The 72,089-nt window shown below is 44.6% G+C and overlaps 1 protein-coding gene across 2 annotated transcripts; it reads right to left on the bottom strand.

Moving 5' to 3' along the window:
- Positions 1 to 12,377: 12,377 nt before the first annotated feature.
- PLCH1 (phospholipase C eta 1) lies at positions 12,378 to 49,160 on the bottom strand. 2 transcript variants are annotated; one of them, XM_088530492.1, is made up of 22 exons: positions 48,934 to 49,160; positions 47,979 to 48,222; positions 46,083 to 46,212; positions 43,671 to 43,841; positions 35,630 to 35,723; positions 33,165 to 33,368; positions 32,566 to 32,686; positions 31,030 to 31,201; positions 28,480 to 28,587; positions 27,669 to 27,830; positions 26,193 to 26,264; positions 24,049 to 24,143; positions 23,186 to 23,286; positions 22,124 to 22,303; positions 21,926 to 22,033; positions 21,343 to 21,467; positions 20,842 to 20,926; positions 19,972 to 20,118; positions 19,500 to 19,579; positions 17,829 to 17,888; positions 17,005 to 17,365; positions 12,378 to 14,401 (listed from the first exon to the last, which is right to left on the bottom strand). In XM_088530492.1, the coding sequence occupies exons 1-22, from the start codon at positions 49,157 to 49,159 to the stop codon at positions 12,378 to 12,380; spliced, it is 5,070 nt and encodes a 1,689-aa protein (XP_088386618.1). In that variant the 5' UTR covers position 49,160. The 2 variants fall into 2 exon arrangements, with proteins under 2 accessions (XP_088386618.1, XP_088386619.1); XM_088530493.1 differs by having other exon boundaries at positions 23,186 to 23,283.
- Between the last annotated feature and the right edge of the window lie 22,929 nt (positions 49,161 to 72,089).

Genomic DNA, 72,089 nt, shown 5'->3' with positions numbered 1-72,089 from the left:
ACAGAGAGGGCTCTTGTGGCACCGACCCCTCCTAGACTGGCTGCAGACCAGTCGTCACATGGAAACAATGTTCAGGACGCACTTGGCAGGGTGGCACTCGTGGCAGCAGCAGGTGAGAAAAGCTCTGTTCCTTGGGCTCGTGTCACAGCCAGGGTGGCACATGAGGCCCTGATTGATTTTACGGGGCTAATAATTGGCCAGGCATCATGCGCCAGGCTTGCACAGGAGACCTGCCCAGCCTGCTCATGTGCAGTGTATTTTCAGTCCGTCTATTTTTATTGACCTTCCACATGCTGCCGGAGCTCGTTCGGCGCTGCGGTGCCTCCACCAACCCGACAGCTGCAGTGGGGTCAGCCCAGAAACACAATCCAGGCTCCTTCAGTGGAGCGTGGGGATGGGAGGGAAACGAGGGAAGCCCCAGGGGGAGGCTACATTGCATGAAAATCCCAGGAAAGTGCAAAATCCCGCCAGAACTGAAGGGTGACGGAAGAGCACGCACGAAACGCACCTACAGCTCCCAGACAAATCAAAGCAAATGACCCCAGCAAATAAACTGCCCCATTTTTAAATGCTGCACCTTGCAATGCGTTTAGTCAAATCTAGCATGAGATAATATCAGCAAATTCCTGGTATCGTACTGATCCCTCATTTAAAAGGCTTAAGATATCATATGCCCTTCTCTTTGCATAAATCTATTCAAGTTACATAACGTATGTGGATTTGCTTTGACCTCATTCCAGACAGCAATATATTATTAAGCCAAGGCTACACAAGTGCAGCTTGGTGGAAAATAGGTCAGGATTTAATAATTTTCTAAAATGTTGAAACTGGGATCAATATTTCAATAACGGCACTGCTAGAAACACTGCCCCTCCTCGTTGCAGCAGGTAACGCGGTACAGAAAGCACTGCTTTATCTGGCCAGCCAAGGCAGGTTGCTGGGGGTCTCCTGTCAGCGTCACTCATGCCGCTCCTGGAGACATCCTGGTCAGGGACTGAGGGGTTTGATGAGGCTCCATCATCCCCTGACACATTCACGCAGTTTCCTTGGCTGGCCGTTTGCTAGGACGAGCCAAACACATGCAGAGGAGCCGCAAGCAAGGGCTGCGCTGGCTGCGGGAGAAGCCCCTTCCCTGCAGCTCAAACGGAGAGGAAGCAGGGCCCGAGTCTGTCAAATCACTACTGCTGCAATGACTTATCTATTCCATCCGCACCTGCATCATCACAGAATTCAATATTCTGTACAATAGAGGGAAAAGAGCACGTTTCTCCCACAGCTACTAAAAATTCATTTGTAAAAGAACATCAGAAAGATGAATAGTGTGTGGGATGAAGTCTTACCAGTCGTGGCACTGTAAGGGTGATGATAATTTCCAAATAATTTCCTCCCTCCCTATTTTGGGGCAACTCTCCCTATGCAGAGTTACACATATTCATTATTTTTTATTGCCTGGTAAGTGAAAACTCATTGCATCACACAAATGAATGGGGTTTCTGGGAATTGCTATGGTATATAAACTGATTACCTAAGAAAGATAAAGCAAGACTGTACACAGCACATGGGGCGAAATTCTGAACTCAAGACACAAGAACGCTCAGCAAAGCCAGTGCCTCGCACAGGTTTCACTGCATTTATCCATCTCAAGCTCCCACCTTCAAGCAGGGCTTGGCACATTGTACCCCTGTCACCACAACATCGGATGTAATCCTAGGACCATACGTGACCTAGACTCTTCCTACCCAACAGTTCATTGATTTAAAGGCAAATGGCAAATGAGATATTTTCCACCGCTTCTCCCATCTGTCCAGTTACTGTCACATACAGGTTTTCCAGCCTCTCTTCCAAAAAGTGGGTTGACAAAGAGCTCCTGAACCTCCTGCTTGGGTTTGTACAGACCTGCTGCACCCCAAGCAGTGTCTGTGGGGAGAGCTGGCCTTTGTTTCAAATGAAGATTCATGCATATTTATTCCCCTATATTTTAACTTATCTGAAATATAATAGTCTGCATATGCTGCTTTGGTGGTGGTGGTGGGGAAATCATGGAAGTTAGAAGTCCTGGAAAGGTGCCACCAAAAAAAGGACAGGAAGGGTTTGGCTATTTCCAACCGTACCTAGAGAGCTTCTGCTTTGCTTTATAAAGCTTCAGGTCTCCATAGCTACAAAGAACCGAAAAGTAACAACCAAGCTTTACCTTGAATGCTCCAATGCAGAATGAAAAAGATAACAAAGAAGATGGCTGGACACTGCCGGTGTCAAAAGGCCCTGGAGCAGGACCATGGGGCTGGAGCGCGACCGCGGGGCTGGCGCGATCCCGCTCCGAACAGGCGACCGCGGACACTCTCCAGCGCCTCCTCCATCCCCAGCAGACCCAGCACTGGGGTTGTGCCCACGGTGATCGAGGACGTGGCAGATGGGTCCATGGCACCGCCGAGCAGGTCCCTGCCGGCGCCGGCACTCCAAGCCCGGCTGCTCTGACGGGTGATTTCTGCTTTCCTGCCAGCCACGCGGTCCCTGCGCAGAACAGCTCTATTAAACACTGACAACAAAACCAGGTCGTCAGCGCGAGGCAGCCCATGGCAGCGCCGGCGCCTGCAACGGCCACATGGAAAGAGAGCACCACAAAAACCCCAAACACAGGAGGTTTCTTGGGCAGGATGTGTGTTAGCTGAGGGGGAACGTTGGCTGTAAAACAGCTCCATCTATTATTTGCTATTAGCTATTTATCTATTATTTTTCAAAAATCAAACCAACTCAATAATTGTACTTTTAGCTCGGCAGCCTGTTTTAAGGCAAAGGGATTACAAAGCATTTTAAAACGCAGCAATTTTGCCTCAATATCACACTATGGTTAAAGGAGAGAAACCAGGACATAGACAAAGAGAAATTCTAAACAAATTTTGAGATAAAGAACATGAGACTTCACTAAATCCTTCAAGCCTGACACTCCAAACAGATCGAATAAATAGATTTGGGGTTGAACTGCTCCCATGGAAATGAAACGATCCATTCCAGCTTATGCTGGCTAAGAGAATTAGCCAGGCCTGTACTGATGGATAAGTAAAAACCCCAAACTGCCAAAGGCAGCAGGATGACGACCCAGTAGCTGACACGGGTCTCTTGGGTACGTATGGGATTGTCACAGCGAAGTCTGCAAGCGAAGACACTGCTGCTTGACAGTCGACATTGCTTGAGTCTGCTGTGCAAGAATTACAAAGCTGGATCTATCCCTAATGTCTGAGAAAACAACTTAATGAGTGCATGTTTGGTAGCTATTTAATTATTCTGCCCAGTTCCATAAATACATGAGCACTGCTGAGAGCCATTTTTTAGCTTTTGCTTTAAAGTGATTGAAATGTCCTGGTGACCAGTGTGAACTTCCCACCTGTTTTTCCAGCCTCTTCCTACGTCACGTTTTCAACACGCTCTCTCCCGCCTCCCATTAAGTACGTGAAAATGGATGTTCTCCTCCGGTTTTTGCTAAAGAGGACATCTTGAATGTCATTTAAAATCTCTTGAAATTTTCTTCACACTCTTAGATGAGATAGGTAATAAAATATTGTTCAGGTTATTTATCTCTTGTAATTTCTCTAAAGTTTGTTAATTTTTCCAAACATCTGCTTAAGTAAATACATATTCCAACCACAGCAGTAGTGATTTCTCCAGCGGTTTTCTGATCAGACTAGTTTGTCTGTTTCTGAAAGAAATATGTTTAAATTTAGGCCTTTCTAAACTTATTTTTTCATGATTTTTCCCAGCAAATCTCTCCCTTCTGTCTCCTTCTCGTGTCATTTTGTGACAAACCAAGCTGCTGCTAACATCTCATCCGTACTGACTGTGACACATTGTGTTTGTGCTGGGCCAAATAACCAGATTTTTTGCAACTACACACAAAAACGCCTTCTCCCAGGCAGACAATCAATCACCTTAAACCAAGCTCTAAATTATTTATTAACAGATATTCTCTTCATCTTTCATTGCCAGTTGCCTCTCCAAGATCTTTCAGCATGCGAGAGACAAGGGGATGTGAATGCCCAGGCTGTGCAATCTAACAGATGGATCTGACAGCACCAGCATATTCTTTCACAAAGAGTGACAGGATTATAAATGGAGATCCTGTTAAACTTGGCTACCAGTAACATAAGTGCTTGTTTACTAATATTTCAGACTTACTGACAATGCTTTTCTTGCCAGCAGCTGAATATATTGGCAGCTGTTTTCTCCTAGAATAGAAGAAAAAAATAATATTTCAATTGTCCTGGATCAGTATTTGGAAGCAAATCCATACAGAAGCAATTCAGAGCAAAATGACATGATCAGACAATCTTTGCAGTGAAGGAAAAAAAAAAGGGGGCAAAAAAGCTTAGCTTGCCACTTCTTGGGAAGAAAATAATACCAACTGTTTTAGTACCCATCTTAAAAAAAAAAAACACAGGAGTTGAGATTTCTATTTAAAAATAGTAATAGTAGTAGTAATAAAATAGTAATTAATATTAATAATAATAAAATAATAAAAGTAGTAATAGCAAAAACACTAAATGCAGAAATAAAAGCATTTCAGATGGCCTAGGGTCTGACAGTTGAAAGTATTCCTCCTGACTTGTGCTTGCTCGGTTTTGCAGAGAAATCATGTCCAATTTAGTCTAAAAAGAGCTTTAAAGGTTTTGTGAATATTCTCCCGTGGTGTTTTACTGGAATGCCATAACTAAACACAAATCCCTTCGGATCCCTCCATGGTTCTGGGTCTAGAATGAACCTTGCTACTCCTTTTTTTGTTATTTTTCTGTGCAAGAATATCCCCACCTTTCCCCCTTCTAGATTTACCACTCAGGTCATCATCCACACACATGCGCCTACTGCGCAGATAATGTGGGTATAAGAATATTCACTTATCTGAATGTAATAGAGCTGCGGCTGCCAAACAGGTAATTTGCTTGTAATTCACTGAGAAATTCACTGTGGAAAAATATTGAAATACACAGTCACAAGAGAAGGAGGATGAAAAGCCCCTTCCCCGGGCCGGGCTGTGCAGAGAGGCTCCATCCTTGGAGACACTCACAAGGACCTGGGCACCTGCTCTGGGTGCCCTGCTGGAGCAGGGGGCTGGAATAGAGGGTCTCCAGAGGTGCATCCCAACCTCGGCCCTCTGTAATCCTCTAATCCCCCAACACAAGGGTACTGCAGCACGCAACTGCCCTCAGTTGCAGCTCCAGCTTTAAAAGGATAATTCACATTGAGAGAAAGCCATAAAGGCTTTAATGGACTTACACATTAAGTAATCCCGCTTAGTGTGGTGTAATGTGATAAAAACATCAAGTGTGCTTACCGTTACGGTTATTTTGGTCATCTGTGTACAGTATATTGTACTCTTGTTGTGATTAAGGCTTGTTGCCCTAAACCAATGCTGATCTTAAAAAGTACAGGCAAGAAGCAAACCCCCACCTGCCGCGTCCTCGGGCTACAAGGAAACAAGGACGAGCTCTCTCAGGTCTTTCCACACCATCTTCTCTCCAGAAAGGACACAATCCTAAAGCCTGGAGCCTCCATTTCAGAGCCCTACGCTTCCATTCGGGCGCTCTCCTCATTACCTGCACTGACATTGACAAGACAAGCAGGGGCTCTTTGTGTTTGTGGGCTGTGCTGCAGATTATATTATTATCATACCAAGCACTCTTGATTCTTTCCATAAAGCTTGATGAAGAGGCAGCTTGCCTTTGCAGACAGTCTACACAAATGCATTTTGCAGTGAAAGGTTTTCTTTTTAATCTTAGAGCCGATTGATGGAGCAGCCAAAGTCAATTAACGTCAATAAGAGGAACATGAAAACACCAGGAAGTATTAATTAGAAATGGTGCTACATCCCAAAGGTCTGGCTCCGGTCTCACATCCTCAACAAAAATACTCACCTGCCACGAATCATGGAATTTGGATTTACACAGCCTGCTGTTATCGAGGGGCAGCGCTGTAGATTATCACATCTGCTGCGTTATTTCCATGGTAAAATACACAAACCTGTAGCACTTGGCTGAAGGAAGGCAGCTGCATAGCCCAGCTCCTGGAAAAAGACATCCATGCCTTCCGAGGAGCTGCTTCTGCACACTTCCCAGAAATGAGAACTTCCCCTCCCTCCACCCCATCCCTTGCTTTCCCTTGGTCCCCACAGGCTGGCCTGGCTGTCTACGACTCGTCTCCTTTCCACTTGACTGTCTGTCTCCACATCCAGTCTTTTGAAGCACACACGGATGCCTTTTGGCTGCCCAGATCCGAGACGCCTGGGGAGCACGAGGCCAGCAGACACAATCCTCAAAGACGTCGTCTCACCCAAAGGCTCCATCTCATCTCTCACACAATTCAGACAGTATCTTTTAGACAGCTCCTGAGCAACTGATGGATTTATGCTATTTTTGCTTGGACGCCTGGAGATGAGATTAATTCTGCTATTAAATGCAAAATATTGTTATTACACAGAAAAGTGGCTACTATCTGCAAGTTGCTTAATTACAAACCATTAGACAGGTAATGAGCCTCCAGCAGCCTCATGGTCGTTTCCTTGCTCCCTGTTACTATTACATGCTGTTACATACTACAATCTATTACATGCTTCTCCCCTGCTTGTAGCAGCAATTACCTGTGAACTTCCTTCTCCCAAATCCCTCCATCAGGCATCACCCTCCTGCACAGCCTGCTTTGCTAAGAACCATCCCCAAACTCACTGCAGTTTAGCAGCGAGCCTGCACAGTTTTAGACTAACCCAAAACGTGTCCGAATTAGTGTCAAGTTTTTATGAGAGGTGTGAATACCTCCCTGAGGGTGATTTTCTCCAGGTTCTCCCACGGGCAGGATGCTGGCTGTGGTGCTGCCAGGATCAGCTGGGAGGATGCCCTCGTCCTTTCCCACCACGGTCCCATTCCTCCGTTAGCGGTATCTGCGACTGAAATTCAAGAACCACATCTGCGTTTTTCTCCCAGTTCTTTCATTTTCAATGAAATGAAAATCTATTTGATACAGCTGAGCAGTGACAGGAAGAATTTCAGTCTTGTTTATACAGTTGTAACTTGAACGAAATTCAAAAAATTATGGAGATATATAGCTTTGCATTCAGAAGCCAAACCTGTATTTATTCATCCTAGTAAGGATTTAGCATCTCTGTTATGTGCAAGAGAAACTGCTGTCAAAGCCACTTAAGAGATGCCGACGGTTTCACTGGAGGGAACCCTCCACGCGGAGGCCGTCGGCAGGGGAGGGCTGGCCTCCTGCTGACCCTTGGGCTGGAATCCCGGGCCAGGGAAACACGGATTCTCCTCTGGAACAGGAATCCGAGCGCACTCCCGCAAGGGAGCAGCGGGCCGGGGGAGCGGGCAGGGCCGGGGGAGCGGGACGGCGCTGCCGCTCGCGCTCCTGCCCGCAGTGCACGGGTCCAGCGCACACGGGACGCTGCTGGGGATTCGCTTTTCAAAATAAAACCTACAAGTACCAGTAAATTCGGGTCATCGCCCTTTTAAAAGCACATGCTGCGGTTATGGGAGGAAAAAAAAGAAATTCCTTACTTGATCTCTTTATTTTCTTACTCATGTGTCCCTAGAATATGTTTGCCCTTGTCACCCTTATCACTTCCTACCCTTACTTTTCACCTGCTTTATATCCTTAGCCATTTTGCAGGTTTCTCTTTATATAAGAGCATATACCAGTGTCACTTTTTTACTGAGCTCTTCTTTCCCATATCCGAAGGGCAAAGGCCTTCAGAGGGTGGCGGAGGTTTTTCCACTGGCTGATGAGCCTTTCTCAACCTGGAACATTAACCCTTTGGCCAGGTGCAGGGACACCGAACACGGCTTTCCAAGCAGCACACAGCTAAGGGCTGCTTGCAACTTGATTTAGTTTGCTGCAAAAAATGCTTTTGAAAGCAGTGCAACGCTCTGAGATCAAAACAGCAGCAACAAGAGTGTTTTCTAGGTTTAGCAAATGCAGCTGATTAATGCAAAGCCTCCCTTGATGCAAACGCTAGGTGCAACTCAAGCTGTGGCAGAAAAGGTGCAACGCTACAGGTCAACATAGCTACTCTTTATTTAAATGAATTCAAAACAGAGCACCCAGCCCTAACCCTTAGGGAGACTATGTGCACATTATACATATTTAATACCATCTCAAGGAAAAAAAAAAAAAGCGAGTATTAATTACCATCTTCCTCACTCCCTGTTACCTTTATTTGAAGAGCAGACATTCCAGCAAAGTATATGAAGCCTGGGAGCACGGTCTAAACCAACCTCTCTCTCAGCGTTAGTTTTAAATGCAGTGACTCCTGGTGAGTGGTCGGGGCACTGACTCCCAGGCTGCCCTGCACCTGGAGGAGCCGCATCAGATCTGCCCTGATCAAAAAGAAAAAGAACAAAAGGTTTTCGTAAATGACGGTGTTCCCGAATCCTGCGAGTCCTGCCCTGCAACAGGAGCCACAACAGAAACTCATCCTTCCCTACAGTGAAAGTAAATAAATAAATGATAATTAAAAAAACCCATGCTCAACTAGGTGGACGCAGGCATGCCCATTTTCATTTCGTGTCATTTTCATTTTCAGGATTAATTTAAAGGACTTTAGAAGATACTCTCTGATGGAAATTCAATTTATTTCTGCTTCCAGTTCTTGTATGTCTGAGCAGGTCTGCAATCAGAGTAATTGCTTCGCAGCACTGTCTCACACATGTGGAATGAGGGTCCTGAACGGTGCCCTCCTCATAGCAAATAGCAAATGCAGCAAACAACTGCATCAAAATCTGATCAAAACAAAAGAAATCAGGGTCAGTGCAAGAATAAAACAAACACAATGTGCTTCTGGGGGCATTCTGCTGCTCTAAATGCTTTTTACTCTTTCTTTGAATGAAAGGTTTTGCTCTGCGATAATTTCATCTTATTTAAGATGATAATGGGAAATTAATGAAGAAAATCTTCTGATATGAAAGTTTTAGTTTCTTACTAGCAGGATTTGTAATTACATGAACATAAAGCTCACGCAGCAGTTTGGTGGAACGCCTGGCTGCTGCTCAGGGACAGAAAGGGCCGCTCGGATGGAGCTTTTGGAAAGGAATCGGATCTGCTCGGGAGCAGCCGGAGCCCGCGCTCCAGGAGGCAGGGAATGCCCGGAGACACGGCCGAGTAAAGGAACCTGCAGAAATGTCTTTGGAAACGACCCTGCTCCACACATTCCCTGCGTGTTTCGGCATTCTAAGGCTTAGGGGCAAGGCCTCCTCCTTCCTGGGGTCCGCACCACACAACCTCCTCGCTTTCCTATTTGATATATCGAGGATGAATCTCACTCTATAGAAACCAAAAACCCCACTTTACTCAGCCAAGAGGAAAGAAGGGAAGAAATAAACCCTCTACCAAACCTTTTCAGCTCTGCAGTGCGTTGCTATCACAATAGATAGAATGCAAAGGACCTGAAATATCACTGGATATAAAACACGGTGTCTTATGCTGTTGTTAAGAGCAAGGACAGTAGGTATTCCAGCAAATAATCACCCAAAGGTAACCAGAATCCCTTCTGGTTTCTGAATGAACTAAAACAGACTAATTGAAAGCATTTCCATTTCACTTTTGCTGCTACTACCTGTTCCCTTCAGGTTCTTGAATAGACTTATAATTTATTCAGTCTTTCATACATTAAAAAGAAAGTAATTTAGGCTGCTAAGCAAGGATGTGAACAGCTAGTCTGTACTGAGCTAAAATAACTGCTTCTTCCTTCCCCTGACTTTTCCTGCTAGGAAATAAATTTATGCATTAGACGAGAAAGAGTGAGAATATCCTTCAGCATTCCTAACATGTTTTTGGTTTAAAAACACAAGGCAAGACACACCGGAAAAGCAGAGATCCCTAGTGATGAAAACACACAAACTGTTTCTTTCAGTTAACCTGTAAGCATCCCACTCAGAATGAGAACACAACACAGCTGAGGAAGAAATTCTAGAGGAAAACAATCCATTTTCAATCACTATTGGAAGTACAGGAAACAAAATACTACAGAAGTTAGAAATCTTTGCTTAAAAGTTTTTTTCTTCTGTAAGAGAGAAAGAACTTGAAGTGAGTAACATCTTTGGCTCTGTCTCATGCTAGCTGATGTTCGAGCTTCTGAAAGCTGTATTCTGAATTCTGTATTCAGAAATTCTGTATTCTGAAAGCTGTATTGAGAATTGTACTCTGAATTAGCAAAAAAAAAAAAAAAAAAAAAAAAAAGCCAGTCACACTGCCAAATGATGAAATTTCATTGAGAACATGCTAACGAAGCATTAGCAAAGAGAGAAGCATTCAACCAGCCAGCACCTTCCTTCCAGAGACTGGGGATGCGTCCAGCCTCGTGCTTACACACGAGACACTGCAGCAGAGAGCTCCTGCACACCCCAACAGCTGCTGTCACCAAAGGAATGTCTATGTCCCTCTGTCACGGGGGAGAAAATGAGCTTCATTAAGTTACGCAAATAGACTGAACCCTGAAACATAACAAATATGTAATAATTAAACACACAATAGCAATTTCTAAATAGATATAAAGTTCATCAGAAGGAGGAATATTACCTGGTACAGAAGGCAGCACAGCTCTTGTAAAATAATGAGTTTCTCTCAAAGGACTTCACTGGATGGTGATGTCTGTCCAGCTCTCATTCATCTTTACCTTCTATTTAGCACACAGAAACAGCACTAGCTTGTAATTTATGAAATAAACGATGTCTTTCTGTTCCACTTCTATCCTTTCCCTGGATTCCTACTGTTTGGAAGCTTAAAACTAAGAAGTAATATGGATGACTTTAATCAAAAGATAAATTGTGGGTTATACAAATAGTCTATCATCTGGGAAGGAAACAGAAATGCAACCTGACATCTTAAGCACCTCGGATGACTAAGAGGCAGGTTCCTAATTCTATGAAGACCTTAACCACAAACCCAACATTAAGCATGGAAATAGCTCCTGGACTCAGACACGGGTTCTCAGCGGGTGTTAGAGGAGGCAGCGTGTTTAAAATACCCCAGCACATCTTCAAGCTTCTCTGCACAGAGGCAGCTGGTGACACAGGCATCTGGATGCTCCATTAACACTCCCCAATTCTTCCCCCTCTAACAGTTTATTACAAGCTCACGACAAGAGACACGTCTGCAATCACTGAGTACTTCTAATTCAACTGTAATTGCACTGTAATAGCTCAGTAAATATGTAGCCAGGTGCTTAAAAATCTATTTTAATGGTATCTCCAAGAATAATAATATTCTGTGTTACAAAAGAAAGAGGTAAAAGGTACATGTCTTTTACATATAAGAAAAACTTACTCACAGTGAAGGCAAAGCATATCTTAAAATCAAAATAAAGCTATGTTGCTCCCTGCAGGGAATTTTTGAGATTACTTACTCGTTTCACTCTTAATGCTCATAGAAAAGGATGTGAAGATGGACAGCCAAAGTAGTTACACTACCACGCCAGCTTAAATATCCCACTGTCAACAATTCAGCAGTAAAATTACAAATATACAGAAAACAACTCTGCTACTGTATTGAAGCTACAAGCACAACCAATAGCAAAAATACATAACAAAATGTGCAGCAATTAAGTGTTTTCCATTCATAAATGTAGAATTACTCCTACATTTCTTTTCATTCCACTCTGCCCCAAAATGAGCATTCATCATGTTGACAAAGACAGACAACTATCATCATACTCTGTAAAGCGGATGGAAGACAAATCTACGCATTCCGTACAAATTTAGTCTAACTGTACAAATTCCTTGCTGTAGAACCGGAGTCCATGCAGGGAACCATGTGAAACCGACACCTGGTACAGGTCAGACTGGTGACGGTTACACCAACGAGGGCTGTCAGCCCGAGAAGCCTGTGGGCAGCGAGTCCTCCCCGCGGCCCAGCTCCATGGAGCTCCCCGGAGCTGGAAGCCCTGCCCTTAGCAGGACGTCCCCTGCCCTCGGCAGAATTTGCAAGACAACGTTCAAAAGTGATCACTGAAAATGGTTCTCCAAACGGTGGGACTTGGAGAAAACAGGGGAATCCTCCTGCATTCACTGCAACGTTCTGCCCTTGCACACAGGAGTGCTTGACTGTTGAAACAACCTGCGGTACAGTCACAAAATGCTACAAGTGTTTACTGCATGCAAACAATCTCTGGACCGGTTCACTTTACAATTTCTAGATTAAAGTAATGCAGACATAAGAATGGAGCATCGTTTCTATTTACATAAGCTTTAACAGGGTAGGGCACACTGAATCATGATCAAATCACTTGCGTAAAATAGTATTTCTAAATAACTTAAATTCTCAAGACGGTAATTTTTGCTAAAAATCCTTCATTTCACGAAACAGCGTGTAAACATCAAGGTGTGCATTTATACAATCTACAGTCTCAGCAGGAAGTATATCTCGGGCTGCTCGCCGGGCTGCAGCCGGAGCGCGTCGGCGGCGCCGGGGCGCAGCGCGGCGCAGGCGCCCTCGGGCAGCGCGCCCAGGCAGCCGCCGATGTAGGAGCCCGTGGAGTGGCGGAGCGGCGTGCGCGGCGGCGCCGGGGCCTTGCTGCGCAGCACCACGCCGGCCACGCTGCCCGCGGGGGGCAGCCGGTGCCTGCTGGCCTCCTGCCTCTCCTTGGCACGGCTGGCTATGTTCCGCACGCGGCTCTGGCTGCGGGACGACAGCTTCCTGACCAGCGCCTTGGGGCAGTCGTCCTCGACCTGCCCGGGATACAGTGCAGGACAGCTCTCGTCCTGGTCCAGGGATACCAATTTCCGCAGCTGCTCTGTCAGAGCGTCTGTAGAATGTGGTCTCATGTTCTTCATGGCAGCAAGTTTCTTGTCTCTCATGCCAGACGTGATAAAGCTTCTGCTTATGTACTGATACTTACTTTCGAAATTGCAGGAAATATCCTCAGACGTCAAGTCACCCAGACTCTTGGATTTGCAAGGGCTAGTCTGTCTGACGGCTGCAGGAGGCCTGAAGGGCAAAGTGCTCTTTGGTCCAGGCGCGTGTCCATGAAGCTGGGACCCCCGGGACGTACACGATTCATCTTTCTGTGTGTCTGAAGTCTGACGATAACCATGTAAAAAGGCAGCGTTTCCATACGTTGGGAAGGGGAACTGACACCTCGCAGTCCTGAAGTGATTCGAGCAATCCAGGGCAGCAGCACAGAGCTCCTCAACAGTTGTGTTACAGCCAGAGCACCTCTCGCCACCGTGGCTTGGCTCCTGCTTCTGCCTTAGTTTCAAAGGAGAAGCCATCTGGCTCATGTCTTCTCTTCTGTATTCGCACGCCGTTACCAGCAGATCTTGAGAATCCCCGTCTACTTCTACGAGGCTGCTGCTTTCTGAGTTTTCACAAGCGGGAGGGTCAACGAGCGTGTCCTCAAAGACCAGGCTATCGGAAGCAAAAGAACCGGCAGATTCCAGGGTTTCCCAACTTGTGCCACACTTTGTTTTGGGATTTGCATTTAGCAAAGAGAGAGGTTTAGTACAAGCAGAATACGGCAAGTTATTTCCTATGCTGCCTAGCCTTTCTGTGCAAACTAATTCACTGTGGGTGTTACATTCCGAAGCTGGTGCAAGAGATGCCTCATGGATAATCGTGTGCATGGGATACTCGGTAGTCTCCGGGCTGGAGAACACAGCGGTATCCGGAGTTGAGAAAAGAGGGGATCTCCTGGCAGCCAGGCTGCTCCTACACGGAGTGTTCACATGCGGCTGTGCAGCCACCACACTCGGGCTCTGGTTGCTGGTTCCGTGCAGACTGGAGACCACGGTGAGATTAGTTTGGTCGCCTGTGACATCAACCTGCCCGATCAGTGCTGAGACAGAGCTGTCCACCTCACTCGCGTTAATTAAAGAAACTTCATCTATAAGACGAGAAATGTCACTGTCCTGCAGTGCTGAGGTGGAGTGTAAAGCAGGAACAGCAGAGCAGACTGCAGAAGAAATATCTGTCAATGAAAAGGTTGCTACGGTGCTTTTCTGGAGAATGTCATATTTGTGATTTTCCGTATCTCCTACTTTTTGAGAGAAGGAAGTTCCCACCAGTGTTACTTTCTCTTCTTCAGGTAATTTTGTGTCATCCTCCCTCCCATCCTCACAATTTTTGCCTTGTGTTTTTCCTGTGACAAGTTCAACACCGCAGTCCCATCTTAGAGGGGCGGTTTCACCAGAAAGAGGAGCTTCCTGGTGCCCTGTGAGGTGATTTGTTTCAGATATCCCATCTGCAAAAACTACGTGTTTTTCCTGCAGGGATGGTAGTAGAGAAGAGTCAGCTTTACCTTCCATCTGGGGATTCTCCCTTTTCAAGGCAGATGCCAGATTTGAAGCAGTTGCATTTTTCTCAGAATAGGTAAAACCAGAGTCTTTTAAGTTTGCTTCCTTCTCAGTTGTAGCATCACTGTTGGCTAAATTAGATAAGAAACATATTAGTTGCACGCAATATTTTGTGGTGTTTATTAACAAGCATTTTGTCCTTAGACAGACAAATGGAGAATGCAAAATTAGGTACAGTTGTGACAGAACTTAATTATGGGGTTGTGCAGGTTTAATACAAATCATTTGAGTGGATGAATAAATGGGAAAATACAGCTGCGGGCGCTTCACTGAAGCTTCCTTTGAATGCCTATTACATCGAGCACATGATGTAATATTTGTTGCAAACAATGTTAATGAGGTACCAGATCACAGTACGCATGTGGTATTACCTTCGGGTGTGCTCCTATTCAGATTTGTACTATAAAGAAGCATGGCAATAAAGACAGAACAAAAGAGCTCTGTTAAAAAGCAGAACACTGACACAAGACGCATGCTTAAAAGAGCTCTGACAAGAAGCATCAAGTAGATGGACCCCGCCGTACAGTCACTGCATACAGCTATTCTGAATTGCTGCAGTCTAGAGAGTGAACTTTTTAACTTCTACCAACATAGTGCATTCATATGAGAACAAAATTTTGAATTCCATGAAAAATATACATTAGATACATTTTCTCCTCCAAATCATATTAATTCTCCTTATATATCTCATGTTACTTCTCTTTATATACGAACTCCTAGGTCCACAACTCACTCATCACTTTGGTACCTTTTTAATTAAGGACCAAAGAGGTAAATTTGACAGGAGAGACTGTTTCTAACTGTCACTAGGATTCAGGGACCCTGGAAAGGAAAAAGAGAAGCCCTTCTCCCTCACGAGCAGTGCAAGAGAACCCCCTGGTACAGGAAGGGCTGTTTTTAATGAACACGGCATGCCGGGCCGATTTCCAGATTATGGAAAAAGTTCAAGTTTTCCAGTGCAGCTACAGGGCATTTACACAGCTCCCATGTGAGCATGGAACAGCAACAAGTTTCTTTGCAGATTCCTTTCCATCGAGAACAGGAAACAGAAGGCTCATGTCCCACATGGTGCAATTCTAATTAATTAACACATTAGACAAACTCAGCCTTTGCACAAAGGTCTTTGGTGGACAGCCACCCTCGTCCCTTTTCACTGCACCCTGCCATGCACAACGTGCCTTCTGACTCGTTCCTCCCTAGACGAGGAGTCTCCTCGCACTCTCAAATATTTGGGCTTAATTTACTCCCTGAAAATATCCCAGCTCATTCCCATATAGCACAAGGCTGTGCTGTGAGAAGGTCTCCTGGGGCCAGCAGAGACCTCAGGAACAACATCATCTTCACTTCTGACTTCTTTGTGCCTAAGGGGTTTTTTGTGAAGGTTTTCCACTACCAGTGAATACTTGCGACCTTCAAAAAAAGGGGCAGAAATTTCCTCAAAGTGAATTTCCTGCATTCCTATACAGTATCTCTAGGAAAAATCCATCAGAAATGATTACATCCGTAGCTAAGAACAGCTGAGCTGCCCCAGCTTCATTTTTGCAGTTAGCTTCCATTACTAGGAATAACCTTGTTCCTGCCTGTACTTCCGCTGCAGGGTGGTGGGAATAGGGAATGTTCAATTCTGCTGGCTTTGTTTCTCCTCAGCAGCGCTGTCCGGGCGCTCGGCTCCGCCGGCCGGCGCGGCCGCGCTCGGCAGCACGACCCCCTGGCGCCAGCACGCACGGGAGCTCTTGGATTCCAGCAGCTGAGAGCCCTGGAAGAGGGCGGCACTGCCCCCCAGCTCCCAGGCTCTCCCTGTGCTCCCCGGCCTGTCCCGAGGACGTGTCCCAACGGGAGGGCCTCGGGAAACGCCGTTCCGTCAGAGCCGGGCGGGATCCCGGGCTGCTGGAACACACTGCTCCGCAAAGCACGAGCACCAACGATAGGGATGGCCAAAGGCCAAGCAGGTCCAACCCGCCCCCAGGGCACTAGCGAGGCCCACGCAGCTGCAGCCACCACATCACAGCTCCCAGACCTTTTAAATGCTCAGTACATTAGGCAGGTCATGGCAACACAATGCAGCTGTGCTACAGTCACAGGAATGGCTGCAAAGTATTGGATTTCCAAACCCAGACTACTGCTGCTAGAGAACTTAGAAGCTAGAAACTAGAAAAAAAAAATGTTATTTTTAGTAGTAAATTGTTTTGTGTATAAACAATACAAGACTCAGACTGTTTCCTAACACACGCTTTTCGTATAGTCAAGGTTATTTAATCTGATTACTTTAACAGGACGAAGTCAAGACTGCTAGATCCAGAGTGTGACCTCCTTTTGCCTCTGCTTGCAGGGGCTGCCCCGCGGCACCCGCTGCGCGCTGGCCTTCCCCTTGGGCCGGAGGGCACGACCGCGCCGAGGAACGCAGCAAACCGGGCAGCGGGGCTGGACGTTGCTCTTAGAACACAAAAAGCAGCTTGACAAACGTCCTATTAAGAGCACTTTCCCAAATTATTATTATTATTATTTCCCAACTCTTTAGGCAACCAGTTTGAGGTGACCTAGAAATGCATGCAAACTGATAAAATACTACATTCTAAAGCACAACATTTTGCCCAGCAACAACCTGCGCGTAAGGGCTGCACAACCAAGCTTTTTAACAGACTATTTCAATTAGTTAAACAAAAAGCAATTTTACCAGATGCATTTTCTTTTCCTGCGGCATCTTGCACAGCTTCCCCCTCTGCGCACGGCAGTCCTACGAGCAGATACTTGTCCACGGGCATGGAAGCAGGCCGTGCCTGCACGCTCCGCGCCGTCCGCCTCACCACTCCGTCTCCGTCCCGCAGGTCGGCGGGCTCGGAGGCGCTGTCTTTAATTTCGATGCCTTCCACGCCCCCCATCTTACTTTTCTTCCTGCCTTTGGCCGGCGCGCTGGCCGTGCGCCGGAGGATGCGATCGCCCAGGGATCTCTTCCGCACATAGTGCCCGGCGCTCTCGGCAGAGCTGTGCTTGGGGGTCTTGTTAAACAGCCCTCTGAGCCCTATCAGCTGCTTGTTCTGAAAGGACAAGAATAACTAGTGTCAGGTGAGTTCAGACTGTTACATAAAGAAGGCAATGAAAAGGGCTGCCGCTGTTAATGAATGATGACGACAAAATTAAAACGCAGCAAAGCAAAAAGTCACACCAAGCAATTCACATGTGCTCTGACCAAGGAGCTATCAGCACAGGCCTCCATGAATTCATGCATGTCTTTTCTCCTCATTAGGATGGCAGCCTGCCACCATTGCAAGGGAGGTTTCCTGGAAGTCTCCTAATCAGAGATGACAAGACTGCAGGAAGTGCACTGCAGTGACAGGGACACATTAACTTGGAATTTTATGCAGGGGCTTCATCAAAGCAATATCCAAATGCTTCAGTCCGCATGAAAATGATGTAGCTTGGTAGTTACAGGCCATGCAATCAGGAACCGTTTGCAGCTCTGTGCCTGGCAAGTGCAAAGCGCATGCGAAGGAGGGCTACCTTTGTGGCTCCTAGAAAGTGCAATATTGTGTAACTGGGATTGAGGATTAAAGGGCTCCACTGAAAGGGAAAAAATGCAAATATGTTTGGCTGATGTTTTCAAGACTGTGATACAAGCAACAAGGTAACAGAACATCAGTTGTAAACATAACCCTGTAGAGCAAAACCACTTACAACTGTTTACTGGTCTTGCATTAGCCTCTCTCAAAGAAATTTGACCTGCAATCTTCAGCTACAAGGATGCAAAAGTACATTCAGCCTCTTTTATACCTTGGAAACACGGTCAGATAGCTCCCCATTAGATCAATGGACTCAATTATACAGAAGAGATCAGATCTTTTTTGATTTTCTGCTATCATCATCACTCATCTTTAATATGAAGCTGCTCGGCTTTCCTGACTAGATTTCCTCTTTGAAGAGCACGTGAGGAAAGAGCAACAGCCAAACAGGCCTCCTTAGAGACTATCACCAAAATGGCACGAGATTTCACACATCACATATATTGCAAATGTATTCCATGCTGTTTATTTTTAACATGGATGTAGTATGTACTTTTACAGTACATGGATGTACTTTTAACATGGATGCAGAGCAGACAAAAAGCTGGTGGCCAGGGCTAATTTTAACAAGACTTTCTCTGTATCAGCTCTCAGAATGGAGAAAGACTGAGACTAACCATTTCCTTCACCTCTGCTCTTAAAAAAAAAAACAAAAAAACAAAAAAAAACAAAAAAAACGTTATTTAAAAAAAAAATCACTGCAAAGGTCCATTTTATTTTATCAGGCTGTTGAACTGGATTAACATATCTGTGCTGGTTAGCTTTTTGACCTCTTGTAAACTTTCATGAAAGTAGTTAAAACAGAAAGACAGGGGAAAAGGCACTGTGTTTTCGTTGTAAAATTTTATAGAAAAGTTTTAAAATCAATAGTCTTGCAGAATAGCAGCAACATTATACATACTACAGCCTGAGGGATTTCAGAGAGATTACCAGTTAAAAATAACTTGTCAAGTACCAGGTCCTGGTGCTGTTACAGCTCTGAACCGTTACTTCTGAAGTAAAATTAATTAAAAATTAAGCCTATAAGAGGGCACTTCAACTAGATGTGGGATGAGTATTAGGTGGCATCAGCAAGTAGATTGATAAATACGCATGCTAAAACTAGTACAGGGGAGTGTTATGCTTTGAAGCTGATTGCCTGTCAAGAAAAACAAAAAACCAGCCCATATTTTACCAGCTCTGCTTCCTGAGCACACAGACGGGTCTGCCCTGCGATCCCAGAGTCTCAGAGACACCAATGTGCTCCTGGACACACGTCCCGCTCGCGCTCCGCGGGAGGAGCGGTTGGCTTCCCCGAGCACGGCAGACACGTGTCTGCTATACAGGGAACAGTGTCAACAGAGCCATCGAGTTCAGGGCAATAGGGAATAAGACTTGACATCTTTACACTGTTGCATGCTCTGAATAATTTGTTTCCACTTTAGTTCTAATTAGTGCCAGAGGAAGTTAGACACTGCTGACCCAGTCTACAAAACAGCACACACCTAGACGGCAAGAGTCACTTAGAAACACCTCAAAAGGGCACTGAGGTTCTGTGGGGCATTTTAATCCATGTCTGCCAGAATACTAACACAAAAAAAGGTAAAGGATGTACCTTCCTAGGGGTACCTACCTTTCCATAGATCTCATTAATGGTTATGTGAACAAATATGGATGCTTCTGTCTGCCCGTCTAAATACACATGACGATAACCTAGCAAAATAAAGAAACAACTACAGTTAACCAGCAGTATTCATTGTATGGACAACTGGCAAGGACTATTAAAAAAGCATGATATATACGGCAATATCTGCTGTTTTTAATAAAAGCTACTATCTTCCATCTTGACAGGCTTTCCAAGCCCCCCAGTATAAATTGCATCCAAGTTGCAAATAAGATGAAAGCTGAGATTTCTGCAAGTACACCCAGATCTGCTTGAAATAAGAGACAGGGCTCCCCCCAGAGACCCCAGGTGAAACATCCGAGCTCACACACGCAGTCTCAGAGAGGCAATATCCTGTTTGCATGGCTAGTCCTGCACTTCAAACTCCAAAGCATCTGACTCCAGCCGGATCTCAGAGTCAAGGAAAACAAGCAGCACTAACCAGGCACAAGGCTGCTGAAGGCCAAAGTTCTCTGTCCAACGAAGTCCCGCCCGATAGGGTCGTGGTCCCAAACAAGAAATCGAACCAAAGCTATTTCAGGCATGTGGATGGTAAAGGTGAGCGTTTCCTCCCACACAGGATTAAACCCTGGGCAACAAACAACAGAAATTCTGAGACGCAGCCACAGCACCATTAGCCTCAGTTTGCATGATGCATGGCAAGAGAAACATAAAGCAACCAAACAAACCAAACCAAATAAACCCAATACTCACTGGCTACCACTCATCTAGACTTAGCATCTCTCAACCTCCACAATAAACTCTCATTTTTAATTACGTGTATTTCCTAGACAGCCTTTATAAACAAAATGCTTCTGGCTGGGGAGCTGGCAGGGATAGCAAGGCCAGCTGCTGCTTTGTAGAATTATGGCAGACTAAAGATAGACCAAAATGAAGAGGTTCTCATCGTCCCCGGCGGTACCGCAGCTGCCGTGAGAACCGACAGCCCCTGCTAGACCAGGCTGTTCACCTCGGGTCTTTTTCATCTCGCTTCCACCAAGGCTGGTATGGCAGACAAACTGCAGCGTCTCTTTTCATTTCACTTGATATTATACAGGTATTTCATATTCAGAAATACTTGCAACTTCTGCATAAAGGACAGCTATGAAGAAAGACACTGCGGTGAGCAGTTCTCTTCTTTCACCTCTCACTTCTTTCTCTCTACACCAGAAACTCTACCTCAAAAGCAGAAAGCCAATTATTTGGTCTCATGGGTTAATAAGATTTGCAGTTGAGAAAGTAATAAAGCAGATTAATTTGTAATGACTTCATACTTTACTCTAAGAGGAGAAAGTCAGCTAGATTATCTTACCATTGTCGTCAACCACCCTTGTCTGATCTTTACAGCAGTCAACAGGTAAACCAATAATTTCCACCTCGACAAAGGGATCTATTATCTATTAGAAAAAAAATTAAAAACAATCTAGTGATACAAATGAAGGTCAATTTTTAATGAAATGCAAGTGCAGAAAAGTCATTTACATTCAAAAATCCTTTGCTTATCACATACTTTTCAAGCAGCACAATCACATGAAGTGGCCTTATTGACTGTAGGTTGGTACGATGGATGCTCAGCAATGAGTAATTCCCCCCTTCCCTCTCACTAAGAAACAAGAAATTAATTCCTAAACATCATGTGAAGGATACAGCCTTCATCAGAAAATGTAGTACTTAATGACCAAATACTTGACAATATGTTTCAAATCTTGACAAATTATTGGTGTATTTAAATGAGGAGAAAGTTCTAGTCACACAATGTCATATCGCTCCAGGACTTCTCACGGAAGCACCTGTTGGGATCACACCATTTTACCTCTCCTCTGTCTCCTAACATCGAGTCGGGAGGCTTAGGTAATTGCTGCCCACTGATGATTTTCAGAATGAGCTGCTTTTTAGGACTGGCAGGAAGTGGATCAGCAGAGTAGGGGTTGAAGGTACCTAAAAATTAACAAGGAATGAGAAAAAAGGGAAGAAAAATATACACAGAACAGATCTACAAAAGATCTACAAAACAAAGATACATCCAGACATAGGGGAGCGAATTAGACTACAGAGGACTTTATTAATGAACTGTTCAATTCCGTTCTTGTTTCTTACAACCATTTCTGAGCTGAGCAGCCCTTGCTCATATGATTACAAGAGAGTAAGGATCCATACAGCAGGTGAGTTTTACAAGATTAGGACAAGATTAGCAACACTGCTGTAATGTGCTTTGTGGTCTCATCACAAAGATTACTTACAGATATAGGGACACAATCAGATCCCAAATTCTCAAACAAATGGAAGGATGTTTATTCTGACACGTGAAGTCAGTGGCAACTTATCACGAAGACATTTTCACCTTGACACTTACAGTGACAAATGCACTGTGGGCCATGACCTTCGCTGGACATTACCTTTGCACATCTGCTGAGGTTTGAGGACGTAACCGCAGTTGCCGTTGACCCTAAATTTTGCTTCATTTATTTGCATCATGCGTCCTTCGGACTGGTAGTTCAGCGCCACTGTTGAACAAGAAGATTCAGGCATTGCTGACAAAGATAACAGCAACTTTGCAGAAGGAAAGGGACAAATGACACTCGTGCAGCACCTACCTAACTGGCAGCCAGCATTCCAGTATGGTATAGGATTGAAATTGCTGGAGTCAATCCGGTATGCAGATGGATACACCCTTGTAAGCTGCTTCTGGTTGTAAAGCATAAACTGTTCCGCTTTCTGCTGCACTGCTTGGTGGGCTCTTGTTTCACTGAATGATAGCACATTCCCTGTTGTTCCTGTATATATTGTTAAATGAGCAAAGTTAAAAAGCAATCCCAGGGGATGAAGACCTGCACTCAGACCTCAGCTATATGGGGATCAATCAAGGAGAACATTAATTGATTTGAAAAGAATTCATCCAAATTTACACTGATGGATTAGCTTCTCACATGGAAACCCTGTACGATGTGTGAGCAAAGCTTTCCCTCCCAGGATCCTCCTCTGCTCTATCCTTAAGTTTTCAGACTTAATAGGAAAACTGAGCAAGAGCTCATGCTAGTTGCTATAGCCATTTCTGAAACTCTACGAGATCATAATTCTCCTGGGATTTATTGCATTCAGTTTCTCCACAGTACTTTCACCCTTCTCTATTTCTGCCTTTAGTCCCTGGCAGATTTTAGTTCCAGTGCAGTAGCAGAATTTCTTACAGCTTGTTCACGTATTTTTGGCAACCTTTCCATCAAATTCCTCTGCAACTCTCTCAGTTTCCATTTTGCCTCTTTAACATGTTCAGCAGAACTACTTGAAATATTCTGAGCTGGGACCGCATCTATTACAATTCAAACCTACTGGATTATCAGTTTTAAATAACAGTTAGTTATGTTAAAACATGATTACGCATCCCTTAAAACTGTTAAACCAGGAAAAAAACACTCCTGAAAAAGCCTCAATTTTAAAACTGCTGCTAAGACATGAGTATCAGGAGAAATTCAGAGAAAGGGTATTTCTTGGGAAATAAAAGGTGGTGCTTTATTCTTTTCTCCATAGTTAGCTAAAGGGGAGAGGTAGTAGTCAGAGGTTTTTGCCAAAAAGGCAAAAAAACTTCAAAGCACAACCATGTTTCCTGTCAGAACATGTAACCAAACAGGAAAGACAGAACTCTCCACCAGCAGCCTTACCATCATCCACGATGTCCTGGGCTGCCACGGAGTTGGTATACACTACCAGGTCAGACAGCGCTCGGCACAGCTTCACAGTTTTCCTCCGACGAGCCAGTCTGCTGTGCAACAATTATGATATAAAACAAAGGCAGAAGGTTTCAATACTTGGAGCATAATTCATTTCCTTCATTCCCTTTTCTATTCTTTTCACCATTAAGGAAATAAACAGCTATACAACTCCGACTGAAAAGCAAGTCTAATAAACGGGGAACCTCATTGAGTAAAACTCTCTACAGAGAATTCTGAGCAATCTGAGATGACTGTTACCCTTGTACCTCAATCCACACATCCACAGGCATAAGATTTTTTATTAAAAATATAATGAAATAGCAGCATCATGGCTCTCCCAGACCAAAACAAAGCAGACAGCTTTGAGCTGCATTTGAAAAAGGAACATTTTAGTGACAACAGACGCATTCTCGCTGGTGCTTTTTTGATTCTTTACAGCATTCTCGGATGTAATAAAGCTGGTTGGGCTGTGATGCACTCTTATTTAGCCTAAACAGTTTTCTCTGAGCACTATTTACCACATATAAAATGTAACCTGGCATTATTCCATTAGAAAAGTATTACCAGTGCATTTCCTCTCAGCTGAGGATTAATTGCTATCTGCAATCTGCGAGATCCTACAGAACCAAAATACTGGGGTACTGCAATAACAGCAAAATACACCTCAAAATACACCTCAAGGGTGGTGTCATCAGCAACTGCTCTTTAGAACAGGCTTCCCTGAAGCATTGACAAAGCAGCAGCACCATCCACAGGAGCAACGTGCTCCCAGTTCGAATGGAGCTGTGAGGCCATCACGTTCCATAGCGCACCTGTGAAGCTGTCCTGTTTCCTTTCCTGAAGGATTTTGCTGGCTTTCCTCATCGTCAGACGTACTTTGGGATTTGGATCTTGCCTTCACAGCTCTCTGTTAGGGGAGAAGCAGAGAGCTCTGTCAGTGCACGGGGCTCCTGGAGGGTGGCAGGGCTGTGTGCTGCAGCACAGGGCTGCCTTCACAACGCTCAAAACACTCTCTGGACAGAATTCTCCAGCATCTTTAATTTTTTTTCCATTGTGCTCTGAGCCACACACATGAGCAATCAAATTATTCTAATTTATTACAGCATACAGTGAAGCTATTAGCTACATTAAAAAGATTAAAATTTTAAAAGCACCTCCTTTTCCATAAGCAGCTATTCTTTGATACATCTCATATTTCAACATTACTGTTTTGTAACACTGTAACTGTAGTTCAAAGAGTTTCTTTAATTCCCTTCTCATCAAGAGGTAGTATAATTGAGAACTCCTTGTTCTTCTGCTCATATGGCCAGATAATAATTGAGCACAGATTTCATATCTCCTGCTGTGATACACCAGTGATGCACATAATTTATTTTATAATTTAGTTTATAGTCTAATTTGCTGTGTTCAGTGCTGAAATAAGAGTTGACTATTCTGGCAATCACATGTATTGTTCAGTGTTGGGAATCTGAAGGTCTGGATTGCAGAAAATTTGTTCAGTGAACCTGCAGGAATTGGGAAAGGGAAAAGGGGGGGAAAAAGGAAGAAAGGGAAAAAGGAAAAAAAAAAGAAATGCTCTGCCTTTTTTTCAACAGAGAGATGAAATCAATGGGTCTTTTCATTGCCTATATCCAATTAGAATAATTTGTTGAAATAATTAAGTTATCGGCACGCTTTCCAGCTTATTGTTCACCTTTTTGTTTCCTGAAAATCAGGGGTCATGAACATGTGCGTTTGGCTAAAGCCCCTGAAAGAAATATAATCACTTCAAACTGATGTAAGCTTCTAATGCAAGCACAGCTATGGCTCTTGGTACCATTGCCTTACAGAAATTTTGGTGGCTCCTAGCTGGCTCCAGAGCAGACGAGCAGGCGGGCAGATTAAATTCTGTAATGTATTCTGTAATAGCCATTTTTCCTTAAACTGCCCTGCAGAGTTTCAGCTCCGTAGTGCACGTGGCTGCAGCTTCCCTCGTGGATGGCTCTGAGGAGGAACACAGGCTGCGGACGGCACCTTCCCCCTCTCCCTCCCTGTGAGGGAGGCTGCAGCCCTGTCTCTCAGACCTTTTCCATGATCAGCCTCCCAGTTCGTTTATTTACTTGCTCTCTGCTCTGGGAGGAAGGAAGCTTTTAGCTGTGGCAGCTCACATGGGGCTGCACAATCCCCAGAGCCAACCTGTAAGACAAGTGGGAATAAGGGAGGCAGATGACAGGAACCTATTTGTCAGGATATGGGAATGAGAAGGAACATAGGCGTGCTGTCCCTTCGGATGGCTGTTACCATCCAGCTGGCACAGCTGCAATGCAAAACTCCATACTCATTTAAATTACATTAGCTCTTGCTTGGGTCAGCAGAGCCACCGCAGCAAAGAGGCAGTGGAGTGGACAAGCTGCTTGGCAGCGAGGCAAGGACACAACTAGGAAGGCAAAGCCATGAGGAGACCAGAAGAGTAAGCGCTTCCACAGAGCACCAAGTGTGGCACCCAGCTCCACTGCCCAATTACAGCAGCTCAGAACACAAACAAAGACATTCAGAGGGCAGGGTGCTGCCTACAGCACGAACTGGGGCAAAACTGGGCCCCAAATGCACCAAACGCTGACAGCTGCCTGGACAGAAGTCTTTGGAAAACAGGATTATGTCAAGGTACTTGTCCGTGTGTCCGAGTGCTGCAAGTTTAATCAGGCAGTCAGCAACTGCCTGTGGTTAGTGAACACGACCTTTCTGGCCAGGTGAGGTTTGGTGGGTCTGCATAACCATCCTTAAAGGGCTCTCCTTGCTGACCCACCCTTCTTCTAAGGGACAATAAATACGTGGATGGGATTGAACAGCAAATACCGGCAGCCCTTCCTCACTGCCCACCTGCAGCACCACGTCACACTCCAAAAATAAAACATGCTCTGTGGTTAGAATGTCGTGAAACATAAAACAGTGGGTTTTTTTTTTTTTTTTTACTTACTTTGTGTTTACCAAAGTTGCCCATTAACGATCGACCGTGAGACTTTTTTCCACCTTCTTTTGAATCCAGGTTCTGCGCAGAGAAAAAGGGCAATAAACAGTGTAACTATGAGGTATCCACCTTAGCAAAATTCTCTTTCTGGTGTAGTCTTTAAAAGGCCTATTTCCAACCTAATATGCATTCCGGTATGACAGCCTGACTCACCATCATGGCACTGTTAATTATACAGGAAAATAAAGGTAAAAGTGAATTGAAGTCCAAATACAACATACTGCCCTTTGAACACAATTTTAAACCCCAAATTCATTACAAGACTTTTCTAATTGCTTTCCACACTTGATAGCATAACAATCTTCCAGCAGTAAGAAAAAAAATGTTAAAAACATTAATATTCAACACAATAACCACCCATGTAGAAAAACCTACCAAACATCAATAAAGCCACCCCCAAACATGTGACTGTGCACATAAAGGCAACTGCAAAAGAAAGAGAGGGAAACAATCCCAGACAGACACGTGGGGAGCGCAGCGAGGCAGCCAGTCCCTGCCCTGGGACACCAGCTGCACGGTCCCTGGCCCCGTCCAGCCCTGCCTGTCAGAAAAGCTCAGCCCTTCATCTTCCACGGAGCAGAATAAAGACCCAGAGGTGCTGACAAAACCCCCAGCGTGCGGGTGAACCCGGAATGCAGCAGTACGCAGCCTCGGAGCTCCCATCTGGTTACCACAGCAAGGACCTGGGATGCTTCCCTCAGGCCCTGGAAAGCCAAGAATCCCTGTGCCTCCTATTCAAACATTTATTCCTAGCTCAAGTTGAAAGTCTTTGTAGAGAACTGTAGAGGAAAAGCTGAGAAGATGAAGCACTTGTCTCTCAGATAAGAGGGAATATCTGACAGCAACAACAGCAATCACGACTGACATGAAGCCTAACGACTGACAATTTCATGTGAGGTTTTTATTATCTCCTCACAACTTAATTTTTAAACACAGTTTCCATTTCCTACAAGTTCCAAAAGTGTCTGGGCTGCCTGGGGGGCAGCTAGGGGAGCTTGTGGCCAGCAGGGACATCTTCATTCTCCATCTGAGCCGAGGCTGGAGAGCAGCCTGCGCTGCAGGACGTGCTGCGTGTCCTGTGCATTGGCACAACCCCTGCATTCCTGCAGGGTCCCCCTGGCACGGGCACGGTCCCCCGCAGCCCCTGCAGCCCTTTGGGACAGTCACTTGCAATATCTGCATTTTTTGAATTCAAAACCTTTAAGGTTTACAAGGAAATAAACTTTCCGCCTCCATACTCTTCACCTCTAACTGCTCAAATCCTCTCAGCAGGTATTTCTTAAATAATCTCAAGCTCATGTTTAAAAAAAATGAAAACAATTTGGGAAGTTCTTCATAAACCATTTGCTTTCTCATTTGATAAATCTGCAATGCACTTTGTGTTGTCTAACATTCAACAGAGCAATGGGAAGGAAACCCGCGTACCTGTTTCAGGTTAACATTTAAACCTTCATGTGTTGCCTTTAGAAGTGCTCTCACAGTGAAACTGTCAGGATCTTCTTTGTCCCTGATTTGGGATTCTTTTAGCAGAGATTCGAGTTTCGTCCTTATAAAAGATTCCACCTGGTGCTCAATTGCACCATTACTCTGAAAGGCATTAAGAAATCCAGTTAGAAATTTAGAATCATTTTGCCCTAGATCAAAATTTTGAATGCAGAAGGCAGGTACGACTGCCTTCTGAATGGGGAAAAGTACTGCTGGGTAATGTGTATTAGCATTGTGCACTGCTTTCAGTTGATAGCAAAGAAAGCATTGATAAAACTAACTGCAGAAAAATAAACAAGAGTTAAGAATAAAAAAGAACAGAAAACAGTTTGTGGTGACAGATAAAAAAAAAAGTAACAGAGGAATTAAACGAGATTAAAAAAAGAGATTTTCTTCATCTCTGTGTCTCCTTTCATATTTTTTGTCTAGAATCTGTATAGTTAACCAGTGTGTAATCTTCAGTACTACATGTTCATACCTGAAAGAGTCCAGCACGCTTATAGTGCCAGCACCAACATTTGTTAGTAGCAAATACTTAAATCTGTTGTTAATTGTGTGTTCTTTAGGACAAAATAAAGATGGAGGTTCCCGAACAACTTCATCTGTATCTAAATATTGAGTGATATTACTTCCGTATCGTAAGCACCTGACTGAAGAATTTAGTCTGCTAAGAGCTCTAAGTGGGATTATGGAATACGCATGTAAGAAATGGCAGCTGTTACAGTTCTGGGAAGTGTGTGTATGCCCATACATAGCAGAGCTTCAACTTGCAGTCATCTTCGATTTCATCAGCGCTATCCTCATCCGAAACCTCTCCTTCCTCAGCATCTTCTCCAAGACTGTATGGCAGCTTTTTGCCCTGAAAACAAGGAAAGAGCAAGAACGAGGAAAATAAATACACACGTGGTCAGTGTTATTTGGGGCAATGCCTAAGGCAGCACATCCCCCAAATATTCCTTATTTAAATAAAGGGCAGAAAGCCTTTCATATTTCATGGCATAGTGTAAAGAGAGTTTAGGATTTACTTTCAGAGCCGAAAGCAAACTGGCTCAAGGAACCAGATTAGCACAAAATGATAATGTCTCCTATGAGCTTTTTTTGCTAGGAAGTTGCCAGCTGTGATACTCTCATTGCCAAACTGACTCCTAAGCAATGCAAAGAGAAGAATGAAGGACTTTTTTCAAGTTTAACAGTTCTAAATTACTGGGTAAGCTTTCAGAGGAAAGAAACCAATGCAACTGTGGCCATTTGCATTATGTGCAATTCGGAATTTCTTTTAAAAATGTGCCAAGCACCATTATATGCAACTGGCAATTTAATCACTACAGAGGTACAATTAATACCCGTGCCATTCTGTTAAATGGACACACTGTCTGTAAGCAAGCACACCTGTGAAAGCTGCTGACCCAAACTAGACTTGTAAAATGACAAAACACATCCACAGATCCCATGTTGTCTTACATAGTTCCAGCTTTTTGCTCAGTTATCACATAACAACAGAAAAGCAAGCTCAGAGCAACAGCCTTCACTGCTCTTCTGCTCTCTAAACTCTGTGAACACCGGTGAGAATCAGAGCGTTTGAACCGAACCCTTTGAACGCTGCCCTTCCCAGAGGGGCAGCGACAGGAGCTTTCAGACCACACGAGCGTGTGAGCAGAGAGGTGAACGAGGGAACCTCCTAAGGATGCTGCTTTTCTGTGTTTGTAGAGGTGGGAGGGCCCCCGAGCTTAGGTACAGGATGCCAGGGCCCATTTCTACAGCAAAACCTAACTGCTGGGATAACTGCACTAACAAAGCCTAGGAGGAGTTTATTACTGCTACTAAAAACAGCTTTGTAAGCTAGTTCAGAAAACAAAAGTAAATAAAACAACGCTCATGCTCCCATTTCTGGAGCAAGCCATTGAGTCTAAATGTTTTTCTTTCAAGTTAACTCCCAGGTGTTTCAGGCTCACTTGTAGCATTGCTATGGTGTACTTGAAAGAAAAAGGAAAAAGAGACTTTGTTGTGGGAAAGGAAAATGCAGACAAATACCTCACTGCATGTAGCCATCAACATAATGGCTGATAAATAAATAAAAAATAAATAATAAATTGATAAATAAATAAAGCCTATTTTGATGCTGCATGCTCATGTAAAAATACAGCCATCCAGAAGCAGTTGCTAATTCATTACTATTATGGTCTTATTTAGCTCTTTAGAAAGGAAGTACTTTAATTCCACGACTAGTTCCCAGCAACCAAACAGTGCCAAACAGAGGTTATTCTGGCAACTTCTGGAAAAACAATACAGGCAAGATAGATCAATTAGCAATTACTGAAATGTATCCAGAGTAAATTCAAACCTAAGTTATGAATCTTTAGAGACAGGTTGATAACGAGGGTAGAGGAAGCAACGGTATTTTCAGGGCTCTATGTGAAGTGATTGCCCTCATGCATCAAAGCAAATTAGAAAGAGACAATCTAATAAGCGATAACTGTATTAATCATCTTCCCAAAGCCCTGTCTAGCATTTCCTCCTTATTGTATCCATCGTGGTCTTTGAAATTCCTTTCGGAAACTGCACTATCTGCTTACATTCACAAGGCTCAGCTTATTCATGGTGCACGCGGCGCACTAGGGAGCTGCTCCTCCGAGTGCTCTTCTCTGCCACAAACAGCTGCTGAACCGTGGAGCCACCACCTCCTCTCCTGAGCTGCTGCGGACAGCGAGGCGGGCGCGAAATGCAAGAAAACGCAGGAAGCCGTTTCAGATAGAGCTTTATATTATTCCAAAATATTTAGGACTAGTAAAGGCTGCAGGACAACGCGTAAATACTATAGAGACACAAACCATAGGGGAAAAATACCCACTAGTAACATAAACGAGACAAATTTTGTCAGTGCTTTATCAATATATACCAATAATGGTTCAGGTACCTGTCAGATTGCACCCTATTCATAAAGATGCACTTTATATCACTTCTCTTCCCTCATGATCAAATGCTAACATTAAAAAATTAGCATCTCTCTAGCTGCCTTTGAGACTATTAAATGAGATGCTTAATAAGCAGGATGAATTTCCTTATGTTGGTGTTGATATTGCCTGTCTGTTAAAACATTTATGGAAGTATCTTGGGACACTTGTCAAGTAAATCCGTTTCCAAAGTCTCCGTGAAAAGCTCGGAATTTTAACTCACTCTGCATCTGTTCTGATCCTCACGCTACTGCCAGACAGGCTCTCCAGAGCCAAAGGGAGAGGAACCAGGATAAACACCACATGCCGACTTTTAGTGCATTTTGAACACGATGCCAGGAGCAAGTTACCTTCACGAGGATTTTGCCTTTCAAATTTTGAGGGCTAGGAAGCTGTTTGGAGTCTCCAGTGATTACAGATGACAAGTCCAGTTTGTCACCAAATATCTCCTTTAAATACTGAGCAATCTTCTTCTGTTGTTGAATACTGCAGTGATTTTCGATGGACAGTATCACTGGAAACCTAGAACAAACCCCCCCAATAATATCATAACAGTGCTTTATGAACGTGCCACATCACCATTTTCCATAGGTTGCTTTTGCATTTTCAGGAGATGGAAAGCAAATTCGCTTTGGAAGGAGAGGCTTTGTGCACAGAACTCCCAAATCCTGGATTTCTCACGGACTAGATGGTCCTTGCTGGTAATTCTGCCCTCTCTTTCCAATCCCATCCCACTAGGGCGCAGGGATCGAGAGTTTGAAACAGGCAGTTTCAAAGCCGTGTTTCAGTCAGCTGAAAAGAAGTTACAGCACTTGTCTGCAAGCCACACACAAAGTCTGTGTAAGCTGCAAGTGCCCAGCAAACTGCTCCTGAAAAAAGGCATTTGGAAATCAACAGATTCAAAGGAATTTCTAACTCTCCTGCCTCTTTTCCAAAGATTTTATGGTGGTTGCACAAATGAATTACCTTTGTCTTAATAAATAACACAACATAAATAAATTTAAGGACATAAGAAGTCATGCTATAGTGAGTCATGCCACCAAGCTTTACAAAAGGACATCAGGAGAAGTATTTGGCAGTACCTTCCAGAATACTCTCCCAGGCTCCGGGAATTTGCAGTCAGAAGCCTTATATCTGTACATAACATCTAGTTGCTTCCTTTTCTAAACCCTAAGCAGCCCCAGAATTCTACTGTAAGGAACCCCCCAGACTCGCAATACACCAAACAAAGAAGCAGCTCCTGTTTCTACCTGAGGACACCAAATTTGCCAGCTTGGGTTCCTCCCACCACTGTAGAATCTTTTATTCAATTGGATTCTTCTACTTTCCATGTATCCTTTCTAGACTACTCAATTTTATACATCCATGCATGATTTTTGAGATTACTTAAGCCCCTCATGATTTTGATAATAATCTTTGTTATAAAGTAGTAAGATAAAGTAGAAAGAATTACCCTTGAGCTTCTGTATTTCCTATACTACATGTGAGACAGTTTTTCTATTTTATTACTGAAATAAAGAATTTTCCCTAAGTAGAAGATGCAGGAATTTTTTCAATATATGTACATTACGAAATGAGATTATATTAGACAGAAATCTTCTTGAGTTTACAACACATGAAAAGCCTTTCTAACTTGGGCTGAACTTTCTGACTTGATTGATGGGAAAGGTAAGGAGCCTACACAGTTGAATAATAAATATTTCATGGGCAATAAATGGGAAAATAATCAACCTTGCACTTTTTAAGTGCATTTAAAGGAATGCATATACTTTCTAATGTTGTATTTCCATGTGACATTTACCACATAGGACCTAGACAGGGTCCAGCTTCAAAATGACCAACCTTTGTGAAAGGGCATTGGGAGAAGCGCTTGGCTCTTCACTTACTCATTTTTGACGAAGGCGTATTTATTGATTGTTTCTGCCACATCACGGAAGAATATTTTAGAAGTAAGGGTATAGCCGTGGTGCACTACTGGCTCTCCATCTGGACCATCCCAGCAATCCACTGAAAAGAGAAAAAGTCCTACATGTTAAAAGATGCCCATGATCCCATGCATTTCTGCTCACCTTGCTTGCCAGGAGAACCCATGCACATCATTGCACCACGCAGGTGCCAGCAAGTTTCACACACCCCATTACAAACTTGCATCAAGTTTAATAACATACATAATGTTTTCCTTTTTATATTAAATAAACGATGCGCAACATAAAACTGTTTTTTTCCCCATATATTAAACAGCGATGTAAAACCACAAAGGTGCAGTAGACAACAAAAGTTCACAGCTATCTACTGTTTGCCTCGGAGTTTTCCCAAGAAGGTCATTCCCAATATAAAATTTCCTGCTTAGATTAGTCGAAAACAGAATTTACCACCAAAATTAACAACAAAAGTACAACAGCATTAAGACACAAACATGGTGGCAAACGTAAGTCTTCAGAGCAGCCCGATTGACCCCCCGACCCACAAGCCACACGGAAGTCACCTTCGATGCAGCGACAGCCGTCCTGCAGCACCCGCGCGTACATCTCGGCCCGCGACTGCGAGAGCAGCTGGTCCCCGGTCAGGTACGTGTTGTGGGACGAGGCAATGAAGTAGTTACAGAGGGGCTGGTCCATGTCCTGGTGCACCTCGCAGTGCAGCGGATTAAACACGTCGCAGGCAGGACTGCGCATGAAGTTGGTGAAGCCTTGGAACAAAGAGCATCAGTTTTTCCACACGTGTGGTCTGTCTCATAGTTGAGCAACCTGCACTCTTAGCACTTTTTCCTGCTTACGCTTATCCTTGTTAACTCAAGACTCAAAACCTGTTGAACTACATCACGTTAATCTTGAATCACATTTACCTTCCTATATCTCTCATTTTCAGCGTGTTAACTGCTGCCTGGGATCTGCCCACTTCACGTGCAAGTTGCTCTGAAGAAGATGTACAGACATGATCTACAATTCCCATCAGCAGAGATAATCCTTATTAAAACCTATGGAAGTCCCAGCAACTTTGAGAAGAACATATTCCAGAAAATATATTCCCAAGATCCAACCTTTGCCTTCGGACAATTTTGAAAGTTTTAAATTAAAAAAGAGAATGCAATCTAGAAAAGCACATTTATGCTTGCCAAAAAACAACAAGCATTTGCAAAACATGGCACCAAGCTAAGAGATTTGTAAGAAATCAACTAACGAAGGATAGCAAATATAGAAAGAAGAATTCAAATATAAACATAAAATCTAAGTAATAAATAGGAGCTATATGAGAATGCTGAAAAAAACCCTTAGAGCTGCGTACTGACTACATAATGTCTTTTCAAAGCAGGTGTTTCCTTCAGACTCCCACGAAGCACTGAGAGAAGTGCATGCATAACTCTGAACCCTGCAGAACCCCTCTGCGTGCACACACGGGTTCGAGGGCTAGAGCTGCCTCCTACGGTTCAGACAAAACCATCCCCACACCAACAGAGAAGGGTTTGTTGGCTCTGTTAGAATTTTATGGCTGGAAATATCCTCTCTTGTAATTATTCTAGGAGATGGAAAGGAATTCTCTTCACACAAATACAAAAGCACAGGGCATGGGAGAACACCTTTGTCTGTTCCTTCTTTTTCTCCCTCAGACTGGTAACCCTACAACAACAACACAGCAAAGGGCACACACCTACTGAACACGGTGAGAGGTCTGGTAACTTATGTGGATCACAGCACAGAACCAAGAGCCAAGCTTGCCTCCTGACCTTGTCCTGAATTTACTTCAGACGCTTTGACGCTCTGTCCCAGTGCTACTCTCTGACTGTAAATGAGCATTACAAAATCACAGAGGGTTGAGGTTGGGATGCACCTCTGGAGACCATCTATTCCAGCCCCCTGCTCCAGCAGGGCACCCAGAGCAGGGTGCTCAGGTCCCTGCCCACGCGGCCTGTGAGTGTCCCCAAGGATGGAGCCTGCCCGGCCTCTCTGCGCAGCCCGGGCCAGCGCCGGCACCGCGCAGGGAAGGGGCTTTTCCTCGTGTTGGGCTGGGCCTGGCCGTGTTCCACGTTTTGCCCACGACCTCTCGTCCCGTCGCTGAGCAGGGCCCGGCCCCGTCCTCTCGACACCCTCCCTCGGGGATGCGACGTCCCCCTCTCCGCAGAGCGACGCTCCAGGCCCTGCTCCCTGTCACAGCCCTGCACCACACTCCCTGCAGCAGCAGCTCCATGTTGCCTTCCAAAACACTCTCTTTAAATGTCAGTTTGTCTGCTCTGCTTTACTTCAGCTTAGGGGAATTGCCCAGAGCCACAGAGGAAGCTTCCTGCAGAACTGGAAGGCTACATCCAGGCTACGCGGCTGGAGAAAGACCCTGCTTCCACCCAGAAGTCATCCAGCATCCATCCAAATTACTGTGCTTCACGACAGCCCTCTGAGCAAACTAACAACTTGGAGCGGAATTTGATACTAAATGGGATTGTCAATATACCAACTGCAATTGCTTTAGCAAACAAGGTGAACAAGGCACTAAAACTTGAAGAAAATGAAAGTCCTTATTTTATTCTTTATTTCACATAAATATAAAACAGGGGATTTTATAGGAGCGGTTCTAGATCTACAGAGATAGAGAGCAGAATGCAAAATTGTCCTTTATTGTTATTATTTCAGCTAGAGAAGGTTAGAGTAGAGAGCATATTGTATTTGTAAAACACAAAACATTTTATATCTGTTTAGAAATAAATTCATGCAAGCCTGAGACGTTGGAATTACTGTGCTATGGCTGTGGGACACTGCTGGGCTGCAGGGTGGGCAGCACCGTGCTCCTCGGGCAGCTCAGCCCTGCTCTCCCACCCTGCCACTACGGACTGCTGCTCTCCTGGGTAAGACACCATTGTCATCACCAAACATCACCAGCTACACCCAAACAGTGCCAAATTTTTCTATTCCACTACAACAGATCAAGACATGAAAATAGCTTAAAAATCAAGAACTTTACCTTCAATACCCAAAACATTCTGCTCCTTGTTTTCTTCTGAGACCTCAAACTTCTGTATGATGTCAAGACAGTATTCCGGTGTCACATTGTTCATCTGCACAAGAATGACAAAGTTGGTGTACAGTATTGTACTTATTTTTAGTATGTAACCAGCTATTTAAAATCTGCTTCTGGCCTCTAAGCCCAGTTGCAAACCCTGTGATAAAACATGACTGAGAGCAACAGTGACGCTACTGCAGAAGGGCCTTTCCTTTGATTTCATTGTCAGTGTTCCACGAGCCTGTCTCACCTTTGAGAAGAAAAATAGGATGGAGTCAGCGACCACTTTGAAAAATTATGTCAGTTGAACTTAAAAGAGTTGTTAAGCACAATTAGTAATTCTTTTTTCAACTCTATTGCTCAGTAAAATTATGAAGTGATATTCTTTAATACAGTTTTAAAAAAATGGTGGTCGATTTTATTTTCATGTTTTTGTCCATTTCTGATCTCATCGCTTCCATGAGGGTTACACCTGTAACAAATGGGCTATAATATAAATAATCAGATTCTGAAATCAAAGTCAGGAGTCCTTCTGAAATGAGGATTTTATCAGCAGCTTGAATTACCCCACAGCTGAAGTCCTAGCTGACTTTAACTGCGCCAGAACATCATACAGACACTTACATTTCCTCTAAGATTAGAGAAAAGCAGCAACTTTTTACTCATCTGTTTTTCCATTCTTTCCACCTCCTTCTCTTCCCCCCACTAAATCATTAAGAACCCAAATGAAAACATGACACTGGCCACATTTTTTCCTCCATTAATATGCCGGGATGGCCATGTTGACACTCCACGGCTTTGGCAGCTTATCTGTAGCAGCAGCCTCTTTCCTGCCAGTTCTCAGCAATCTTTGCCAGAGGGAGCGCAAACCCCTGCTCCGAGCTGACACTTGAAGCAGGCTGGGAGCGAGGGAACACGCAGCTCCCGTTCCTAAAAGCGTTCACACGTTAACCCCGCTAACCCACTGCTCCAGGCAAAGGCAGGAGGGAGGTTAGTCCTGCTGCAGATTATGCAATAGCGAGTGTTTGGGAGCAGGGGAGAGTCTCTAGCCTGAGGAATTCCCTCTTTCCACCGGCATTTCCATTCACCATTCAACTACACAGAAATCTGCTAAAAATAAATAAATAAATGACTGAGAGGGTCAAATCTTCTTTAGGGCCTGATTTAGCCAAGCGCTGCGCTCCTCCTGAGAGACTCCAGAGGCCACAATTGCCGTGACATTTCATAGCAGAAATGCCAGACGCCGCTGTATAAACATGAAAAACAACCGGGGAGAGGAGCAAACCGGGGCCGCGGCACCGCGAGGAGAGGAGCAAACCGGGGCCGCGGCACCACAAGGCGGGCGCAGCGGTGCCAGCACAAGCAGCCCGTCCTGCGCGGCCACTCCGGCTGCTGCGGGACAAGCACCGACCCGCACAGAGGGATATTTGCTAGTCCATTAACTAACAGGAGAGAGAGTTACCTTGGGGATGACGCTAACCGGCTAAGCAGCAAATAAGGAAAGCTAGCCCAGCTTTCACTCCAGTAAAGCCCAAATTATTTTAGAGGTTTAATATTCCCTCAGAGGTCAGATAGGGTTCGCTGCTTATTTCACAAATGACCTAAACTGATTTGACACACAGTTAACCCCGGTTCTGGGGAACAAATCCACACATTTAACCTGAGAACAGGGAATTCTGGTCAAAGGCATTAATCACAATGCATCGACTTTTCCTGGATAAATCACTGCAGGACTAAGGTCTTAAGCGAAAATATTTATAAGTGTTAAGTGACTATTAATCAAGAGAGTGCACACAGAGAGCGAGACGCCGCGACCTGCAGGTCCCTCTTCCAGAGTTTGAAACACACATTTGTGCTACAGGCCTGTGCTCCTCTGCCTTAAATCAAGGCAGATTCTTCAACTGCGCCTAAGTATAAAGGCTTCTCATCAGAAATGAATTACTGGTTTGCAGCAGAAGCTCCTCATTTAATACTCTTGAGGGAGGAAAGTGAGACGAGACAATGTAGGATCTCTGTAACAAAAAAAAAAAAAAAAAAAAAAAAAAAAAAAAAAGCCAATAAAACTGAAAGCGTTGGACAATTTCCAAGACATAACCTCACCTTCCATCCCAGGATGGAGAAGTTGGGATAAGCAATTGGAGCCATTGCCTTTGCTAATTACCTGAAGTCTCTCTGAAGCTTCTATACTCTTAAACAAACTGGTTTTCTCTCTGTTTTTTGGCAGATGGGTGAAAAAATCTGCTTTGGAACACTCAGTTTTTACAGCTGCGCCAGCGCAAATGAAAGCTACTCTGTGAGCTTCAGAAACCTGTTTCGTCCCATCAGCGATTACACATTCCTGGACAAGGAAAGGTTACCTGTCATCACCTCAGTCACTTTATGAGGTCTGTCTTGAGCGGATGATGCCACTTGGGTTTTTAAACCTCTTCCGACACCGCTTCTGACCTCAACACAGCAGGCACTGAACTTGGTCTATCTCTTCCATGACTCCATCAACGAGACAGGACGCGGTAGCTGCCCTGCTGCTTTGGCTTCCGTGCTGCGCCCTGGGCAGAGCTGGGCAGCCGTTTGTTATTCCACAGAGCCAAGCTCTAACCTCGGAAATTAGCAAGGCAGCAACAAACAGTCACCCCGCTCACGTCTAGTGAATGTTCTGGCAGTAACAGCATGAATTCCCCTTCTGAGGCTGCTACACGTTTGCACGCAGGTTAACAGGACAAAGAGGTCACTCCAAACGCTGCAGTTCCTCACCTGCCACTTCTACACACAGGAATATACACAGGCCCCACATGCAGGAAAGCTCAAATGTTTGCTTGGATTCCACTGACTGCACTGGGAGTTAAACTACCGCCAGCGGTGCTGTCCTGAAGGGACCCGCTTTTCTAAGCATGGGCCTTTATTTTTGTTCTAGGAGCAACTCAGCACCTGAGTAGGAGACGCTCTTGTTGCCATGTGGGCTCTGCTGCTCATCTTCACCTTTGCTTCCAGGGAAACCCACCTCCTGCACTATGTGAGCAGCCTAGACACAAAGCAAGATTCAATCCTCACTAAGGAAGGATGAAAATACCAGCTAATTACTCATAAATTTTGCTGGTTCATACTATGCAATACTGTATTTGGACCTCTCCTTCAATAGATTTTTGAAAATCAGTTTCTCACACAGCAGATTTAATACAGAGATGGATTATACACTACAGGCTCTCAGGCACGCTAAAAAATGACCTCTCTGGCAAAGCACTGAGAGCCTTTATTTATCTTTATTTGTCTTAAGAAAGAGATATTTTCTAGTAGGAGAAGAAAACTTTTTTATCCTAACTTTTTTAATACTGACAGGTCCATATGCTTTAATTTGTCTTCCATCTCTAGCTGTGTTTCATTATCCACACAATTTTGGAATGGCTTCACATCCAAGATAGTATCACACTACCCTAGGGTTTTTTTTTTTGTTTGTTTTAACATTTTGAATTAGTCCTAAATTACACTATTATAAAACACACATGATTATAATGGCCATTTCCAATGTTCTTCACTTGGCAAATACTCAGAATTATCTTGAGGCTGCTGTTAACATCCCTTGCTTTAAGATCCCTTGTATCTTATTCAGGTCTATACTTAAATTTATCTTTATCAACATGCAAAGCAGGCTAGTTAATGGATAATTCTGACAGTCTGCTGAACCAAGCTTCTACCTAGAAGCTCTATTTGGAACTCAAAATTAGTCTCATTGAACCCATTCTTACCTTGTTGCCAGCACACACCTGTAATGAGTAACTAGCAACGAGGTGTGTAGAACCTGAATCACTTCCCTCGCTTCGAAGGGAAACCTTGACCCTGTCCTGCTTGTGAGGGCTGCGGGAATTGCCACAGTAGTGACAATTCTACAACATAACCATGCCAGAGCCCATCTGTCCATTCACATCTTCCTTCCCTTCTCCCTGCCTCCTGCATTTCTTGCACAGGAAAAGAATGCCTTGGCTTTTCTCCTCGGAAGATTTTATTTATATCAGCTGGCTAAGCTGACATGATGTGATGCCAACGAGAATTACACAGGATAACAGGAACGAGAACAGTTCAGTAGAGAAAACAACTGATTATCCCAGCTCAAGTGTATGTTGCTGTTTGATTACCAACACTGTTCGTGACAGCCTCTCCTACAGCACAAGGAGACTAAAATTAACTTTTCCATTATTCCACATGGCTCCTGGATGTAGGACGACAGGGCACTTGTGCGCGTTAGGAGTGAAATCATCTCATCTTGCCCAAAGCTGCATCTGTTAAGAGAAAGTCCACTGGCCTGTACTTCCTAACTATCTTGAGAGAAGATTATGACTTTGGCTCCTAATTGGTTTTTATTAAAATTTAAAGTCTTCTGTTAAAAGCAGTGTATTATATATAATATATATTACATATATAAAAAGATGTTCACTAGTGACTGAATATTTAGATGCATGAATATTCCTGTGACAACATATAATAGTGCAGGACAAAGAACAAGGATAAATTTATTCTCTCAAGCAGACGTACAGCTCAAAATCCACCGACCCACAGCACCCAGCGTGCGGCGCAGGCCCGTCTCACAGGCTCTCCTTTCTCTCAAGACACACGAGAAGGGTCTTACGAAGTAACTGAGCTGGGGAAAAGCAGCAGGTGGCAAACGGGCACCTAGAGAAACCTCTCTCCGTTCATTCCTTCTCAGAAAACCCAACCTGAACGTTTCAGGTGTGTGCCACCAACACAAAGCCTGGCAATGGCACAAGGCTTGACCCGAGTGTCGGAGGCCTCCGCTGTGCCTGTGGAATAGAAGCATTAGGAGTGCGCGAAGGCAGCGGAGACACGAGGGGAAGCGCAGATCCCACTGGAGCGGGCGGTGAGGGGCCCCCAACAGAACGGGGGTGTCGGGGCTCCGTGACGGGCGCAGGACGAGGCGCTCACTCCGTAACACGCGTCCAGCTGCTCCGTATGAGCACACAGCATCCACGGTGCCGAACGCCGAGCCCTCCCCTCCCCACGGGACGGCTACGAGGCAGCCCCTCTGGGGAACGGCCGAGGTGCTGCTGGGGGAGCAGCCTGTCGCGTTGCAGCACGTCAGCTTCTCCAGGGGGGCATGGATTCAGTGGTGGCCACCGACAGAACTAGAGGAAACGGCCGGAAACTGAAGCACCAAAAGTTCCACAGGAACCTAAGGGAAAGTTTCTTACCAGTGAGGGTGCCAGAGCCCTGGAACAGGCTGCCCAGAGAGGTTGTGGAGTCTCCTTCTCTGGAGATCTTCCAAACCCGCTTGGACGCAGCCCTGTGCCACGCGCTCCAGGTGACCCTGCGTGTGCAGGGGTTGGACTAGATGATCCCTAGAAGTCCCTTCCAACCTTGAGCACTCTGTGACTCTGTGATTCCTGGGCACTGCTGAAGGGGGGCTCGCTGGTGCGCAGACCCCAGACGACTACAGTGGCAGCAGCTGCTCCAGGAAACCAACCTGCTTTCTGCTCCCTCATTCTGAAGCCATATAATTGCAACGTCAGCAGCGATGAAGAGAGTTTCATGGCACTTCAGTGGAAATGATCTGTCTCGTGGTGAGGACAACTGGAAAACCTCCTCAGAAGAGGCAAGCTCACAACGTTAAAACAACCTCCTCCAAAGAAACAAACAAACAAAAAGATCCACAAAAGCAAAACCCCACCTAAATCCCCTACCCTCGGGCTGCAGAGCATTTAAAAGCCTTGCCAAAAGAGTAGCAGATGGAGTTGTATGGACTGGCCACGCATTTCAAGCAGACAGCTGACAGCAAAAAATAAATGATGTTTGGTTAAAGGCATTTTAGAGCTGCATTGTGATCTGAATCATTTTCATCTTTTGAAAGCAGCCTTACAGTGCCTGAAGACACTGTTATCACTCATGTCTGTGTTCTGAAAATGTGAAAGGGCAGTCTGCTCTGAACTGTTAATACTGGGAAATGGGACAAGACAGCAAGAGGGAGGAGGCAAAGCAAGCGCAAGGTGCTTCTGAGCCTGCTGCCAGGAGGCCCATCTATAGGAGGTCGTATTTTTATGTATCCATTGGAACGGAGTTGAGCAGACTGCTTCGAGCCTGGAGAAGGGTCTGCGTTCAGGACAGGGAACAGTGCAGAAGCAGACGGGATGCAGGAAGCCAGGTTGGACAGTGAATGCATTTTTCTGCTGCATCAATAGTTTCACAGTGTTCCTGTGTGCCCAACAAGACACCTGCCTCCCTCTCGACCTCTCTAACGTGGTTTTCTTTCTGCTGCAGCTCAAGTGCCCTCTCCTATCATTGCTCCTCAGCTGTGCCTGGCACTCGGGCATCTCCAGGAGCACGTCCTCCCTAGGGCATTCCTTCACTGCCTCAGCAGCGTCAAGCTCGCTGCTGCTGTCAAAGGTGCTCCACTGAAGGGCACCTAGAGAGAAGGCACCGATTAAAAAGGCAAACCAAACAAAAACCAGCGAGCTCAGACTCAGGCCAATAGCAGAATGGGAAAGATAAAAGTGTTCCGTGCTTTAAAATTGCTGCTGGCAGAGATCCCAGATTTGCCTGCAGGAAAACTTGCGTGCTAAGGCTATCCCAGTTGTTAATAGCGGCAGTAAGTTCCATGTTTGGAGGAAGGAGGAGGGAAGAACTGGGGAGTCAGACATGCCAGAGAAGTGCCCCAATGGCCAGAAGGGGGAAAACTCAGGACACAACACAGCTCTTTATTACCCCTTGCCAGGGATGTTCATCAGGGGAAACCTCTGACCTTCACCCACTTCTGTTTCTTTGGCTGTTTACACCTCTTTAAAACCCCTCACCAACCCTTTGCCGGCTTCCCAGGCCGCACACTGAAGGGCACCTTTAGGTGCAAAGTTTTCTTTGCATAACAAACTCCACAGGCTTCCCCCAATGCAAAATGCAGGAGCCAGCCCACACCCAGCCCCAGGCGAAAGCAGCACCACCTGAAGTGTCTCATAGCAAGTGGAATTGCTAGGAGAAAGAAAACAAAAGGAAAGGAGGTCTAAATTGCAAAATAATGCAATTTCTAACAGATATCCATCTGTGTTATATCACAGAAGTCTATTCTTTGCTTGAATATCTAAATGGGATTTATGCCTCATTTCAATGAGAGTCTTTAGGTTTGTATCAAAACCTGGCAATGCCAATGAATACTGCTTAATCTTATCTCCTCGTACACGAATCAAGATCAACATATGAAATAATTATATATAATAACTCTTACCAACAAATATCTCATTATATCCATGACAAAAATCAGCAGAACATAACAAACAAGAATACAACGCCAAACAGTATATATTTCTCTATATTTTCATATCACCAAAGCCTTCTGTATATTTGCCAACATTAAAGTTGGTGCTTTTATAAGAACTGCTGCTTTTATTACTGCTGCTACTACTTGGGAACTCCAGTGTCACAAGATCCCATTTTGCTTACCTGAATCAATATGCAATGACAAAACTTCACCTTAGTACAAGTTACTGAACTAAACCAGTCAGGCAAACCACTCGCAGATGGTCACAAATAAATTAATTTGTTCTTTGTATTTCGCCTTGTGTTTCCAGCTTTAAAATCTATCACATATCATCCTAATTCATTTAGGAATATACCTGCCAAGATTTTTAATCATGAAAAAAATCTCTCCTGGAGACATAAGCCCCCATCCCACACACAGTCCTCATGTCCTCGAAAAAACAAACTGTTAAAGGTGGTAACTGTGCTAACAGACAAGGGATAGAAAAATGACAAGTATAAATGTTGCCCAAATGCCACTATAATAAACTAATCACGCTGCCCTGTGCTACCTTTCCGCTACCTCCAAGAGTTCCAGAAGTTTGTAAACATTTTCTAGAAGTGTTTAAAAATAGAGATTTTTTTTTTCTAGTTCCAGCACCTATTCTCTTGTTTCCTCCAAGAACAAGACTTTGTTCACAAAATTATTTTCCTCTGCTTGCATTTATTTTATATGCACGTACATATATTTGACTGTGCAACATTCCCATACCTTTTGTTCCACCTTCAGGAATTGAGCGAGCTCCTCAACCGTGAGATGATCCTTCTTGTCACTGTAGCTCAAGAGCAGTAAGTAGAGATCTCGCCGTAAGGACATCATCTTGTAAAATACCGAAAACTCTTCAAAATTGAGGGTTCCTTGATTCTCATCTGTGTCAGCTTCCTAAGAGGTAAGGACACTGAAGTAAGTGTGTTAGGTCTCTATGAAATCAAGAAGTGAAGCAGAACAGGGCTTATGCACAAGAAAATGAATTTCAGAACTTCTAGCCCACAACACACTGTTTAGTGTCAGAAATCCTAGTGCACACTGCAAACAAGTGCAAACCACTGCACAAGTATAATGACATCTATTGGATTTTTCAGGTGAAAGGAATTATTACACTAAAGACAAGATCCCCATGAAGATCTCAACTCCATCTTCACAAGGGAAATAAATTCAAAGGGGCTCTTCCTGGGCATTACTATAATCTCTCTCACTCTTGCACATCTTACAGTTATCCTGGATTACAATATAGCAAAGAACAAAAATAGTCTTCAATTTATGTTAGGACAAGATGTAACCCTCTCCCAACCCCTGACAGCACTTTGTAGGGCAGGCAGGTCTGCAGCAGCAGTTGCAAAACATATGTGACTGCAGGCTGTGATTACCATCAGAGAGACAGGAAGGGAAGAAAACAGTGCTTAAGGTGTGTTAACCCAGGGAATATCTGCCCAAATGACTGCTTTGGGTTTGTGAAACAAAGACTGTCTTCTGGAGAACTGCTGTCTCTACATAACCAAACTTCTGGAAAACTATGACTCCTGCTGAGCCTGATATTTAAGTAAATGACGGAAAAATGCAGTACTAGAGATACGCCATTTGCTTCCATGAATAACATCTTTCATTCACAGCCGTATAAAATTGTTTTTCTCTGTAGTTAAAAGCAAAACAAACCCACGGGAACCACCATTCCCAAGTCATATCCATGAGAAATGGTGCATCCTTCTATTCCTATCAGGACACCTTGTGGGCAGAGCTTTGAACAGCGGTTTGGCTATGAAGCCGTTAGCCTCCCTCTTCGCTCACTCACTAAATAAAACTCCCTCTGCAGTGGTACTCAGCTTTCACTCACCTTTCACTTCTTTCTGCTTCCCATTTGGGCCCAATCCCACTATTCCAGAGTAGAGGAGCTCATCAAATAGGAAACAATGAATGGGTCTGTCCCGCTTCCCTTCCCAAGGGATGGGTTTTACCTCCCATTCACATACATTACAGCCCTTAACTCCAATCACGACCAGGGGCAGGAGCTGCTCTTTGCACCGAGGTGTGCACAGACATCTCTAACGGCCCCGCAGTCATCTGCAGAGGTGACACCGGCCCGGGGCCGTTCCAGGAGCCCGGCCACCGCACACGGCTCCTCCGGGCGCGGGGGCGTCCGGCACATCACGGACACGGCGACACTAGGGCGCTCGAGCAGCGCCGCACGAGCAGACCGAGCGTGCACCAAGCACCCAGCACAGCTTATTTGTACCAACCAAAACAGAAGCTGCTGCTGGTTACAGAGACGCCGATGCCTGCTATCCTTCTCTCCTTCATCCCTACGTATTTCTTTAAAAGGAAAGGAACTGGAAGGCTTTTTTGTTTGTTTTCTTAGTGTGTCAGTGCACAGCTTCACAACTGCCTGCTTCTCCTGCAGCCGTCAACAGTATCAGCAACACCGGAGCATCTGGGAGCTGCATTTCGTTATACCTTGTTAGTGCTGCTGTCATCTGAGCTATAAGCTCACATCACTGCAAGTAAGCTGAGAGGAAAGCAATTCCCAGCTATCTGGTATCAAACAGGACTTCAACTCATCATTTTATATCTACCATACACCAAGGAAGTTATAATGCACCTCTGCAACACAGCCCCACAAGCCAGCTCACTTCTTGGATCCCCAGGGAGCAGTCTGCACTGCACTGGGGATACTGCACACACCGAGTTTGTGCCAGACAGGCCAACAACTCCGACTGTACAAGATTCCCACCTCTGCTCCCCACCTACCATTCCGCCCTGCCCCTTTTTATTTTTAAAAACCATGGACAATAAAAACACACAGACTTCAGCTAGCACTGGTTTTGAAGAGTGAAGAGAATGCTTCTGTGTGCACCCTTAGCTTAGCATTTAAATAGAAGAGGAAGTTAAAAAGCCAATTCTTTTTATCAAATATATTAAATATTTTCCCATAAAATAAATAAAAGAAATATTTCATAAACAGCAACTTCATTGTACATTACTACACCACAGCACAGGATGATACACAAAAATGAAAACAATGATGTATCTGAAAAAGCAATACTAATATTGACTAGAAAAAGCACTTGTGGGGTGTTGGAAAGGACAGGGTTTGAAGCCCCAGTCGCACACCCTCCTTCTGGCACCGACCTGAAACATCTGGCGGACCTTCCGCCGGGGCAGGTTCACGTTCAGCTTGTGCATCAGCTGGTGGATCTCCTCGATGTTGAGCAGGCCGTCCCCGTTCTTGTCGGCCTCCTCGAAGGTCTGTTTCACCCAGCTGCGAGGAGGGTAAGGAGAGTAGAGCAGAGCGAGGGGCTCCCGCGGGGGCACACACGTTACCGCTAACCCTGCGGTTTCTGCAAGAGTTTTCATTAAAAAACACTCTTGTCTTTCTGCAATTCCTCCTTCAGGACTATCCTACAATCCTTTCACTCGTATCCAAGCCTCCAATTTCTCAACAACTTTGCTTCTGATCACCACATTCTCCCTTCTCTCTCACCTTTTATATTAACCTTCCGCAGGGCAGCAACAAGGGCACAAAAATCATAAGTTGTACACAGAAAATATGTGTACACTGTTTCTTCCCATACAAGAGTGAACAAACATCAAATAAAACTAGCAATTGTTAAGTTAAAATATTTTTTAAATAATTTTAAAAATAATTTAAAAACAAATTTAAATTTAATAATTAAAAAAAAAATCAACGAAAAGGAGGTGATTCTTCACCTGGCATCCCATTCATGCTGACAACAACCTACCACAGGACGTGCTGCAAGTGTACATGGGGTGACACTGCAAGTGTATATGGGGTCAAGGTGACACTGAACAAACGCCTGGGGAAGAACCACTACACATTTCAATGAGACATCTGTCTTTAAAACTGGTGCCAATTTCTGACAATTATTTACACTCGGGTTCACAGCACTATCCCCCGGTTCTCCTTCCTGATTTCAGTGTGCATTCCCAGGGTTTTTAAAATAAGCTAATTTTTTAAATACTCCTGGGCTTGCTCTGATACTGGATCCTGCATCTCTCCTCCACCCCATCTCCTAACCCTTATCTTCTTTGTGCACACAATCCCTCTGGGACTTTTGCTAACCTCCCTTTCCAGCTGCCACAGCTGAGGACATTTGTTTGCAGCCTTCCTGTTGCCACATTCCGTAACACGGACGGGACTCGACGTGACACTTCGTCAATAGGGAACACGCATCAGACGCGCAACTCCGAAGAACCATGGACAAACACAGAAAGTAGCACATTTTCACAGAGAATGCAACATATCCCTCAAATGAATACGTGCCAGTCTTGTGCCCGAAGTAAATACCAAAAACAGAAATGAAAAATACCCAACGTATGCGTGTTCTCCAGGAGAAGCTATTGTGAGCAGCCTCCCTGCGGCAGGAGATGGGTTACAGTTATAATCAAGATAATCTCTCCTTGTTTAGCAGGGAGAGAGTTTCAAGACAGCAGCACTGTTTGAAAAGAAAGCACATGGAGACGACATTCAGGAGCTCTGATAGTCACACGAGGTTCACTTTGGTATCTGGACTACAACAAAGACTCTGAGAGACTTGTGCTCCTTCTGAAGACTGAAGTCTTCCAGATATTGTCAACAGTGTGGCAACCAGCCAGCTTTCCTTTTAGGAAAGGCACGGGAAGGGCCAGCTGCCCAGGAATGACACTGCTGCTGCGCGGTGGGCCTGCTCGAACCACCTGCAGAAGGGAGCACGTGTTAGCACGTCACGAGGAGCATTTGTTTAGGTGCCTGGAAATTCAGGATTTGACCCTTCAACAGAAACCTCCGTAACAAAATGGAAGACCCTGCCCACACACTTCAGTGAGGCTTAACCCAGTCCCTAAAACAGCTGATGTTTCATTGCACAGCTAAGTGCCCACACGAAACCCGTCAGACAACACCGTTGCAATCACCAGCAAAATTTTCGGTCGCTGAACAGGGGTTGAGAGGACACTCTATACAAAAGTCACTAAAAAACGAACCAGGAAACTGCAATGGGAGCTGGAGCTCAGGCGTGTAAAGGATACTGATCGTGAGTGCGCTGCCGCTTAGCCAGGGAGTCCTCATCGCTTATCCCAGCCATCAGGTACTTCAGCCCCGTGATCCAGGTGCGAGCCTCCTCCGGGTTGGACGTGATCAGATCCAGGGACTCCATGTGGCTGCCGTGATAAATGGTAAAGCAACAGCTCGGGTCGAAGCTCCCCTCCGCGTGGCGGTGGAAGATCTCAGACTGGCGGCCCTCACCAACCTTGTAGATGGAATCGATGACGACTGCGGGGAAAAGGGAAATCAAGGTCTGACACGCGCCCCGCTTCCTCCTGCTTCTGAGCAATTCACAGTGCTCATGTCAGAGAGCAGTATTTTTAATATTAGAACTTCATGGCAGATTAAGTTTGGCCATGCTGTGTGTGCAGGGAACCTGCCCTCCGAGGCAGCAATGCTGCAGGGACAAGAAGCTGGAGCAAAGCCCTGGTGCTCCCTGCTGAGGCAGCAGACTGCCTTTGCTTTACAAAACACCAATTTGAATGAAAGTATTATATTATTTCTAATTAGATATAACATCATACGGCAGCTTAAGCACACAATAATATTTATAAAAATTTATTGTATTTGCTAAGTTTAAGCATTTGTCAAAACTTTTTCTGGCTCCAGGTTTATTTAGAAGTCCCAGTGTGCACATTTAGAGACCAGCTCAGTTTGTTAGCAAGTCACCGTTGAGCTTGTTCATAATTCACCTGATCCTGTAGCAAAATGTTGACACCAGACTGAACTGCATTTCCTGTGCTTTTCACAACGCCAAACTTGCACGGCGTGGTTAAACTCTGCTTGCATATACAAAAAGCTTGAAGTATTTATTATACCACATTTTAAATAAGCATTGAAAAAGATTTAATCTATGCAAAAAAAAAGTCTGATTTTCCTTCTATTTCACATCCTAATACTGAAGTGCCCAAGGAATTCAAGGAAATATCAAAATTTTACTTTTTGCCTTTTCGCTTTTTCTGGACGGTCTCCATCGGATGCAGGTCCTGTGCTCATCCAGGTAAAAGAGACGGACCAGCCCTTTGGTTCCGCTCTTCAGCTTCACCATCTGAGTCCCAGACTGCATCACACTCATGCATCTTTCAACTGCAAAGCAGAAATGAACAAATTCCACCAATTCTGCTAATAATAAAAAAATACCATTTTTTAAACACCTACCTTCCATATAAAAATTCTTACCTGTGCCTTAAATGATAGAACATTACTGTGCAAGAGATTTTGCAAGTAAAATTGGTTTTCAAATATTTGGTAAAATCAAATTTTTTAAAAAAAGAAAAAGAATTGAACTTATTTCAGAAATAAGTATATACTTTTACTGTATTTGGATAACATTTGGCTCTATATGACATTCCTATTTATTGCAAGTATAACGTTCAACTTCATTAAGTACTTGGTAGCTTAATTTCCATCACCATAAATCCTAAAACCAAGTAGAACTTGTCAAATTCAAGCAGTGCCAAAGATTTCCCCTCTCTTTAACCCTTCTAAAGTTCCATAGACACCAGATGCACATATACAAAAGCTACAATTTAAAAGAACACTTCAGTCTAGTATTTTATGACAGTTTCTTCACAACAGATCACAGCTTTTCCCCCCGTTCTTCTGAAGGAGTCACACAGGAGAAAGGCTGCATTGCTCTACATGGAGGTTTTCTCCAAAGGCAGCCTCTGGCACAGAGGAACGGTTTGTGTTGTGGTTACGAGTTTGCTACTCTCTAACCCAAAATAAAAGAGTAAGCAAACATTTTATAGAGGAAAATGCAAACACCCAAGTACACTAAAATTAAATTTCTCCTACATTGTTTTATTCAATCAAATACTTTGGATTTAGCTACAGAAGTCTAGAATGCTACTTACCCGTTAGCTGATGTACCAAAAATTCTGCTGAGACCTCAGTTTCTACCTGAGTGGAGCAACCACTCCATTTAGGAGACACGAATTGGGTCCCAGATCCCCTCTACTTTCCCACCATACTTTCCATGTTTTCTCTTGAAGACATTCACAGCTCTGACACTACTAGTGCAGAGCACACGAATTACAGCGGCCCAAAACCAGAGTGCATCGGGCACTGCAGGAACTACACTTGTTTGCCTGGGAGACTTGCTTTGCCACCAGACCAATCCGTGCCACGTTACGACTGCTGGAAACAACGACGACTACCCTGGACAAGTCATTTTACAAACGACACAGGAGGTCACACCTGGCATCAGGGAACGTTTTAGACGTTGCTGCTGTATGACATTGTCTGAAAGCATCTTGAGCAAATCACTGATATTGTGCTCATTCTATTGCAAGACAAGAAATTCCAGGGACACCCTGTTTACTGCTTCACCACAAACAGATATTAACACGAAGGAGTATTTTCCAAAATGCTCTGACATGTCAGGAAAAAATCCTTCAAATAGTCAAGAGCTGACCCAGTCCCATAGGTGTCTTTTCGCTGTCTGCACAGTGGGAGTTGCTGCTCAGTTGGGTTACAGAGATGAATTGCCCAGAGCAGCCCACGGCCGTGATGCCTCTGCATCTGCTCTGCTCCAACATTAGAGCAACGATGGCAACACAGTGTTCAGGAGGGCACAGCACTGTCCAGTTCAGCCAATTCATTTTTAATAGCGTCACATAAAGTAGGACAGAGAATCTGGCAAGAGTAGAATTCATTCAGGATTCTCATCCAGTGGCATGTGAATTAATAGCCATCTTGCCAACTGTCTTCTGAGAAGGTAAAACATCCACTGCTGATTTTTGCTTTAGTAAAAGAAAAGGGTCCACTAAAACAACAGAGAGGCTTGCTGGGTTTTGATTTAGAATTCAAGGTTTCCTAAGCATTTCTACAGGACATTTGCAATTAACATGGACACATTTACCTTCCAGACAAACTTCAGAATTACATGTAATAGATTAGAACACCTTTTACACAAATAAAACAAGAGCAGAAGAAATTTAATTTCTGCCAGGTAGCTCAGCTTTCTCCATTTATCAAATGTCACCTGCAACCAGTCTAGTGCCTAAATAAACACTGTCTTTTCTGCACTTTTTCCAGTTCTAAGAAAATACCATCAGAATGCAACCATTTAAATAACAGCCTGTGTAACAAAGTTCACTGCATCATCCCTGTGCACTGCTAATCACAGAGAAGGAATCCCTTCCTCCTCTGGAAGGCCCCTGCCTTTCACTACTAGGGACCATTTATTAAATACTTGATCATTTCCACTATCTATGAAACACAAGGACACAAACAAACAACCTTTTTCTAATCTATTTCTAATATACCATTTCAGTGTCTAGCAGGACACCCACAGGAGACACACTCCACACATTCCCATCTGAATATGGCAGAGCTGCTGAGCAGAGGCAATTCAGAATAAGGCTCCAGAAGAGCATGCAATTCACAAATGTTTTCTCTTAGAGAGATTAACCTGAATATCACGACTGGTTCTAGCAAAACATTTACTGCTCTAGCTAAACTAGCAATACTGAGAAAATGGAGCAGCTCTTCAGTGCAGATCTACATTTGCATTTGAGAAAGCAATGTACTATTTCCATTACTGTATAATCTTCCACTGCAAGGAGTAACTGTACAATTTTTCCAGTGTCTGAAGATTGGCTCTAGTTTATAAATCAGTGTAGCTTATGACACACTGAGGGAGCAAGAAGAGAGCAAATTAAGAGTTATTTGATGTGCAAATTCAAAGAAAATGTTCACATTGTAAATTTAAAGATTTAATCTCAAGATAGAAAAATTGGAAATTACATTAAAAAAATCTGTTTGAGTTACACAAACTTATTTTCACAGCACAAAAACATCTTAACCAACATACTATAGTTTACAGTATCTTTACATTACCAAAATGCGGGTGCGTTCCTTTTTTCCTCTCCCAAAATAACCATTAAAAGCAAAACAGATCTGAATGGAGAGCGCATTTTCTCATTCCCAGTTCAAGCTCTGGCAATCATCCTCAGTGGTGCACACAGCTGCTTTGTGGGGGAAGCTACTGCTTTCTCAGGTGTTCTCCCGGATACAAACCCCTTGGTGCCAGCTGGACCTTCTCCGGAGCGGCCACGCTGCCCAGCACGCGGTGCGTCTCCGATGCCAGCAGGAAGGCCATCCGCATCCAGGCACAGCCCAGACGTTCCCTGGAACCTTGCACATTCGGCAGATGCCCTTTGCTTCACGCGACAAGCGCCGCTTCCCGCTGCTGAATAAATCCAGCCGCCGCTGGGAAGCGCGCGGGAACGCCGGCCGCACGCACGGAAACGCTCTAATCCGCCGCCAAGCGCCACCCGCCCCGCGTCCCCACGTGCAAGTGGCTCTGGCGGCCAGGGAAGAGCTGAGCCCTCGGCCCTCTAGGTCTCCTGCAAGAACTTACTGCTTCGTTTACAGGTTCAACAGCTACTTCCACGGTTTTCGGTAGCCTGTGATTCCCTTGGCTTAGTTCAAGAGTGCCAGTCGTGACGCGCGCCTCTGCCGCTCTTGTGTTTGACTACAAAAGCTTTAGGACATGCAGAATATTTACGAGATACTAGAGGAAAAATATTAACGGAATGTGAACTCCTCCCCAGGAATCTGCATCTTCAGAGAAACGAGCACGTCCCCTCACACGCGGGACATAGCAGCAAGAAAGGAGGCCCCTCGCCCTCGCGCAGGGGACGTTCGCCTGTGTCGCGTGCCGCGGTACGCGGGTACCCACCAGGGCTAACACTGCAACCCCAGAACAAACCACGGCAGCGGCTGCTCTGGGACCTTCCACTGCTGCTCTTTCTTCTTTCAGTTATTCAAAATAATAGCTATTACTTAACCATTAGTGGCGAAAGAGCCAGCAGAGTTGGCCAAGAGCTGCCAAGAGGCAGCAGTAAAATTCTGATGACATGAAAGGGGTTTTATTCTATTGAAGGTGGTTAAAAGGATGAAATCTCACTTTTAAAATATTTTTCCCCATTGCCTTCAAGAAAATCACTACTTGCACGGAGTCCTCTCTATGTAAACAGAGGTTACGTTATCTACCGGCATACCCTGTACATCTCTACTTGTGCATATAGGTGTGTATGTATGCTGTCTATACATATACGCCTATACCCAGTGGTATACCTACCAAAACATTACCTATTTCTAGTGAAGAAAGTCAAGGGCCTATACACGCCACGCTGTACATGGGACCCGGGTTATTATACTATTATATTCTAAGTAATTAATATTTTAAAATGCAACTAAAAAATCCGTTCCAATGTCATGCATTTATGGACTTAATATTAGAACTATCTGACAGAACAAAAGATAAGATATAAAGAGCATTACCAAACAATGAGAAGTATAATTATGCAAGAGGATATAAACTATATTTCTAAATTACATACAGCAAGCTGAATTAAGCCAACACTAAGCTTTAGGAGATAACAGAAACCCATATCACACAGAAGTTAAGGCAGTTAACATCAGCTCTTCTCCCCGCATAGTATTTTTGGGTTACCTCACTGCATGGGTGAATTGAGTATTTTGGCTGTATATTTTTCCACATATATTTACATGTTAAATACAGCAAATTTATTTCTCTCTTTTAGCCTCTTATAAACTGAGAAAGAATCAGTTATACTTAGTAATAATTAAATCATCCAAAAGGGGTTTTGATTGGGAACCCCTTCTCTGTGAATTGAGGATTCATCATTATATCGAAGCACAAAGCTCAGCCATAAATGAGCACTGGGAAAGCCGCGTCCTGCTCCGCTCAACAAAAACCAAATCGACCTGTTTTCCAAGATTTGTAGGGGAACTTCTCCTAACATCCTCCATCATGGGAATTGAGTCTCTGGATCTCAGCTTCCAAGTCAGACTTTGGAGTCTGTTTTTAGTGACGGAGATATTCATTCAAAAAACAACAAAAACAAACAAAGCAATCCTGTTCTCTAGATTTTCCTGAGCTCTCATGCTCCTATTCTGCATCATTTCTTCATTGCGAATACGCCGTAACTTTGCCCTTACACTAAGGCCATTCAATGCCACGCGCTCCCCCCAGCTGCCCCACAACTGTGGGCACGTTTGACCCAAATCCCAGAGTGGCATTAACGGCTAAAACACCACACAGCTCTGCATTAATGACAAATTGTCGGTTGGGGTTTGGTTACGTAATAACCAGATAACCCCAGGGCAGCAGAAACCTCAGCGGGGGAAGCCGCTGGTTTTAATAACTACGTTTCATACATTATACCAGATTTGTATTTGCTCTGCAGAAATTCTTCCAGCCTTTAATACAATTTAACACTTTAAGCTTCTTGCAATGGATTTAATGATAATCCCAGTAAAAGTCGGTGAATGGGATGGACAGTGTCCCGCACTTCCACAAGTCTCCACAGGTCTTTGAGCAAGCTGGACACCCGGGAAGGACTCGCGAAGCTGGTGCCACCAGCGCTGGCACAGCCCACCCAGGAACAGCGTATTTCACTCCAGCCCCCAGGGAGGCAGGGAAGTCCCAAAACAAGCAGAGGGGCCAGCTAAACACCAGACTGCAGCTACTCAGAACAACTGGTGTGAACAGTCTGCAGACAGCGAAAATCACCGAGTGAAATCTGAAAAAACAACCCTCATGGCAGAATTCACTAAATACCATGCCAACCAGAAAAGCGTAAAGCTTGAGAAACTGGTCTTGGCTTTCAAAACTTGGAAAAAAAAAAAAAAAAATGTATCTACCAGCCTAATATTAACTCTCATCAAGTCTAAGAGCCACCTGGTGTGGAAGGGAAGGGAAGAGGTGACTTGGGAGCAGTAACTTTCTGTCCCCAGAAGCTCCGTTTGAGTGTATTAGAATACCTATTTCACAGGAACTGCTCCTTCAGCCTACCATAACTGGGATTACTGGCTCCATGCAACTACTATATGTACACACACATATATATATGTATATACAAATACACAGGTGGAAACTCTGTGCCTTATACTTTCTCTAACACTGACTTTGACAGTACTTAGGGTTAACATTACCATTCTTACTATGGTAGCACCCAGAGTCCTTTCCAGTTTTGGCACCTTGCAAAGCGAGCAGAGGTATCCGAACAAGACTGGTACCATAATAAGATCCCAGAGGAGTTTTAAAGATCCTTATTCACAAATCTTGCCCCTACAGTGGGATTACCTGCTAGACAGGATTATGCAATACAGAGAACGGCGCGGTAGGATAGTGCCTCATTTCCAGGGCCTGTGATCCCTTTTGAGACCTGGACTTCAGGGCAGCAAGTGCAGTGCAGGAGCGCAGCCCCACGCGCCATGAATAATGCACGCTTTCCACTGCTGCTCAAGGTGCCCCAGCGCGGACGACCTCGTTTTTATCTTCAAGACATTAGCCCAGGTTTTCACTTGGACAACAACTGATGATCCGCTATTTCAGCGGGCCCAGCCCTCTGGAAGTCTGCCCTGCAGGAGCTGCTGGAGGTCCTGAGCGGGGCTCCAAGACCCCAGGTTTAAGTGCCCTCCAGAAGGAAGCTCCTTCACCTAAGTCACTGCGTGGAGCTAAGGGCTCTCTGCCCAGCAGCCTCCTGGGGAAGGTTACTGCTCTCGCTTCCTGAAACGCTCCCAGATCCTCTCCTTCCCTCAGGACGGCACCACTGCCGCTGCTTTTGAGATCACTGGTGCCACTGCAGCCTGGGACACGGCTGGGGACTGGTAGTTTCCACCAAAACCGCAGGATTAGTCCTTTAGCCACAGTGAAAGGCACAATCATTTAACCACATAGCAGCCACCTGCCAAAACACATTGTCACACCCTCACTGGAAACAGATTTGTTAAGCAAACACTGGTTAGCTTCCCCTATCCTAATCCTCCCCACTGCCCAAGGATCCCTTCGCAGGGAGGGCAGAGGTTTACCGTGTCTGAGGCAGTTTGCAGCGCTCGGTCCTGTGCACTCTCCTGAGCCAGGAGCTCCTGCATTGAAGCCTCACACAGTGAAAGACTTTCCAGGAGCTCTGTCACCAGACAGCAATGCCAGGGGGCTATCTGCAAACCTCTTCCTCCTCCAGGTCCCCATGTCTGACCTCTGAAGGCAAATGCTGAAGGAGGATCATAAGCGTGAGAACCTCATGAGCACGTCTTGCTTCCAGCCTGCCTCCCTGCAGCAAAGCATCAGATGTCATCTCAGATCCCCAGTCTTGTATGCACACACCATCCTGTATTTCACCAAAATACACCTCCACCAGCAACATACTGTGCTGGGCCTTACCTGACTTTTCCAACATACCACACAAACCTCAGCCATCAACTTCAAAGAAAACAAAATCCAAAAAACGCCATCAGGATACACTGCAGAGTTTGCCCCTGTGCCTATATAGGACATATGCGGATGAAGAAAGTGATCCAGCTCCAAGAAGAACAGTGGAATTCTGCTGTGTGCAAATCCACCAGAAAACAGCAACGCATCAGGGCAATCTTGGCACCTTTACAGCATCATACAGCAGTGAGAAGAACAAGCCAGAGGGCACGAGAGCAGCTGTAGCTGCTCGATAACCCGAGGGAAAGAGCAGAGGAAGAGGGATCCCCTGCACGGTGCCTGGAAAGCCCTTGTCATGCTGGGCCATGGCAGCCCCGAGGTGCAAGGGGCACCGAGTAAATCCACAGCTGGGGCTCGATCAGAGCTGGAGGGGAAAAGCAGCTGAGCTGAAGGCAGAGTTAATTAACCTTTAAAAGTAATTAATGAAGTCTATCATTCAATCAATTACTTATACAAACCTGTGTGTTCATACACCACAGGAACAGCCATTTTGGTGACATTTACCTCTACTGTTCACAAACTGCACAAGTCACTGACAGTCATTTGTTGACAAGCAATGAACTAACATCATCAAACACCAAAATAAATGCATTAACACAAACAAAATACTATTTTTTTTGCATGCGTATTTTAAGTTTTCACACTGGCTAATATTTCTATTAGTGATATGTAACAAAGTCCCTAAAATGTACCAGTTTATTTCCCAAACATCACATTAACTGTTGATTCTATAGCTGTTTTTTTGCCGCTTGGATTAAAAAATGTCTCACAATTTTAAGTTCTATCAACAAAGCAGACTGACCAGGACAAGGATATGCCTTCATGCTAATAGACCGTCTTCTAAGACGCAAACTTCTTACATAACTACTTCAAAATGTAATGTAGAAAAATAACACACATTCTCCCCTTGCAAGTTCAGTTCTTCCCAGCATTGATGTTCCTGCATGTTCCTCAACTTCTGAGGTTCAGTCCAGTATATATCCCTTACTATGTTAGCGCCTATATTGTGTCAGATAAGGATTCCAGAGCTCTCAAAAAAGCACTAATTATAGCCTTAGTAAAGGCTCCCAAGATGGTCCCTGCTTTTAACTGCTTTTTCTCTGCTTAAGTGTACTGGCTGCAACTGCAGAGTTCTGCCAAGAAGGACAAAACAACGAGGGGCACCATTGGTCTCCCCAGGGCCTAGACCCGTTTACAAGGATGAAGTCCCAGAGCTGCTCTAAGCTTTTACACGCTTGCACCCTTAAACCTGAGCACGCTCCCCATTGGCGAGGGCCAGTGCCAGCCCTTATGGTGCCGAAGCCAAAAGAAGTCCCAGAGCTCCCTCCTCCTCCCGCTGTTCCTCTCCCTACGAAGCAGGAACCTCCGTCTCTCCCGTCAGAACTGATTTGGGCTGAACACTGAGCTGGTGCAGTAATATGGACCGGCTGTTTGCTTTTCAAACACATCCACCACGTGCAGCCGTGTGCTGGGGGCACAGCGGCACACATACCAGAAACGGTAGCGTTAATTAGTAAAAAAAAATAAAAAGATCTCAACAAGCGTATGTTGGCCAGTTGCTATGTTATTTGGCTACGGAAATGCAACTAAGCAGCTATCTGAAATAGAAATTCACCTGCAACTGAATAGCTCAGTCTGAAACGTGTTTATCCATACATGCACATACATTTGTAAAAGCTATAGAAGAATAAGCCAATAAAACACGATGCTTTTCTTCTAGGACTATTGGAAAAAAAAAATCCCTTCTAGAAAGCTAGCTTGTGTAAATTATTAAATGGGGACATATCTATTACCTTCCCTTTCTCAGAAAACAGATGGGGTAACAACTGGTCTCCTTTAGCTAGCCAGATGCATCAAAACTTAATGCTGAGTTGAGCTTCACAGAAACCTCCAAAATGCAAACAGGGTCCTTGCAGCTGCAGCATAGCAACTCCTCAACCGAAAAGGCCCTTCCCGAGAGGACATACAACTCACTCATTTATTTATTTAGAGAACATCCCTGAAAATAGAGACAGCTGTTACTAAAAAACAGTCTGTCCAAAGTATACATTTATCAAAAAATCATCCATGCTAAATACAAAGAACAAGTATATCAACTCCCAATTATAAAGAACAAGTATATCAACTCCCAACTATACCCTTAATTTTTTAACCGTGCTTCTTCGAGGGAGCAAAGGGATACTTCAGAGCATGAGCCACATGACTTTTGGTGCCTTTATTTTAGATCAGGTTATTTCACTTTCTGAAAGTTATAGGAATAATAATATTGTTAGAAAGTGTCTTCTGAACTATTCAATTTAGATATTTTGCAAAGAGCTGGCTTGTCCATCTCTTCTCAGCTTTTCCTTAGAAATACACAGCCTAGCACCATTACTGATGGCAAGCATAATACAGAAATAATTTAACACATGATTTCCCCCTTCTCTCTATAGCATTTACTCTATGCTCACTTGCAGACTTAAACTAATTATTATTTTGTCCAATTAAAGTCAGTGATGGGTGGAAAAATCAGAGATTATAAGTCAGAAAACACTGAAGTTACTCAAGCAGTCTTCCTTTCGTATCCTTCTGTTTGGTAAGGCTCTCATTCAGTGCTGTTTGATCAGAACTTTACACATCATTTGCATATATGTTACATAATTTAAGTGCTACTGGAAAAACAGAAACCCTTTTCCATGGAAAAATGTATGTAGGGCAAACTGACCTGAAAATGAAGAGATCAGGACTATTTATAAAAGCAAAGACACTTGTGAGATAACACATACACAGCTTGCCTATAACATAGTATCAATATCCAACATACAAACCCACCTGTTTTCATGGAGAAATGTACTCGGTACAAAAACACCAAGTTTTTCTTTTCAGTACTATACAAGTACATACATTATTTTTCATATTAATAATGCCCAAATATGAGAGGCAACTTACCAATCATGAAATACGGTATATCTGATTTATATATAAGCATTCCAGAAATGTATGCATTCTTCCTACAGTAATTCTAAACCCAAATATTCCTTACCTTTTTCTGGACTTAAATTTTTATATACTTCAAGGTCTGCCATTAAATTTGTGACTATTATGCATTATTGGCAAGAACAATGGAAATTCTCAGTGCAGAGAAGCCTCGGTTTAATCTTCGTGTCTCCAGAGATAAAACATTTGGAAAGCAATCCTTCAAAGCACGGGAGAACACTGCCAGCGGTGTTCTTTGCGAGGAATGATGAGATCTCCGTTATCCATAAAAAGCAAAGACAGAAAAATACAAATCCAGAGCTAACCCTAGACAACTTTCTTCAGAACTGAAATGCACAGTGCAACAGAGAGCCTGGCAGCATCTGCTCGGTGCTGCTGCTGTTGTGGGAATGCGGGAGCAGCGCCTGCTCCGGCCACGAGCCGCGCATGCACAGCGGAGCCATGAGAACGCCCCGGGCAGGAGGAGCGCGTAACGCCCGCGAAGACCCCGCGAGGCCAGGCCAGGGAAACCCTCCTCGCACCTGGGGCGCTCAGCCCGAACCCGATTACCATATTCCAGCCAAAGAAAGGGCGAGGGAGGCAGCCTGAATGCAGGAGAGACAAAGAAAACACCCTCGCTCCGGAGCGACGCCAGCATCTGCAGCCACGGCTCTGCGAAGTGCGAGGGGAGCTCTGGGAACTGCACCCGTTTTTATCCCAGATTTTGTGTTAGCAGAACACGCTTCAAGTTGGACTTGCTTCTCACACGAAGTACTGCATCACTGAAAGGCTGCAGTGATCCTGCGACTTGGAGCTCGTCTGTCACATCATCCCCTCCTGTCTCTTTCACTAACTTGAATGGAGACAGCGAGTTTCACCCTGCAGAATCAGGCCAGTTAGGGTGCAAAGCATGCAAAGGGTTTAGGCTGTACACAACCAAACACTCGATTTTATAAGAGCAGGCAGTGTCCTGTGAGATCCTGAGCACTGATTCTTGGTGGCTATAAAATTACTATGCTACTGGCTATATTCTGGGCTTTTTTAAGCCAAGTTAATGCTCCTGCAATTGGTGAGCATGGCACAAGGGGTGCAAGCACTCAGAGTTACATAAATTGCACTGCTTAGGATGGAGCCCCAGGGGACACAGCGCTGGCCGGCACTGCAGGGACCATGCGGGCTCCATCCACAATGCTCCACATCTCTCATCTACTGCATTTTCCAGTTGTTTCACTGCTCCCCTGGCTTTTACACAACGGCCCGTACACGAGCGCCCCAGAGCATCCCCAGCTGCAATCTCATCTCTGCAGCCTTGTCACAGCACCACAGTAAGGGCTGGAATTTGCCCAGTGCATGCAAGGAAGTAAAGCCACATGATACAGGCTCATACAACTTAGAAGGGAGACAAACTACAAGCGAAGCTGACGCACGCTCTTGTCATTTGGAGAAATCACTACTTATCAGCTACTGCTAACACAAACAGAAAGGCTTTCTGCAGTCAACACGTCATGCTAGACTGCAGCATGCTGGAAGACAAGCACTGACAATACCCAGCAACTGCAAACCTTAGCTATAAAATGAGCAAACCCACTGCAGGATCGTTCCGAGGTAAATTCAAACTTTGTGCTAGCAACACCTTCAGCTGAGGACGCCAGAGCTCCTTAGCAGTGATGCTCCACCAAGAGGTGTCATTCACTCCCAGGTGTAATGAGAGGAGGGGAATGACTACAGGACTATCTCGGCATCGGTATCGGTTCAGAGCTCTCGGCTCCCTGCCTGCTGTGCAAACCATGGGACACCTCTCCCTTTGCACAGTAAGTATGCACCCATGTTCCCAGTCCTCCATGAACAACATCTTCCTGAGCTTAAAATGGTGGTCTCAAACAGTCTGGAACAGGACATAGGAAAATTTGTTACTGTGCATCGTTCAATGCTTCCTGGAGGCTGCAGGGGAAATGCTGGGGGGACTTTCAACAGACATCCAGAAGAACGCAGGAAAATTCCTAGCTTCCTTCTAAAGCTCCGCCATGCCCTCAACACCCCCTGGCCAGAGGAAAATAAAACAGAATGCACACCAAAGGCAAAAACCAAAAAATGGATAAAACGCCTATTTTCTCCCCCCAGAAAACAATAACAGTCACAGAAACCTGCAGCTTCCTGGGGGAGTTTCAGAGGAGTTTTATGTTGTACCCTACAACAACCACCATCACAGCTCGGTTCGCAGATTATTTCTGCTGGATGAAGATATCACCCTGAAGCTATCAGATATAACCCGATGAACACATTTACATTCAAAACAATGTGTTATATTTACAAGTCAGAGAAAAATGAAATAAGCTGTTAGCATTCTATGATTTAATTCTTCATAGATCACACTGCACCAGGTAACACATCCTTAAATACTAATTACTCTATTTTCCTTTCCTATTCACCCGTTATTCTTGATAGGAGCTGCAAAGAAGCATCTTCTAACATGGAAGGTGCCCTGGAAGATCATGCTATATGGGATGGTCAGAACATTGTAGCAAATAGTGATATTTATTTATTGGATATTTATTACTGCAGATACTGCAAGCTTTCTATCCATATTTTCATTTTTAAATTCACTGCCCTGCCTCAAGCAACCTCTCCACTGTACATACATACATGCGCACAAAGAGTGCTAGTGTTTTACCAAAAATGCCAAACAGCTTCCAGCAGGAGGGTGAGCCCCGATTCAGCCTCTTAAGGAAATTCAGAAGTCAGAATTTATCAATAAGTACTGCCGTATCAGGCACATCCTTAGTTATTTTCAATGACAGTAAAAACAAATGCCAAGAAAAAGCAGCATAGAGGAAAAAAATAGTATAATACTGCAAAAGTATGAAGAAAAGATGCAAGAGTTACCTACTAAATAGGAACAAGCAATTGAGGAAACTGTCCTAAGCTTCCTTTTTGTCTCTATAATATAATTGGCAACATCCATTGATAGTCTCAAGCAAGCAGCTTACAGCAATGCAATTATCTTGTGAAGATAATTCCCACATACAGTCAAAAGCACAAATAAAGAATTATAATAAAAATAAATAATTAAAAACACACACCCTTATCAGATAGCATGTTAATTCAGTGATCTGGATGCAACTTCTGGTTGGAGAAGCTCTTAAGTTATTGACTGGCAGATGCTAGGAGAGAATTATTATTAGGTTCACACCTTCCCTGCATACTTTTAGCCCCAAAGCTCTGCTAACAAAGTAGATAAAGTAGATGGATGCTTGGTCTGAAAACACAGCCCTTCCCACATTGTTACTGCCAGTAAACAAACCAAATGGAATCCACTTCTGTAGTATGAAAACCCTGGAGAAAATAAAATAACACAAAATCTTTCAAGCCTGGAAGGAGGATGTACTTTGTATTTTGGCAGTGTTTGAAGCAGGAAGAAAGTAGGTTCATCAAGTCCTGAAGGCTATTCTGAACATTGTAATTGCTTAGCTACTCTAGACAAACTGCTAAAATAGCTTAAAGCCAGCTCTGTCTTCAATTTGCTATTCTCTGTGTGCACACAGTGCTGTATCTCGCTGTTACTGAGGAAAACTGACATTTTTGCTTCTAGGCAGATAAGACTCCCTAGAGCACAAGACACAGCAGCAGCCTCCACTTCTGTAACCAGAAAGCTCAGACATAAGTAGGTAAGAATGTTAATATTCTGCTAATGCAGCTATTAGCAGCTTTTCCTAATAAAATTAGGGAATGATGAGAAATCCTGAGGCAGCTGGATGGGTATAGTGCACATAAATGTTCAGGCATTACTTGCAGCCTGTTAAACCTCTGTGGGAAGGCACAGTTGTGTATCAATACTCGCTCTTGCTCAACCACATACACGTCTCAGAGTGCCATTAGAATGTGGCAGAAAGCAGCCCGAGCTGAGCGAGTTCCACGGCCTGTTGCTGAATGGAACAGGAATATTCTGATGTGCACTGTAGAAAAAATGACCTGGGACTGCTTCGGTTGTCTTCCACCCCTCTGTCCACATGGCTCTAAAGTTGCGGATGTAATTAGTAGTAATACACTAAGAAAGAGCAGAGATAGGATGTTTTAACAGTGTCCCAAAGCAAGTTAGCTTTCTTCTGCCTATTTACATACTTGTATAACTCCATACGGGCAGATTATATCAATTTATTCTTGTGCCAGCCTTCCCTATCAGTTGCAAGAAGTCTTTTCCTCCCTCACAAGGGCACTTACAGGGAGCAGTCACATCCCCCTTACGACTCATCAGGTCTCCTCTCCCACAGCACTCCAGCCTTCTCACCACCTCTGCAGCCCTCCTCTGCATGCTTCCAAGTTCCTCTTCCTTTAATAGGGGAGAACAGAACTGCACCAGGCTGGGTCCTACCTAACAGCACCAGCACCTTCCCGTGCTACAGGACTCTCAGATTGGCAGTGCCTCCAAGTACTGCATCCCACGAGGAAGGTGCATCTTCCCATCAGCACATCTGGTGTGCCTCGTCCTCCAGCTTCTCCTTGCTTCAGCTCATGGTCTCCTCCCACACTGGAGCAGAAGCCTTCACTGCCCCCTTCCAAATGAGGCTGACATTCATATTCATATGGGCACCCTGCACTCTGACAGTTCATACTTGCCATGCTGGCATATGACACGGGTGTTTCTTCCAAGTTTCTAACAAAACAAGTTGTCTAAATTCCTCCAAATAGTCACAGCGTTGAAGCATCCTCATTTATAAGTCCACACAAGCTTCCTATGTTTAAGCACTAGAACTGAAAGCGAATTAACAGCCAATACTCAAGCTCTTAAAGCACGTTCTATAGGACATGTCTCTGGAGCCCTGAATTTCCAGTCTCGAAGCCCATAGGGAGAGAGATGACCCTATGTTTTTTAAACAGCGGGATGCAAAGGGATATTTTTACCTGGCCAGCTTGCATCTGAGGTACAACAGTTCCAGGTTACAGGTTTAGTTACAGGTAATAAACATGTTATTGTAATGGGAAAACCCCAGATGTGCCTAATTGAATTAGTCCATTGCTCTGAATGAAAGAGTACAATTCAGACAATATGAGCAAGACTGAATTAGCATGACAGCCTCCCAACAGCAGGCAAGTCCCTGTTGACACTGAAGTCTAAAAGGAAAGAGGGACAGAGGCCAAAAGATAAAACTGGAACCTGAAAGAGAATTAATTACAATTATGGAAATGCAGCTAGACAAAAGGTTGATATTTTTGAAAGAAGTCCAAAAGGGAACATAATTGGCATAAGTAACCAACCCAACTTTCAGAACAGCCGAGACAGAATCAGCTATTTGTTAAACATGTCATGTCTTTCTTTTTAAGAGATAGCAGAGTATTATCATTCATAAATACAGAAAAATAAGCTAATCAGCAGCTCTATGTGCTTGCTCCCTGAACAGCCAAGCTCTCAATGCCAGCACATGAAACTATTATAGCAATAATTTAAAAAGTCACCAAAATATTGCTTACACACGAATTGATTTTAGAGCTGGACACATGCAATTGAATGTGGAAATGGCAGCAAACCACATGGGGCAGTACCCTCCCTGCTAACAAGCCCTTTCCCAGGTAGGGTTCACTTTAGATTTCTTTCCTGGTGGCGCAGTTGGGATTACTCCACTAGAAACCAAGCCATGAGGTCTACCAGAGAATGCACCTGGGGGTGTAGGAGGGCATCAGTCAGGGCTCAGCTTTACCTTCTATATTCCAGTTGTAATAGCTACTTAAAATGCCAGCTTTCAGGCAGCAGGGATCACTCCCCTTCACTAGGTTTTTGCAGCAGTAAACGTTCCCTTACTATTCAACGTGGAATATCTGGTACTATCGCCTAGAGGGTACTTTATAGAAAAGTTCACATAAATCCTAACTGAAATCAACTGATGGACACTTTAATATAACATAAACAAATTTAGAATATTAAGTAATGTAAAGATACACATGAAAGTTTTAGGTAAACAGAAAACAGCTACGTTTGATGCCTCTACCACCTCTTCACAACAGCACCATAGTTCCAGCTCTTTAGACAAGGCAAAGCCAGGCTCACACTGCAAAGTTACACCCTGCTCTGCTGTGACTATTTTGGGAAATGCCTTCATAAGGCCTGAGCAAGCCTCCCGGCAAGGCTTGCTGCAAGTCTAACACGCAGGTGAAGGAACACGACAACAGAGCTGTCAGAGACAGGCGAGAGAGCTGTTAGTATTCTCCTGGTGTCCCAGCTGGAACTAGCAATGCCTATGGAAAAAGAAGGAAAACAACAACAGACACGCAACATAGGAAGAAACAGATCATCTCTGAGTACGGGGCTGCTAGGAACATGCACAGGTTGATTAATGCTTTATCCTCCCACTGAACTGCCGTCTTCATGAGGTAACTGCAGAGAATAAAACATGGGTCGTGGACACGCTTGGGTTTACAGTGTTGTTTGAGTTGCAAACTTCTGCTTAAAAAGAAAGCGAACAACAAGAAAAAACATAAACAAACATTGCTTTTAAGAAAGACGAGTACTTCAGTATTTCAATCTTAGAGTTATGGGAATTATCCCCTGTTGTTACTAATAACACCACAACTCTGCCCGAAGGTGACAGTTTCTCATCACTGACTTCAAAGGGAATAATGAACACAAGGCCTGGGCCTTAAAGAAACTGGATTAGAAAAAATAAATAAATAAATAGTGTATGTATATATGTGTATATGTGCATACATGTATATATATACACGCATGCACAATTTATATTTTTATATATTTATGTGTATATAAAATAAAAAGAAAAAATAGAAGAAGAGCAAGCCATGGCTCTGGCAGCGAGAGCGCTGACCCCGCACACCACCCCGTGAGGGCTCCCCAAGCCCGCTGGCTCCCGGCGGCCCTGGCCGGCACAGAGGGGCGTTCGGCCGCCCGGCGGGGAGCCGCGAGGCGAGGGACGCTCCGGCACGGCCGGTTTCGGGCGAGGGACGCTCCGGCACGGCCGGTTTCGGGTAAGAAGTAACTCACGTCTCACGGCCCCTCACGCCGCTTTCCCGCTCCCCCCGGGCCGCCTCGCGCCGCCTCACGCCGCTTTCCCGCTCCCGCGCGGCGGGCCCGCAGCGCCCCCTGGCGCCCCTCACCGTGGAAGGCGCCGTTGTCCACGAGGAAGTGGCGGCGGTAGCGCAGGCGGCGGCTCCTCCGCGGGCTCCGGGCGCTCATGGCGGGCCGGGGGCGCTCAGCATCCAACCGCCCTGCAAGACAAGCGCCGGGTGAGGCTCGGCGGCGCCCGCCGGCTGCACAGGAGCAGCGAGCGCTTCGCACGCCGCTGCGCGTTAACAGGAACTTTGCCATGTGCTGGTTGCTCTCACGTGCGCCGCTCCTGCGGGCAGCGCGGCCAGAGCCGCCTTCCCAGCAGCCACCCGAGAAGCAGCGCTGCAGGAGCTGCCTCCTGCTCACGGTCCGACGGGAATCCGAGCGCCCGGCCCGTTCCCGGGCTCCCTGCAGCACCGCGGCGCAGGGCCCGGCCGGACCAACAATCGGAGCGGTTGTTGTCCGGTGCTGAACAGCGCGAGTTAACTCGTCAATAAGCCTCTGGTTGTATCCCCAGACAAGGCTGCGCTTGTTTGCGCCGTTGCATTGAATTCCCATTCAAAGAATCGCAGCCTTTTGTTCCGCAGGTTGGGCCTTCCCATCCCAGCAGGGCTTATGATGTCCAGGCATGGGTAAGGATAAGCAAACCAGTATTTCACACTGGAGTATTAGCTACTAGAAACGCAAAAACACACCCAGCACATACCCACAGCAAAGCACCTTGGTCTACTGTTGTGACACAAATCCCCATCTCCTCCCTTTGCTGTTTCAGGAAGTTCAGGTTCATTTTAACATTCAAGATACCCTTCCACCCTCCCACGGCACCTCCCTCCCACCTCACTCTGATCATGGCCCCGTGCCTTTTTGCCCACTCCTCCCTCTCTCTGGCTTGCTGTCCCCATCGAAGGAAGCCACCGGCGGGCTGCAAGGACACTGCCCGGCTCCCGTTCAAACCTTAGACCTGGTGCCAGAAGCCCCAGATAGAAAAACACAGCGTAGCTTAAACACCAAGAGCACAGGTTTGCTGAAGAAAGCAGATACTTGGCTTGAGCAATTTCAAAGCAAACTAAAACACTGCACACATCCTCCTGAAGGAGGTGAAGTTCCTCCAGGCAGGCATTGCAATGCAACACCCTGAGGTAAAGTACCTTCTGCTCTGCTAAAACACAGGTTTTTGGCGAGGAGTCCAGAAATGAGAAATCATCTTCCCCCTAAATTAAAAGGGAGCCTTGTGTTTCCATAAGCCACCCATGAAGTTTGCGCTTTTCATCTAGCGTGTGCGTCCAAAGCCATCGCACTGATGGGACTGCGTAGAGCCACAGCCAGAACGTTAGGGTGTCCCCCCAGGCCCTGGGCACGGGTGTGCATCTGCAACAGGAATGGTAACGGGAAAACCAAGGGGCCTGGGAGAGCCTCGGTGGGGCTGGGAAACCCCCCTCCCAAGGAGAGGGGAGCAGGATGTGGATGAGGCCAACACACAGGTGGAAAGGGGCAGAGCGATGATTCTAGATGATCAGCACAACAATTAGAGGACCGATAAGCAAGTGTTAACCTACTTTCTAGGGTGTTTCCAGTGCAGATTTTGTGAGGAGGCTGTTCCATTGCAAATGTGAGGTTTTCTTCTCTTGCTGCTGGAGGCAAGGGAGGTGCTCTGAATGAGCTATTATAGGCATGAATTTGTAAAAGCACTTTGTTTTGCTCCATCTTTGAGCCATCACAATCACCACTACAGTGGGAGCTTTGGGCAGGGCACATCTATTGATTTTACTAACATTTGGAGCACAAAGTCCTAATTACCCCTTACCTCTGGCACATTTCTTCTACAGTTCTTGGACTTTTGCTGTTGCCAGCCACGAGCATCAATTTGATTACTCTTTGCCAGAAAAAAAGACCACTCTTCTGGTGTTAATTCGTAAGGCACAAGCTGTTAAGCAGTTCTGAAGTTTAGGAATAATTCTACCACCTTGGCCTAACCTACTGCTAGTCTTATCGCTTTACGCTAGAGAAAAAGAAGAAAAGTTTTTTTTAAAAAAGAGAGTAGCACTATGTTTTAATTAATAAAGCAGTATCATATATTCATCACTAAGAATTTCCATTGAAGAAAGTTCCTCACCTCCTGCCCAGCTCCCACACAGAATACATGTGACGGCGGATTCATGGGGAAAACACTGCAATGGATATAAGTAGCCCCTCTGAAAGGAGCCCTTCACCCCGGCCCTCTCCCGGCACTGGTACAATTCCCCTTTGTTCCTGGCACAAAGGGGTCTCCCACACCAGCCCCCGCTCAGAACAAAGGTTCTCCCTGGCACACGGAGAGGAAGGCAGGATCCCAGCGCGGCTCCATCGGCTGACAGGAGCGTTCTGCCAGGAAGCCTCCCCGGGAACACCAGCAGTTCTTGGATGATCCCCAAAGTTGTTTACTCTGGGGTTTTGAGACAGCCCTGGCAGGGTCGGGCTCTCCCAAACCACACAAAGAACAAACTTTGGGACCAAAAACTGTCACCTCCCCACGTCACTGCAGAGATGCTGCTCCAGCACAAGAGTCCACCTGTGTTCATTCCATAGCCAAAGCATTAGCACCCAGGCTAAATAACAGGGTCTATTATGTGGCCGGTAGAAATATGGGAGCTCCAAAAAGCCACTTCTGCTTTAGCCGATTGATTTCCATTAAATGTCTGCTGGGTTATGCTAGCATTTTGAATAACGTGCTCCATAAGAGAAGCCTTCTAACGAGGACAACTGATTAGTGCTACACTGTACTTCACAACACTGCTGTTATTGGAAGTAAACGGATTTTGTTGAAAGAAGTTCAATAGGACATCTGATCTGTACAAAAAGTTACCGTTATACATATGCATACACACATGCATGTATATAGATACATATGTGAATAAAATTTGTGTGTTTGGTGCCAACACAGTAGGTAAATTCTTCACAGGCAGAATTTTGCCATATGCAAGCTTTATGAAGTTACTGGATTTCAAAAGTTGTATATATATACACACACGTTTGTATATACAAACACACTTTGAAATTTAACAGAAAATGGATGTGCTCCACCTAGGTTGCAACAGATGCTTTCTATTGCAATAAGCATCTATTACCTGATATTACGTATTACAAACACCAAGAACATAACACCTAACTCTTTCCTGGCTCCACACTATTCTGTGATTCCCCTCTCACACAAAGATACACATTTTAGCAAGTGGTGCCAAGAAGCAGGAATTCAACCTGGGAAAGCACAATTATCCCAGGGGCTGGAAGGAGAGCAGACCCCTGGACCAAACATTTTCTAACGTGGGCTGACTGTTACGGTTAGCACAAACTCCTTCACAAAGTAGTGGCATAACCTAAATATTTAGCTGCAATATTTAACCTGGACCCCACTGAGGTCCCTAATGTGAAGAGGGTATTAAGCACTTGTCCATTTAGCACTAGCGGGAAGCTCCGTTTCCTGTACCTTGCTCTCAGGAGAACACTTAGACAGATTAATTGGCAGTTAAGTGAGCAGTAGGAAGTGCTAATCTCACCTTTTCTGAGCTGCCCTCTCCCCTTCTTGTTTCTGAAGGGCTTCTATGGATAACACTGTGAAGTCCATCAGATAGCACGAATGGCTCCTACTACCAGGGCACATACTGTGGTTCACCATCACCTACCAAAACCACAGCTCCAGCTGAAGCTCATTGTCCCAGCACCCCTTGGGCGCATTTTGAAAGTGTGATTAAAAAAACAAAATACTTTGTTCTTTTGGACAAATGCTATATGGTTAAAACAGCAAGAACTTGTGCCTCACTTCAAAAACCTCACATGACTGGCAATTCTTTCTTCCTCAGAAGACAAAGATTAGGAAATGATAAATATTCAGAGGAATCAGATTTTCGGAAGCTTGCAACTATTTCAGGTATCTGTTACTGACAAATTTTACAATGAAAATAGTTCAAAGACATACCGGAAGTCTCAAGCAGCATAAATTAAAACAGAAACATAATGAATTAAAAAAAAAAGAGAGAGAAAGAAAAAAGAAACAGGTTAGAGATGCAAAGATCAAAGCAGAGTCAAGCAAAAGATGCTCTGTAGAAATAACTCTGTGCTAACTCCAGATATGACCCGGGAGCATTACGGACATCTGCATGGGAGGTGGAAAAGACCATCTGTCTGGCACTAAGCAGCAGGAATATTCTGTCCAGAAACACTGCTCTTTAATCTGGCAGCTGTGATGGTGGTGGGGGCACCCAGGGTCTCTGCTAACCACCATCACGTGCACCCAGCTCACCCCCAATTACTGCCAGCATTCAAAAGCTAAGCAATTGAGCTTCACAACATATCTACATATATGCTATATATTATTAGAGCAACAGTCCAATGATTCAGCCGTTTGCTACAATCATACTATGAAATGACAGGTATTGAAAAGTGCGATTTGCACCTCTGTGTGCGCAGCAGCGTGCGGCCAGGCAAGGCTGCGCTCTCCTACAGCACAGACTGTACGTGTGGGGCTCCTCCTGCACCAGCCTGTCAGGATCCCTGGGCATAAACATCTTCCCAGGCTTCAGAGTGAAGCATTCACTGATAAAAGCGTTTCCCATTTTCTGTCCATCATTCTATCAACTACAGAAAGTGTTCAAAAAAATCCTCTGTTGGTTGCTGTGTGAAATCTTAAAGATTGTTCCAACTGCTGCATGAGAGAGGCTTTTACATATAAATATATATAAAATGTTTATGTAAGATATACACACATCATTTACAAAAAGCAATTATCAAATGAAAAGTTAGCCACAGTCAGACCAGGAAAAAAAACAACTCCTAATGTGACTATTTTCCTAAGACCACCCTCTCCCAGTGTGCAAGCTTGGGCTTCTTTCTCATTTCTTTAAGCCACTAATAGTCACCACAATATTGCTAAGCTTTTAATCTGGTCTCATTTCATACAGATTTAGACCTAAATGCCATACAAAACTAGACTTTAAGGGTTCCTCACATCATCGTGCAAGCCTCCATTTTAATCAGCATTAAATATCCACATTAATCTAAGCAACCTCGGTAGACACCGCTAAAGCTACAGAACAAGAACCGAACAGGCAAGGCGCCCATTAGCCCCATCAGAGATTCAGAGTGCTGATATGAAAAGGAAATTTCGCCCACAAATTGACATTGCTCTTGTATTTGAAAAAGTATCTAGATATAAAGTATTTTACCACTATATGTGTATACTCCCTAAAATTTAAAGTATCTTGTAGTACAAACACAAAAGTGAGATATCAACAAAGCTGCAGACATTTTTTAACAGCAAATATTTATCTACAAATATCACAAGCAGAAATAAATACTGCTAGTGTTTGGTAATAGAAGGTAGTAATACCCAGTATCTGATCTTTCTCTTATTCCTCCAGGTATTGGTTGGGATGAAATATATATATATATATATATATATATATATATATATATATATGTATGTTTTGGTAACTTTTCTGCGAGATCAGTTACCCAAGTTAGTTTGTTGAGGCCACCAAAACAGCTGAGCTGCCACAACAGTGCTGGCACCAAAGGTGCCCAACACAGCAGAATATGACAATTCCCTATGGATTTCACTGGGACCAAATGAAACTGTCGGCAAAGTTGTCTGTCCACAAGGAAAAGGTCACCAGAGAACAGGTTTAGCACACAGGTGCTACATATCGATGCTGCACTCGGGTGCTGTTTAGACACGTGAATGTCCCAATAACAGATTTATTTTCACCTGGTATTTTGGTTATTTCTCCATCGAAGCATTAAAGACACCTTTCCAAGATGAAGACCTCGTTCTGATCTGCCCTATCCACAGCCCTGGGCAGCACGGCT

Source organism: Tinamus guttatus, unplaced genomic scaffold (genome assembly GCF_059628265.1).
Source record: "Tinamus guttatus ecotype Peru unplaced genomic scaffold, ASM5962826v1 Tinamus_guttatus_pri_ptg000376l, whole genome shotgun sequence".
Classification (NCBI taxonomy): domain Eukaryota; kingdom Metazoa; phylum Chordata; class Aves; order Tinamiformes; family Tinamidae; genus Tinamus; species Tinamus guttatus.
The sequence above is the reverse complement of the archived record's forward strand: the minus strand, read 5'-3'. Positions and strand labels throughout refer to the sequence as shown.

Bases quoted from the DNA above. Each gene is read 5' to 3' on its own strand.
- PLCH1 (XM_088530492.1), bottom strand. From the start codon at position 49,159: ATGGAAGGTAGGTGTTTAAAAAATGGTATTTTTTTATTATTAGCAGAA. The intron at 27,831-28,479 runs GTATGGGCATAC...AATGCCTTTCAG, and splicing joins GCAAGTTGAAGCTCTGCTAT to AGTAATGGTGCAATTGAGCA. The intron at 24,144-26,192 runs GTAAGTAAAAAA...CTCCCCTAACAG, and splicing joins GCAACTTTGGTAAACACAAA to AGAGCTGTGAAGGCAAGATC.